We start from the raw sequence: 72,089 nt of genomic DNA, 5'->3' as shown, positions 1-72,089 counted from the left end.
CGGGAAAACTTGAAATTTGTGACATGTAAATTGGAAGTTACCATCTTTTCTGATCGTGAGGTTGCCTCAGATTCATTTCCGGGAAGCTGAAAAATTAGAGTGTGGTATGAGCAACTTGTTTATAGAATGGGATGGCATGCAAAGCATAATACAAATATTAATCAAGTCACTTTCAGAATACCAGCGGTTGGCCTTCAGATGATAGTATGGAGAAAATTCTGAAGGGGACGAACGAAATTAAATATTTTGAGAGACATTTCCAACTTCAGACTGAATTGAGAGTAAGTGGGAAAAACAATGAAAGGTAAATAGCGAATAGCACCAGGCAGAGGAGGCAGTTTTATGGAGCGTAGATCAAGGAGGAAGGAGAGGAGATAATGTGGACTCAGTTCAAGAACACTGTCAGGCAGCACATCTCAGATGGAGGTCTGTGGACCACAGAGGCCAGCATCAGAATCTCTGCCACGTTTGTTAAAATGAAAATTTCTGAACCCTACCCTAAACCTACTGAATCAGAATATTGGTGATCCGTAGGTTTCATCGAGTTCCCTCCCCCAAGTCCCTGAATGGTTTGTATGTACCCTTAAGTTTGAGAGAGAGCATCTTAGATTTTATAAAACATAAAGAGAGGTTCAGAGGTGACAGCTATAGAGAATATAAAGAAGCTGTATGGGCTGGGACGGAATGAGGAATTATAGTGTATAATTGAAAAGGTTTATATGAACTTCTTTAAAGAAAGAGAAAAGAGAAAGAGCAAAGAGCAAGTTCATGGACTGACACTTGATTCCCGGAAAGGAAAATGAAATCAATGATTTAGAGGCAGGTGCTCACAGTTCAGGAAAGAGGGTGGTTTGATCAAACCTGTAAAGAATGGCAGTGGCTTGCGATGTGCCCTTATCACTGAATTCCACACAACTTCAGAATACTGCTTGAGCAAACTTTAGGGGGGGGTAGCCTTGAGTGGCATACAAAGAAAATAATATGAAAAAGCCAGCATATGAAAGGAGCAGTTTCTGTTACTGCCATGGGCCTCGTCAGCTAGTGAACAGCCATGTGTCCTCTCCTATGCGTGACCACTGTTGTCTACCTGCATTCAGACTTCTGTGAAGGCTCTTGGCGACCTTTGCCCTCCAATCTTAGCAGTCACTACTTTATAATTTAAATAATCTCCTATAATAATAGAATAATCGCATTGAAAGAAATAGAATTTCTTGAAATTCCATTCTATTGAAAGAATAATAGAATTGAAAGAATACAATGATAGAATTGAAATCCTCATTAAACAGCACTGCTAGGACTAAGGCTACAGGTCGGTTCTGAAATAATGCTTGAACATCTGAAACTTTGAAACAAGACTTAAATGCAATAAAATGTGACAAAGAAGTCCCCGAATCCACTATCTGTAAATTTAACAGGAACTCTGTTGTGAAACAATTGTGGAGGCATTTCTGAGTAGAAAAATATGAATGGGAAAATGTACCACAACTGTCAAACCTTACGTGCTCCTATACGCTCCCTCAAGTTTACATTTATTCACGTGAGAGATTTTTTATTACATAAAAACTTAAATTTTAAATTTCAGAGGCCTTCAGAGATTCAGCCCTTGTGATGCAACTCTCCAGTGTTGCTGGGACAAAAAGTATCTGATAGGAAGTTTTTTAGTTTTTTGTACGTTTTAAAGTAGCATGGCACTTTTAGGGGCACCTGGGTGGCTCAGTCGGTTGAGCGGCCGACTTCAGCTCAGGTCATGATCTCGTGGTCTGTGAGTTCGAGCCCCATGTCTGGCTCTGTGCTGACAGCTCAGAGCCTGGAGCCTCTTTCGGATTCTGTGTCTCCCTCTCTCTCTTCTGCACATGCTCTCTCTCTCTCTCTCTCTCTCTGTCAAAAATAAATCAACATTAAAAAAAAATAAAATAAATAGCATGGCACTTTTAGAGAGATCTTTATGACAGCTGAATGGAGGAGGGCACGACTAAAGGGAGAATAACCTGTTAGGGGACTCTAGTTTTGGGATTAGCTCAAAGAAGATCGGGATGTGACTGGGTCAGTGGTGGCAGTTTTGGGGAAGAAGGCATAACTTGCAAAGTACTGAGCCAGTCAGCTAACAAATATTGAGTGAATGCCTACTGTGTGCCAACACTCATTCTCTGCCTTAAAGTCCACAGCACTTAGAGTTTGACTGGATGCGTTTGGTGCCAGAGTAGCTAACAATCCACTTAGGGGAATACGAGAAAAAGCGAACTTTCTTCTAAATGAGAAGTCGTGCAAAGGCTATTTAGACCAGTGGGTGTTTGAATTTGGCCAGAAATGAAGGGGAAACTTTTAAGAGGAAGACATGGAAGACAGGGGTGAAGCTGGCCGAGCCGACCAAACCAACAAACCAAGGCCTGGATGTGGGACATAGAGTTCAGTTCATAGGATGTGAAGCCAGCCTGTCTAATGGAAGCTTTGGGGTCTTACTGGTTTTAATGGAAGATTAAGCTGAATGTTTATATAAGGAGTATATTGGAAAGATTTTTGAAGGACTTTGGATTTTATTCTGAATGCAGTGAACGGTTACTGCAACATTTCATAACAAATTCTAGATCACACTGAATAGGAAAATTAAAAGTTGAGATTAGAATTGTGCTATAGTTTGAGTCCGTCCTTGGTATATAGAGCTTCTTGGTTTAAAGACAAACTTCATCTTTTATCAGTTATTCAATGATGGTTCTCTTGCATATTTAGTGTTTCTGGTAGACTGGGTATCTTTTTTAGAACTTACACAGTATTATTATCTAGGATAAGAATTTTATACTGTCCCAACACCCACCCATTTTCTCCTGTGTAAAAGACTTTGCTTGGATATGTCAGATTACATTATAATACAGTTTGATAGAAATCTACTTTTACTTGTTCTGAACCACCACATCATGCTATTTTCTCTCTCATTGCAAATGTGTATTCCATATCAAGTGCTAGTTACATTTCAAAGAAAGAAATCATTTGCATTAAATCAAATATTACATTATTCTTCCTCTTTCAAAAACATAAAGCAGGTATTTAATCAAAAGGAAGACATTGCCAATTTCAGATCTTTCCTGTCTTTTAATTTGCAGCTTATACATTCCTACCAAGAGCTCATTCTGTTTTATTCTAATATAACTAATAATTTAAAAACATTTGAAAATCATCTTTAAGACTAAGATTGAAAACTCTTGTTTACCTATTTCTATTCAATTTTTGCCTAATAGTGTCTGAATTGGTCTCCTGCGCATTGTAGTGGGCTGTGCCTTAAAGCAAGAGCATAAATTATCTTTTTCTAAAACCTTATTCAGAACTTACTGCCTTTAGAAAACCTTCAAGGATTGATTTTGGGCTACAGGTTTTTTGTTCTGCTCAGGGCCACCTCAGAACGTAGTCATTTTGTGCATTTCCAAATCCCACCTCCTAGTCAGCAGCACCGGCAAGACTCATCAAGCGTCTGAAACCAACCCCTCCCACTATGACAAAAATGCAAACACACAGAAGAGTCAATCACTAATAACTCCAAGGGACAATAGCTAAAATAAACATATGACAACTGAATAGATTGTAAGTTCCTTCTAGGTAAAAATATCTTTTCATTTATATTGAGTCCATTATAGAACGTAAGCAGGTAACATTTTATACACTTCTCATGTACTCCACCAAGTTCAAGGCAATCCTGAGCTGTATGATGAAAATAGGTTTTAGTGGAGACGTGGCGGAGGAGAAATACTCTGGTTACCAGGGAACAAAGCTTTTGTAACCCTCTCTGAGAGAGAAAGAGAACTCGTGAGGTTGGCCAGAAGAACTGCCCACTATAATGAGCTCGAGGTCATGGCCACTACTTGGAATTCCCCATCCCCCCAACCCACGGCTGAATTTTCACTATTCCTGATGGTGGCAGCACTTCTCAGCTGTTTGTAAAATAGCTGGGGATCCTGGAGCTGCAGACTGATTCTCTATTGCCAGGAGGACTGACTGAAAGCATGAACAGATAGGCAGACATCACAGGGAGGGCAGGCTGCTAGGACATCTACGGTCCCCACTCACCTCTGAGCTCCTCAGATACACAGATAAAACTAGATAGGTTATTTTGTTCGTTCTCTTATTTGTGGCATTTGGTTCTTTTTCTGGATTTATCAGAGGAGCATTCTCTTTAGCCAAGTGTTCACAGGTCAGTAACTACATAGCCTTATTGATCACTTTCTCTTTTTCTATACGTATGTGATGAAAAACTCCCTGCTGTATGTGTTTTCTTTGGTATTCTCCACACAAAATGTCAATCTTTCTGTGATCTATATATACAAAGAATTTGTATTTTTCCCTTTGTTAATCTTTTCATAAGATATTGATCCTTCTGTGATCCACATAGGCAAAGTAATATTTAATGGGTGATGGAAAACTAAGAGAGTGCAATAGTAATGCAGCTGCAAAATGAATGTTAAGCCATTCATAGACAAGCCAAGCTTCCTATATTCTAATCAGGCATTTCACTTGAACTTGTACCCATAGTTATTGGAGCCACATTTTTGTCAACCGCCACTCTAGTGGCCGTTGTGACATTTTCAAGCTGAGAAAATGCCCTTCCATAGGCTAACACAAAAAAGCATCAGTGGTCAGGGTGGAGTGTTAACCATATATAGAGAGACCACAATGATCTTACCTGGTAGGGATCAGCCCACAAACAGAATCCCTAGTGGTGAGCTACAGTGTCCTAGAACTACTGACGTGGTAGTAGAGGGACCTCATTATTACCCTAGATCGCCACTGAAAGCAATGTCTTGGAGATCAAGAATCCATAGAGAGAAATGAAGATTTTTTAACTAAACAAAGGAGCAAAAAAGAAAGGAGATGAGTGTGAAGGGCCAGACTCTGTTACTTCAGGGACCTGTAGTCTCTGCAAAAATATGCCCAGATACCTGACTCAGAGGAGAGATTAGAAAACCAGAGAAAGCCAGTGATAAAAGAGCTGCCTGCTAAGCCAGTGATTAAAGAATACAGAAGTCTTCAAAATGGGTTGGTGATTAGCCATCACTGAAATACGACCTGGCCAGATACTAAGTAGCTTGGGACACACATATTTCTTAGGAATTACCAAGGAGGAGAGAGGCATAGCCAATATCCACTCCCTTTCTCTAGCAATTACTTGTCCCATCACATGAATCAACCTGCCGTTCAGCAATCAGCCCCCCTCTTCCCTGACCCACCAGGAGCACTGTGACCCTTGACTTTCACCAGGAAATCAAAAGTAACCTGTAAAGAAACACTTGATTTATAACTCTTGAGTGTGAGATGCTTATATAAACAGGGAAGACTTCCTCGCCTCTCAAGCCTCAGGGAACTGGATCCTGGAAAGAGAAATGGCCCGGCAAGGCTCATTGAGTCCTCCAGGCCTGCTCAGGATCAGATAGCGGACCTATGAAAGCCTGAGAACATCTGCACCCACCAAAAAGCTGTTTGTGTTACATGCAGGCTAAATGAAAAAATATAAAACAAATGGTGAGAGAATTGGCCCAGAGGTATATCCCAGGAAGGAACATCCCTACCCAAAAGTTGGGTGAGTGAGAGAAACCTGAATGAGGCGGGAGCTAGATGGAGTTTGGGACTTCATTGTAGCTCACAAATACACTTTCAACAGACTCAGTTTTCCAATAAAACCCGAAGAGGAAATAAATAAAGTGCATGAGAGAGAGCAAATGAAAATGAACCAGAGGATACACATAACCTTCTCTCATGTTATCTCTACCAAGTGAACCAGGAGAGGGGATAATTTAACCATCACGAGCAACTGTGATTTCAGCAGTGTTTACTGTAAAATATGTAGCCAGTAACTGAAGCTGACACTGACCTTGGCAGAATTACTGAACAATTTTCTACCCTCCGTCAATGAGCCTCCTCCATGAAAGAGTCTCACTTCTTCACCCAAGAAGCTGAATCCCTTTGTTCCCTCAAATCCTTCTCAAAGCTTACAAAAAGATATTTTTGAACATTAAAGATCTATTTGTAATTAAATATAGCACACCTATCAGTATTCCAAAAAGGAAGTTATGGTATATTTTAACTCTTTATATAATTGTATATATGTAAAATATATTACAGAAAAAAATCCTCATTGTATGTATACATTTTTACAAAGTTATTTTTTATAAAAAATTGAAGTCATAGATTGAAGGGCTAGAATTGTTTAAAAACATTCTTTTTAACATGAGACAGAATGAATAGTATAGAAGAGTTAATTGAAATATTCCTAGCTATTATTTACTACATGGCCCCTTGTAAAAGTACAATATTCTTGTACACTAGATTTATGGGAACTGTAACCCCAAAGCAAAGTATTTCTTTTGAATGATCAGGTATAGGAGACAGAAAAATCTTCCCATAAATTGTTGATTGACACCTCCTGCTAAATCAGCTTTACAAACAACCCCTAGAGAATCATACATGTTGTTGAAACATCCTCAAATTCAGAATCTGCTAACCCCACAGGAGTGAGCTACTTTGAGGAGTGGTGACAGAATATTGCAGTGAGGTAGAAGTGCTCAGGTGGACACATTTGCTACAGGCAGGCCAGGAGCCAACATTCCTGAGAAACCGAACTCCGGGTCAAATGCATTGTCTTCAGCTAAGTTTTTGTGGTCTAACCGAAGGGTATTTATGACTCAGCCAACTCCCTGTATTGAGCATATTTACAGCATACTCTTTAGGGTCTTTGAGCAATGAAATGGTATTACCCACTGCTGTAAAAAATGTGTTCAAGCAGCTCTTGTTGAGAAGAAAAACTTTAATTTCTTTTTTTTGGGTCATAAGGAATCTAGAATTGAGGTTTTTAACTTGTCATGGTAAGGGAAGATGAATGCAGGTTAAGAACATAGGCAAAAAGAATCTCTGCAGGTGTTCCCAAGATAAAAATGAATATTTTCTATCTAGTTATATATTTATCTTTGGGTTTCTTCCCACATTCTTATCAATAAGACTTTAAGTAAAAGTCTTCTTTAACTATCCAACCTCTTTTCAATTTTGCTACAAAAAAAGATGCACTGGAAGAAATGGGCCCCCAGAGGCCAGGAGATTGTTGACAGCACAAAGAGTGAGGAGTGCACAAAGGGAACAGTACAGTCAGAGGGATACAGCGGGGACTGGAAGCTTCTCTTTCCCCTTTTCATAGTCTTTAGCCATGGTTAGGTTTCATAGCTAGGGTTTGATTGGACTGAGTGTGGTGGCGATTTTCCTCATTGCTCTTATTTAGTGTGAAATACTGTACTAGATCCTTGGAACACAAAATAAATAAGACATAGTCATCGTCTCAAAAGAGGTCGTATTTTTTTGGCTCACCTTTTTCCTCAAGAGAATTTTGACTTCAAGGATATTTGTCATGTAGCTGCATCAAAATACAAAGTAATTATTTTAAAGCAGCAATAATATTTGAAATCAAACCTTATCTAATCTCCAACCTTCTTCCCACTTCTTACTCCACATACACATAGGTAAGAAGAAGGATGGGGTCAAAAAGGGGAGGAGAAACTCTCATTTTTCATCCTAAAAAGCTTAAAGTCCAAGAGCTAATTTTTAAGGCCAAACAAAAACAACTGTTTCATCTAAATGACTGCATCAAATTGTCTGCATGGAAACCTCTTGGCCTCTTCAGATTCACAGGCTTCAGTAGAAATAAGCAGATTCCAACTGGGTGGTGTGGTTTATTCAGGAGAGATTATTCAGAGCAGTGGTTTCAAGCTAGTGGAGGTACAGTGCCATTGCCTACTTTTGCAAATACTTAGTGTTGAGAGAATTAATGGGAGAATCTTCTTTAGATCTAGAACAACCTTGGAGAAGCAAGGGGTCCTCCATGATTTCTCTTGCTTGATTTGATCAGAATCCTGAGTGAGACAAACAACTCATTTGTCAGCTTTGTTGATCATTCCTTCAGGGTTTTGAGACAGATGGCCATGTGCATCTCTGATTTTCGAAGCCAAGAGGGATTTGCCCCTCTTTTGAATCCATAGCACCAATGCATGCACTCTGGCCATACATTGGATTATAACCAGCTACCTGGGCAGCTCTTTTCACTTGTGTGAGATCTGATCTCCCTGCCAAACTCCTCATCTTCCTAGTGCAGGATTCCCCAAAGTATATGCTGTAGAACATTAGTGTCTTGGGTTTTAGAAAGTTTCCCATTGAAAACATGTTTACTGGTCAAATAACTATGGCGGAGCTTGTTCTAAACAATGTGAAATGTATTTACTTACTCCAGGATTTCTCAAAATCCTGAATAAGAGAGTGAGGAAAGTGAATTCACTTTCAGACTTACTTGAATCCTACCTCTACTTCTTACTAACTTTGACCTTTGGCGAGTTATTTAATCTAAGGTTTAATATACTCATCTGTGAAGTTAGGATACAAATACTACCATCACAGAATTGGTCAGTGGATTAAACAAGATAAAATACCAAAATTGGTAACATTTTCTATTCAGGGATATAATTTGTATTATCATTTCCACATAATCATGCAATTTAGATTATATCCAGACCAAAAATATACATTTATTTTTAATGTACAAACAAAGCAGAGGAGTTGTTGACAGTTTTGAATTCTACTTAATCACTCCTTCAGTAGATGCCCCATTGGAAATCACATAGTAAATCACTAGGAATTAGCTGACTATTGTGTGTGTGTGTGTGTATGTGTGTGTGTGTGTGTGTGTGTGTGTGACCTTAGTGTTACACTATACTGATCATTGGTTTTTCTATTGGAATTCTATAGACCTTTAAATAGCCCTGCACTAATGATGCCAATGTATTTTAAAATACTGAAAAGGTAAACCAGTGCTTTCTGAACACAATGTATTCTCTTGCTAAGAAGCTAACTCTCATCAGAGGTACTGTCCTTTGTTCTCATATTACAGAAAGTTGAGGTACCTGGCTTGTATCTCAAGAGTCACCAGAATATCTGAGCTTTGAATTCCCAGCCACTTACCTTATTTATTGTCACACCATTCATCTTCATCAAGGTGCAATAAATATCTCTGCAGAGATCACAATCTTGGAGATAGTTCAAATGTTAGCTTCAGCCTCAAAAGAACTCAGAATAAAACGTACTCTTTTGCTCTTCAGCATTTTTCCAGGCTGCTTCATAAGAGATTACATTCCAAGGACAGACGGGACTTTTCAAATTTTTCATCTAATACTTCGTAAGCATGCCTTTGGAAAGAAGAGAGAATCATGACTATTGATAAGAAACCTGGTGACATAGTATGGTTTATATCATCTTATTATCTCCCTTTAAATGATAGACATTGCACTGTAAAAGTTACCATAGATAGGTTCTAAAGGATGGCAGCATGTAAGTATCATTATCTTTTTTGCATGAGAGATGGTATCAGATAGGAAACATATGTAAGAGCTGAACAAATATTGTTTGTTGTTTCCTATTAGACATATATAATATCAAAGGTGGGAAATTCCAAACATCTGTAGGAAAAACAGACTGTGATAAAGGTTATCAGGAAGGTACAAGCTTTATGTGACAGAATGATTGCCACTTCAAACTACACAGTTTATGGCAGTCAACTAACCTAAAAGAAGGAATTGCACACATACAATGTGCCAACTTCATATGCCAAGTTCCAAAATGTAGAACAGAGGGCCCCCATCCTCATCAGTTTACTGTCTAATATTGGAGGCTCAAATAAGAGGCACTAGATAAAGGTGGGAAGCACACTGAAAAACTGCAGGAACTGTGAGAAGAAAAGATGTTAGTGGGCTGTAGGCAGACAAGATGGCTTCCCTGGAAAAAAAAGAACTTTGTTGGGAACTTTGACCCAGGGTAAGATCACATTGGCTAAGGAGAGGAGGAAAGATTTCTGGAAGTAGAAAAGGAATGACAAAGAGCAACGCTAGTGAAGAGCCCAGTGAACTGACTGTTGTGAGTGAAATGAATTAATAAATAAGGATCATCTTGGAAGGTAGTTTAGAGGAAGTTGAAGGAAAACTCGGAATCTATCATTTGACCTTGACAGATAGATCATGGGTGAGGTGATAGATTCTTTTGCCAAGAAATGACAGTAGGAGAGCAGGGCCACAGGAAAATAAATTGGGTAGTTATGTGCAGCATGAATTGGAAATGAAAAGTGGGGAGGGAGATAACCAGAGTGATCTCAAGTTGAGGTACTGAGGACTTGAGTGAGAGTCATGGCAGGGAGGTGAGTAGGAGATAAACAGAGAAACACTGAAAGGAAACTTTGGTGATACGTGGGTGATAATCTCAAATGCCAGTCAATGATATGGAGAAAGTATTACAGCCTAACCTTACCACATAAATTACTATAAAGTTATAGGTTTTAGAATTGCACTTGAGTTTTTATTCCATTTTGCTTCTTATCAACAGTGTCATCTCAGGAAAATTATTAAACTACTTGTTCCTAACTTCCCCCAAATCTAAAATGAGATTAAAATTGTTTATGTGGAGGCTTAAACAAAATAACATGTAAAACATTGACTAAGTACTAGGCAATTAGTAGGCATTCAAGAGATATTTGCTCCTTGTTCCACTTAATTAAAACTAAAATATCCTACAGGCAGCTGGAAACTGGAAGGTAGATTTAAATTTTGTGGCTATAATAGGGTCTGAATGTTTGTATTCTCCCCAAACTCAAATGTTGAAATTCTAATCCCTAATGTGATGGTACTTTTGAGTTGAGGCCTTTGATAGAGGATAAGCTCATGAGAGCCAAATCCTCACAAATGGAGTTAGTGACCTCATAAAAAGTCCAAATGAGACCTCCCTCACCCATTTTGCCATGTGAGGTTAGATGGCCATCAAGGAGAAGGCAGGTCCTCTCTGCACCATGATCTTGGACTTTCCAGCTCCAGAACTATGAGAATAAATTTGTTATTTATAAGCCATCTAGTTTATGCTATTTTATTATCGCTGCCAGAATGAACTAAGACAGGCTGGAGATGCAGTTAGACACCGCCCACAAAGAGGTGGTATTTTGAACCATATGGGAAGTGTTCTCATTGAGGAAATAACTGAGTAAGTAGAAGGAAAAAAAACCTTGAGTAAGTTTTGGAGAAAGCCTAAAGTGAGAAAAAAGAGGAGCTGAATAAAGATGAGTAGTAGATTTGAAGTGTGCTTAGTATAGCATTTAGAACCTAGTAACCACTGGAGGTATCTGGGTGGCCCAGTCAGATAAGTGTCCAAACTGTTGATTTTGGCTCAGGTCATGATCTCATGGTTTGTGAGACTGAGCCTTGCCTTGAGCTCTGTGCTGACAGCACAAAGCCTGTTTGTATTCTTTCTCTTCCTCTCTCTCTGTCCCTACCCTGCTCTCTCGCGCTCTCTCTCTCAAAATAAATACATAAACTTAAAAAAAAACCTCACAAACTCTCAACAAATACAAGCTGTTATTGTTGTTGCTATTCCTATTATTATTATTATTATTAGAGATGGTCAAAGATGTGGCGGTGAACTTTAGAGAGAATAAAGGCATAATAATCAAATGAAGGAGAAAATCAAAGTAACCTCCAGTGGTCTATGTTGCAATAAACTGAGGATGAGGACTATAAAACCATTCCATTCAAAAAATTTTTTTTTCAACGTTTATTTATTTTTGGGACAGAGAGAGACAGAGCATGAACGGGGGAGGGGCAGAGAGAGAGGGAGACACAGAATCGGAAACAGGCTCCAGGCTCTGAGCCATCAGCCCAGAGCCTGACGCGGGGCTCGAACTCACGGACCGCGAGATCATGACCTGGCTGAAGTCGGACGTTTAACCGACTGCGCCACCCAGGCGCCCCTAAAACCATTCCATTCAAATGGAAGCAGTTGGTGACCAAATGCCTGACTTTTATAATTCTTGTCTGTAGTTGACATGACTTCATGATTTAGGAGGAAGACTATGCTCACATAGCTATCTGAACTGTGAATGATATATTATTCATTCAGCATCACCAAAAATATCTCTTCAGCAGATATTCTACCTGCCACAGAAGGAAGAGAGACTCAGGGTCTTTAAAATAAAGGACACCAGCAAGCGATTTTAACATAGGGGAAAATATGAAACTATGAATTAACAAAAAATACAATTTCCTGTGATGATTTTTAATAGAGCCAAACACCAAATATTGGCTTCCCTTGTGTTAGAAAATGAATAAACACTATTGCAATGACCTGAAGGCTTGGATAGAGAGAATAAATAAATTATTGACACATGAGGAGTAGACAATTCTCCATCCACAGTTGAGCTTTTCATTCTTTGTGAAGCAGATGGTCTAAATAAAGCAGCCAAAAATAACAGGTGGGTTTTATTGCATTAAGCCACTGAAAACTCTAAGCATCTACAGTTTAAATCATGTTTAAAATAGTAAGCCTTAAAAACCACCTTTGAAAATAATCTTTCATATTTATACAACACCTTTGTCCACCTTATATGATATCAAAACACAAAGACCAATGAGTGTATGAACACATATTTAGGGACAACAAGGGAGAGACAGATTGGAAGAAACAGCTGCTCTTTATGGAAATGGTTTAATGCAGGGTCATTAAACCATGTTGATAGACTCTAACTGATATGGATAACATCACCTCTTCTGGGACCAAACAAAGCTTGGGTCTAAGTCATTTCTACCATTAATATAGTTATCTCACATGTCCGACTTATCTCTATCGACCATGTGGAAGGTAACTACAAAGAATTCAAATACAATGTTTCTTCTATAATTTGCCAAACTCATACGTCCAATTTGGAAAGTTGAACTGCATTTTACTAACATCTATCCTACATCATACTATGTATTTGTCTTACATGTTTTTGTAAGTTAGATGTGATGTTGGAAGAGATTGATGAATGGGTCATCAATGGAGGAAGTAGCGTAGCTCTGCTCAGAGATGATTGCTTTTTACATAGTATTCCTTAGTAATTACATGCATTTGATGACTAGAGTTTTAAAAGTAAAAATCACATCTCCTATCTCTCTTCCCCAATCTCCCACTTCCCTAGGATAACCACCATTAGAGTAACCTTCAGAATCTGTGCATGTACATTGGCAGTTGAAGAAATGCTCAAACCATTAAACCCACAATGAATTTTAAGAATCTTTTACATTTATAAAACATCTTCATCCTTCTTGAATAATTTAAAACCATAGACACCTTCCTGAGTATGAAGCATGAATTATAAAAAATGAGATTATGTTTCTACTTAGTGTTTGCAACTTGCTTTAAAAAAAAATCAACACTGCCTCATGGATATTTTTCACTTTCCTACATGGAGATCTACTTCATACTATTTAATAGCTATGCCCTTTCTTTAGAATATATCGTAGTTTATAATCATTCCCAAATGGATAGGTATTTGTTATTTCCACTTGCCACCAAAATAAATTGCAATTAATGCCTTTATTTATATATACTTACTTGTGCAAGTTTCTGTAGTATTTATTGCTAGAGAGAGATTTGACACATCAAAAGTTTTGTGGATTTTTATTTCAATGTCTTCTGGAATAACTATTTTCAAAACTTTCTCATTTTCTTGCACTTTAAATAAGTCATACTTTGCTTTTGTCTTTAAATCTAAAGTGCTTATTTATCTAGGGGACTACTATTTCTTTTATTCTTTTATCTCAGAGCTGACTGCATGCAGGGATAAATTAAGAGTTATGTACTGTTGTTGATAGTGTAGGAGACGGAAGGAAATATGGTGAAGGAGAGTAAAACTGTAAGCCATTGGCACTGCTACTAAGACATAATGATTAGTAGCATGTCTTATACTGATAAATCACCTGATGAATATGCCTCTTGGGCTTTGATTGTCAAACAAAATCTATCTTATATAAGTTCAGTACAAATATAGATGCTTGCCAAAAATGGAGGGGTGGGATTCATACCGGTGGTACATTGGTCAAGAAACTATTTCTGACTGACGGCAGAGAGGAGATGTGTGGCAACTTCGTTTCATGATACTGCATGAAAAAGAAGAAGAAACACAGAATGGAGAAATATAAAGAATTCAATCCTTGAGGAAGACCCTGACCGATTGGAAAAATAAAAGGAGAGCTTTCCTTGTAAGCTGGTCAGTATTTCCAGCTAGACTTTATTCTATGGCTGATAAAATCTCTGGCAAGGTGTTTGGCTACTGTTTTCCCTTCAAACAGGAAGAGAACGTCCGAAGTGATCTACTCCTATCTCGACCCTCTGTACAGTAAAAAGTTATCCAAGGCGCAAAGTGGCCCAAACCAGCCCAGTCTTTCAAATACAGTCAAGCTACTGACTCTAACCCTCCATGTTTCAATTCTTTGTGGGCAAAAAAAACCCAAAACAAAACAAAACAAAACACCCACCTTTCTAACAATAGCTATGGAGTCTTATCCTGCAGTCATACTTTCGGTATTAGGGAGCAAGCGACTCTACCCTCCACTTGTCTGGAGTGAAGGTGTTTAGAAGAACTGGAAAAATAATCCTGTGTCTTAGTTCCTGCAATCTAGATTGTTCTAAGAATTTGCTTATTCCTGGGAAAAGGAAGACCTCCAACGATGGAGGGGCTTCATAGCAATGAAGTGGCATAAAATTTTGAATTTAAACTTCTGTTGTAAGCTTTTAGGCCAAAGATGGATGAGCAACGGCATTGTTAAAATTCCATTCCCCTTTCCTAAAACCCACCGTGAACAATGAAAAAGAAAAATAGAAGAGAAAAACTCTTCATCTCCGGTAAAACAGGGAAGTTTTACCATCTCAAACCTACCAACTACCGCAGCAGCTATGCTCATATCACAAGAGCATTTACCTTGTTAGGTCTCAAAGAAATTGGGAACATTCTGATAACTCCTGAAAAGATCCATCTCAAAGGGTAGATATAGGATTCAAAGAAAAAACTGTATGATAGTGGTTGGAGAAAAAAAATGAGCTGACACAACAGAGAAAATATAAGAGAAAATTTACCCATTATAAAGACGAAAGTCACATAAGGAATAGTAGTAGTACAAATCAAAAGGGCGCATTCTTTTAAAAATGCAGACAGAATCCTCTGACACATCTTGTCAAAGTTGCTGTACTTTGACAATCCGGAAAATAAATATGAGCACGTGACAAGAAAGGCAAATCGTGTACAAGAGGTAAAAATGGTATTGGCTACAGGTGTCTCCAAAGCAACATTCAACTCCTGAAGACAGTGAACGATATCTACAAAGTTTCAAGAGAGTGATCCAATAGTGTTCTCAAACTAAAGGCAACAGACATATCCATCTAGTTGGCAAGTTTGTTAACAACTTAAAGACCAAACCATTCCTGAGTAGAATGAATACCAGGCAGACATGAGATGAAACATAATAAAAACTCAGATATGGAGAAAACATGGTAAAAAAAAACACGGCAGTAAAGGGGCGCCTGGGTGGCTCAGTCAGTTAAGCATCAGACTTCAGCTCAGGTCATGATCTCACAGTTCATGGGTTCAAGCCTGCTTTGTATTCTGTGTGTCTCTCTTTCTGTCCCTCCCCCACTCATGCTCTTTGTCTCTCTGTCTCTCTCTCTCTCTCCCTCTCTCTCTCTCTCTCTCTCTCTCTCTCTCAAAAATAAATAAATAAATAAACATTAAAAAAACCCTTCAGTAAATAGTGAATCAATTTAAATCCAGAATTATGAGAATTATGGTTTCCAACCGAAATGAAAATAGATACTATTTAAAGTAGAATTGTAACTTTTTATAAATCCTTTAAATATTAAAATGTAATAAATTATTCTTCATTTTTAAAAATTAGTTTATTTATTTTGATAGAGAGATCACGTGTGCACGCATGCGTGAGCAGGGGAGGGGCAGAGAGAAAGGGATAGAAAGAACACGCTCTGCACTGTCATCACAGAGACCCCCGTGGGGCCCAACTCCATAAACCATGAGATCATGAGGTGAGCTGAAATCAAGAGTCAGACACCAAACCGACTGAGCCACCCAGGTGCCCCTAAAATGTAATAAATTTTAAAATATTGAGTATCTCTTGGGGAAACTTATTTCAGTTTTACTTCAATTTATTTTTCTTTATTTAAATTCTAGAATTCATTTCATTTTAAATAGTATATATAGCATGATCATACTTTTCTTTCTTCAAATGACTACTTTCCTCCTTGAGGGTTTTTTTTTTTAATGTTTAATTATTTTTGAAAGAGAGAGACAGAGCATGAGTGGGGGAGGGGCAGAGAGAGAGGGAGGCACAGAATTTGAAGCAGGCTTCAGGCTCTGAGCCCTCAGCACAGAGCCCGATGCGGGGCTTGAACTCAGGAACGTGAGATCATGACCTGAGCCAAAGTTGGATGCTTAAACAACTGAGCCACCCAGGTGCCCCAGTATGACCATACTTTTTACTCTATTACCTACTGATCTCTCTATTAGGAGATGTACAAAGTGGTATTCGTAGAAGAGCAACTAGAGTGATTTGAAGGTGGTGGGGATGGGGATGGGGCAAAATTTTCTGTTGTACTTTTCCGAACTCCTGGACTTTTGTTAACAAGCATCTATTAACTTTGTATAAAAATGCATTTTCTTAGCTTCAATTCTTTTAAGATGGGAAAGGAAGTCAGAAAGAGAAGGGAATAGGGTAACAATTCTTTACACTTGTTCTAGAAAACCATAATTTAATCACGGACTTCAAAATCAATTTAAAAATTTGTTACAAAATCAGTTTGTAAGTTATTTAATGAAAGGTCGAAATTTTGGCATGCCTATAATCTAAGAACCTCTTAATATTGTGTTGACGTTTCACCATGAAAATAAAATGTTCTTCACTTCTGTCTAGATTGACTACTGTTTCCTATATATTTAAAAAAAAATTTTTTTTTACATTTATTTACTTTTGATAGAGAGAGACAGACCACAAGTGGGGGAGGGGCAGAGAGAGAAGGAGACACAGAATCCCAAGCAGGCTTCAGGCTCCAAGCCTGACGTGGGGCTCGAACTCACAAACCACAAGATCATGACCTGAGCTGACGTCGGATGCCCAAACAACTGAGCCACCCAGGTGCCCCTACTGTTTCCTATATTAATGACAAAAATATTAAGTCAATCAAAAATGAAAATTATTATAGCTTTTCAACTACAGAACTGAATTTATATATATATTTAATTAGAGAAAACCTTATCATTCTAATTCTATTTTGGGGGGGTTACTTATATGTTTTGAGGGAGAGAGAGACAAAGAGAGAGAGAATGGGGGCGGAGCAGAGAGAGAGAGAGAGAGAATCCCAAGCAGGCTCTGTGTTGTCAGAGAACCATGAGACCATAACCTGAGCCAAAATCAAGAGTTAGATGAAGTGAGCCACCCAGATGCCCCTATCATTCTCCTTTTAAAAATTTATTTTTCACTTGGTTTAAAGCCAAAATAGTTCAATGACAAAGTAACAAGGGAATTAAAATTAAAATGGCTGAGTTTAAATAGACAGGTGGATATTGATGTAGTATCTGAAGCTGAAATTATGTTATAAAACTCAGATGATCCCATTTGTCCTGTTGAATTACTAAGCCTTTGCTTCTCATGAGCAAAGCATTTCACCCCTGTATTAAAGAATTTTAGTAACACCCAACAACTGCTTGTGGCTGAGAGAGACAGACAGACAGACAGACAGACGGAAAAAGACAGAGAAAGGCAATAGAATAAAAATTAAAAGAAGAAATGAAGTATTGTCTCCCTTTTATAAAACCTCACAAAGCTCATTTAGGCCCGTTCATTAGCAAATTCAGCAACAAATAAAAGACAAGAGAGAAGAGCCTAATGTAACTTTCTGAGGTTATGTAATGATCAGATTCATGAAATGCTAAAATAGGGACTTTACTCTTCCTCCCCCCATTTCTTATAGTTGAGTAATGACCAGCAGGAATGTTGGCGATGGCCACTGATGACCTTAATGGGTCTCTGAGTGGTCCAGGAAATGTAATTTCAGAGCAGAGAATGAAAAAATGTTCTATCTTCTCTTTCTTCCAAAAGGTTTTATGAAGTGCTTACTGAGTCCCTGGAACTATCTAAAGTGTGATATTAATCTATTTAAGCCGATACAATTGCAATTCCTCTATAACAGTGGTTTTTTAATTTTGAGACCAGGGATCTACTGGTCTATGAATAAGCTTCAGAGGGCTCATGAAATTTCTACATTTCTATATACATGATTTATTGAAGAGAGAATTCAGAGATTGCAAACAAATACTCTAGAAGCTGTTTATCTAAATGATACTGTAAGAGAAATAGTTTAAAAAAATCCATATACCTATATTAAATAAAAAAATTTTTTTTTGAAATGACAACCCATGAAATCATGGGGTCAACTAAAACTTCCTAACACACTAAAAACAGGAAGTAAAGACTTATTCTGTATGTTTTACAAATTTTACATTAGATTCTGCCAACCAAGATGTCTCAGAAACCGGACCTTTTCTATGGGGTGACTCAAGAATCATAAATGTATAACCATTCACGGGGTTGGGCGGCGGACATGTTCTCTGACTCTCCAGTGGTAGAGTAAGCTCAGTTTGAATTTCAGGCTAATCTTTCCCCAAGTGCCTCACAAATAAAATGAAGTTAACATGTATAGAATAGAATGGTACCATTACATTCTTTGGAAGTCGTAGTAAAACATCATATGAGCCATGGCACTTTTTACTTCTTCCCTTAGAACAATTATCTCTTAGAAGCCAAGGAAAAATGTGTGTATCATCGTTACTTTAAACTCTATAAATCAACTTCAGGGTTTGCAGATATGAAAGGATGGTTCTAAAGTCCACCAGCTAGAATTCTTCAAATTCCTCAAGCAGACATATCTAAGAGCAAACTGACACACTACCTTTCGGAGTAGTAAATCACTGAGTAATGGTCTTCTGTTGACCTTTTTTTTCTATCTAACAGACGTCATGACTTGATACTAATGTTCCCAATCTTTCCTCATGATGGTGACATATCAGAACTTCAAGTCTAACCATAAGAATGTTAAGGTTTTGAAAAAAATAAACTGCATCAACTTTAGGGCAAAAAAATGATGTGATCGTGGTAAGTTAAGAAGAGAAACTTGGAGTTCTAGAGTCCGCTCTCTCTGAGAACCCTGACCTCTAGACTTCCATTTGTGGTGTTCAACCAAAATACATTCCTACATTCTCTAATTGTTTGCTCTTCATTTATGATGGGGTATCAACAATAAAAAACGGTGTATTTAATTTTCTTTTCTTTTATTTTTCAAAATTGCATAGGATTTGGTAGGAATGAGGGGAAAAAGAAAAGAAAGTTTGTTAGGTTCCCTCCATTGCCTAAGTTTACTTCTTTTTCTGACCCAATGTTGTCTTTCTCATCCCTTCCCCCACGTTCTATACTTTTAGACTCTGGATTTGTTCTGCCTTTCTAAAAAGTAGTTGACAGTATGCTATTGTTCTCATCCTCATCCAGAAACATAGACAACTTTCTTCACTGAGAGAAATTTTTAGGTGAACAGCTACGAAAGAAGTCAGTTAAACTGGCAGTTCCTCTAGACAAAGATGCAACTATAACAATTGACCTACCTGGCATTATCCTAAGCCAAAGAATACAATTATTTACTTTTTAAATTGTTCTGTGCCTTTCCACTGACATTATTAATTTGGAACCAACAGGGATCCATTAGCTCAGGCACTGTTCAATGCTAACGATGTCTGGGAGATACTGTCTTCTGCTTTCCATAAGCAATGGATGTGGCTGCTTTTTATTAACATTCTTAAATGTATTAGGTTATAGATTATCACATGAAACATACCTGTCAGTTAACAAATTTGCTATCACCAACCAACCTACAAGGCTAATGGTATTAAGACATAGGCTTCATACATCTTGGTGGGTGCATCGTTGATCTTTCCCACTTGTGACTAATGAAGACACACTTGAGTCTTTATGTAACAAAGGTATGTAACACACTATTGATTCATCACTGAACACCAAGCCTTTATGTCTATGAGTTCTATATTGCAAAGGCACCTGGCTAACGGTTATGATTCCCCCAAGGATAGTAACAATGGTACATTTACAATAAGCATTATCCTCTTTTCTCCCCTCTTTTCTCCCACCCCCCAACTATTACCCAAAGGATTACATTTCAAAAGTTTGATCTCGATAGTGTTGCAGTTTTGAATAAGAAATGTTTTCATAACCGGCAGATATGGTCCAGAGAAGGTCATATGCGTGGGTTGGTTACGGCATAAATGTGTTGTGGTATTACATAAGTTTGTAAAACAACCCTCCAGTTCATGAAGTACTACCACAGCCATTGTTATGTATTACCAATAATCAGATGGAGTCTCTGGGAGATTTATGAATGCGCCCAAGGTTATGCTAGACTGGGTGGCAGGTCCATGATTTGGACTATGTTCTTGGAAGCCTAGTTAGGTGATCTGTGCAGCCATTTTGTTCCAAAGAGCAACTTGTTCAATAAGGAAAGTATAGAGTTTTATGAAAACTATATAAGAAGATGATGGTAGCATGTGATATGAGCTCTGTTGTGCGACAGTGTGACAGAAAAGCTTACTCATCTTTAAATCCCTCTTCAACTAGACTCTAACAAACGCCTAACATTTTAACATTAGTAATACATTCCCTCGAGCAAAGACTTATTTTTCAGGCATATCTATGTTAAAATGCAAATATTCCAAAAAGGCAAAAATTCAAATGAGGAAGAGAGTCCATTTGTTAAATTTACTTTCAGTGCCAGGTGACAAGAAATTGAAGGCATGCAGGTGAATATTAAGTTTGGGGAGATTTGTTCTAAATGTGTCAGACGAGTGGGGCAGACCTGAGCATTGTAGGGTGGTAGGGTTTTTCTAGATTAAGTCCTGGGAAGAAGGCAGCATTCATGTGGGTCTCAGGCCTTGGTCTTGAGTATTTGTATTACTGTTTCCTTGACCAAGGACACACAAAAAAATTGGGAAATTATTCATCTAAGGTGCTTTTTTTTCTACTTTGTCTGACCACCCTGCCCCATTACCTCTTCCACTCATTCTTTTTATATTTTTCTCGGCAGTTCTACTGCTCTAGTGGAGGAGTAGGATGACAGGGAGAAGTTTAAGGAAATTAGAGCCTCAGAGTCTGGATTAGGCTGGAGGAAGCAAGGCCAAATAAAGTGTGTTGGGATCTAGCTGTGATGGAATCACCACATCAACACTTCTTAATCTTTTGAGTTCTACACACATCTAGATACCTCATAAAACCAGTGGCTCCATTTCCCCCAGAAAAATGCGTGTAACATGACACAAAGTTTTAAGCGGAATCTGAAAGGATCGTGAGCCACCTGAGTACCAAATATAAACTGCTAAGCAATCTGTGGAACTCACATTGAAAACTCTTGCACTAGGGGCGCCTGGGTGGCGCAGTCGGTTAAGCGTCCGACTTCAGCCAGGTCACGATCTCGCGGTCTGTGAGTTCGAGCCCCGCGTCGGGCTCTGGGCTGATGGCTCAGAGCCTGGAGCCTGTTTCCGATTCTGTGTCTCCCTCTCTCTCTGCCCCTCCCCCGTTCATGCTCTGTCTCTCTCTGTCCCAAGAAAAATAAATAAACGTTGAAAAAAAAATTAAAAAAAAAAAAAAAAAAAAAAAAAAAAAAAAAAACTCTTGCACTAGATTCCACAATCCCTATTCATAAGCATATCAGTCCTTTTATTCAGATAGCGCTGGTATCATGCCTGGGCATGTGGTACGTACTTAACTAATTTCTAAATAAACTACGGTAATAGCATATATATCAGCAAGGAAAGAACAAACCACTGATTTATGCAAAACTGTGTATTAATTTCAAGAAAAGATTGATGTAGGGGCGCCTGGGTGGCGCAGTCGGTTAAGCGTCCGACTTCAGCCAGGTCACGATCTCGCGGTCCGCGAGTTCGAGCCCCGCGTCGGACTCTGGGCTGATGGCTCAGAGCCTGGAGCCTGTTTCCGATTCTGTGTCTCCCTCTCTCTCTGCCCCTCCCCCGTTCATGCTCTGTCTCTCTCTGTCCCAAAAATAAATAAACGTTGAAAAAAAAAATTATAAAAAAAAAAAAAAAAAAAAAGAAAAGATTGATGCTGTTGGCAGACAATTTCCTCTGGACTTGTCAGTGTTTCCACATGGTTTAGGTGTTCCCAGTAAAGGGGATCCTTTGCAAACATGCCTCAGAAGCTAGAGGTGGTATCTCTGCAAAGATAGAAACCTCCAGAGACATGCAAGTTAGTAAGGTTTCCTTCCACTCTTCCAGGGACATTTGCTTGCAGTCCAAGGTGGTACTTTTAACCTACCCTTCCCCCGAAAAGGACTGCTTACTGTGCAGAGTAGAGGTCTCTCCCACGTAGAGAATGGCAAATGTGCTGGCTGCCCTATATAAGTTCCAAGTTTCATTGTTTAGGATTCCTCTCTTGTGATGCAAACCCAATATGTGTGTGGGGAAACATCTGGCCCTCATTCTGTCACCTTGTGGAGACTGGGGCACGGGGAACAGATGCTGAGATGGTCGACTGGCAGGTTTTCGCTGTGGGTAATAAAACATGTGTGTCTCTGACCCAGGATCTTGTTTTCGTTTGTCAGTAAGATGATGGCAAGCTAAGTTGTTACCTCACAAGGGGAGTATTACAGTCCTTTTACACCTGCAGGCTGAACATGAAGGAAGCCAGGATTAAGACAGGAAATTTTGTGTGATTTCACCTATATGACATTCAGAAAAAGGTAAAACAAGTCTTCAGTGATAAACATCGGAGTTGCATTTTTCTCTGGGGTTTATTAACTGAAAAGGAAAACGAGAGAGTCTTCTGGAATGTTGAAAATGACCTATGTATTGTTTTGGATGGTGGTTACATGGAGATTCAGATATTTAGTTGTCCTCTCAGATTTATGTGATTTATTGCATGTATGCTATATCTCAAAAGAATGTTGCATAAAAGAGAGACCAATAGAAAAATGCATTGTGAATTTTAACATCTTAGGAAGTCAAGTTTAAGAAGATGGCATACATTTCTAAAACCTTTTCAGGGGGTAGATGACCCAACTTTTAGGGCCTATTCTCATTGTTGCATAGAATCTGGATGGATAGGGCATCACCTAGTTAACTATTCCTGCTACAGAAGCTAGAAAATCTGGAAGGTTTGTATGATGGTTAATTTTATGTTAACTTGATCTGGGCCGCAAGATGCCCAGATATTTGGTCAAACTTTATTCTGGATGTTTCTGTGAGGGTGTTTTGGGATGAGATTAATACTTAAATCAGTGGACTACAAATAAAACAAAATGCTCTCTACAATGTAGTGGGCCTCATCCAATCAGTTGAAGGCCTGACTAGAATAAAAACACCATCTCCTCTAAAGAAGAGAAAATTATACAGAAGTCTTTATTTGGATTTTATCTGCAAAATAGTCTTTGCCTGGTTATATAGCAGACAGCCTTCAGACTTGAACTAGAACATCAGCTATCTGGGTCTCCAGCCTGTCAGTCCACCCTGCAGATTTTAGACTTGCCAGCCTTCATAGCTGTGTATGCCAACTCCTTACAGTAAATTTCCTTCCTTCCTTCCTTCCTTCCTTCCTTCCTTCCTTCCTTCCTTCCTTCCTTCCTTCTCTGTCTATATTATCTATCTATATCTATATCTATATCTATATCTATATCTATATCCATATCTATATATCTATATCTATCTATATCTATATCTATCTATCTATCTATCTATATATATATCTAACCATCTACTGGTTCTGCTTCTCTGGAAAACTCTGACTCATACAGCTTGTCAACCCCCAAAGGTTTAGACCACCATCACTACCTCTGATTCCTTGGCTCTGCCTGAACTGTCATTATGCTCCCCAAATATGGCAGAAAACCGTCTCTCAATCCTTACTTTAACATAGCTGAAGCCTTTTTTTCTTGTGATTTATTATTTCTACTTATGTTTTCTTTTTACTTAAATAGTAGGCATGCTCACATAAAATCATGAGATGAATGTGCTAAGGCTATCATGTGAGTGGGGACTGAGAAGGGTCAAAATCTGGGATGTCATCAAAACGACTGAACATTTGTTAAGAAATTAATATTTTATAGTTCCTTTAAATCAGTCTGCTTCTTATCATTCCCCTCTTCCTTCTGTATTGTGTTGAATTCTTTTTTTTCCCTCTTGCTAAATATGCTATCTCCACTGACCATATGACAAGATATAGAATAATTCAGCAGTGGCTATTGACTGGAAATATAATTCTGGCTTTTTGACTATCATGACCCTTTTATAAGCACTGGCCTAATGTCTTTAGAAGTATGAAGTACAGAATACATTTATTTTAAATTATTGTATTTAGCAATACCTATTATATTTTACATTTAATCCTACTTGGTCTGTTTCAAAATCCATAAGACTAAACTTATTCCTCAGTGTTTATGTTTTTCCTTTAGTGATTTTTATACAGCTTTACAACAACCACCATTCACGTAAAAGACAACTTTTACCAACTGTTGTGTTTTCTGGCTCCTATGGTGATTGTGCTAATACCCATTTTAAAAGAAATTTAACAATAGAGAAATGAATCTTTAGATGAAGATATACGAGTAGCCATGATGGCTGCTGACATTTATTGGAATATACACAAAACTTCCTACCGTTGGTTTGTTGAATAGTCTATTTTCCTGCTGAAAGAAATAGATCTCATTTTCACCAGCTCAGCAAATGTGGATCTAAAGGTAATTTCTTGAAGCAGATTTCTAATTTGTCAAATAGCCCACAGAGCTATTTTACTTACATATTTCAAATCCTTTTGTGAAAGAGTAAGGTCTACATTAGTGTATACACACACGCACACACACACACACACACACAGGCCATAGCTCTAAAATAGTTTGGCGGCCATGAGAATGCACCTCACAGATCTCCAAACACAGAGAGAATAATTTACTGATGGCCTCAAGCTTCTGGAGTCTGAAATCCGTCTCCACATTCTGACTGAGGCCCTGCTTCCCACCTGTTGCTCCCAGCCACTGACTGCCACAGCCTGGGTACTGAAGCAGGACCATCCCTGATAAAAGGAGGGCTCCTTTGATGAATGATCTTGGCTCAGGAGCTCCTCCTGCTGAACATTTCTCGGAACTGCAGCACAGGCTGGATGTTCCACCCTACCGTCTGACCTCCGTTGCTTTCCCTTTCTCTTCTCAGGATCCAGCCTCCAACGTGGTCTGATGGCTTTACTAGTCTACCCAAGCATCCTCTCCATTATCTCTCCCTGGCATTTCTCTTACTAAGTCATTTGCATGTTTAATTCTTGATATCTTGTTTTCTATACCCGATTCTCAAAAGACTCAAGCTAATAAGTGTAGAGTTTAAGGTTGAAAAAGTTTATTGCGTTGCAGTGTAAAAAAAAAAAATGCCTATAAGGAAAGAACAAATTAAGGGATGGCTGATAAAGGGAAATAGACAAAAGAAGATACTATGAAATGGGCTTATGGAGAAACAGAGTATCAAAGAGAGGAGAAAGATAGGAAGAAGGAAAAGCCAGAGGCTCCCCAAAAGGAGGTAGAGTCAGACACTAAAAAAGAGGATCAGATGGTAAACGTGATAGAAAGAAAATCTGACTCTTACTGTGTTCCCAAACTTGCTGGTGCTGCCAACTTCCTGCTTATCCTTCACCCCCCACCCCGCCCACCCCCGGGTGCTGAGAATAAGGAGGTGGAAGAAGGGCCAGAGGTGCTGAAGAGAACAGACACCCACGTAACACCACGTCTTTCATCTCTGGTTATTCCTCACGTGGTGGATCCTTTTCATCCCGAATCCAAAAGTTGCTCTAGAAAAACCAGTGTCTGCAATTTCAGATTCCAAAAGGGCAAAAATTAGAGTCTTTTGGGGGAGCTTCTTACAAACATCTGATAGGCTTCACGATTCAGAGATACACCTCTGTGAAGACCGATCCTGTTAAAAATGCAGGATCAACAAATCAAGGGACATGAAGAATTATTAAAGACTGAACTATAGCCATGTTTTATTTTTACATCCAAAGGAAATGCAGTAGACCCACGATGAACATTTCGCTCTCATAATTCTCCATGTTCTTTATTCTGTTTTTGGAAAGGCTTCCTGTTTCTGATTTGACAAGCCATCTGCCTTGTTAGTTTTGCTTCCTTTCTCAATTTTGTTTTAACCTTTTAAAATAAGCTCTAGAAGCAGCCCAAGGTAAGGCAAAGAGAAATAATGAAGAAAAACATGTGCAAAGGGCTTTGCCGCCACAATTGTCCATTCCTAGTGTTTTTAATTTGTCTCTTTGTTTTGCTTGATTGAAAGTCCACCAAATAGGAACATAATTTCTATGCTACTGCCTGTACACAAATACAATTATTCACTACCTCTTAATATTAAAGTGTAAGATAATTCACTTTTTAGAAATCCTGAGGGAAATGTAATTAGGTATTGAAAACAGTTGGTCTTTTCCAGTCAAGTATGTCTTAATAACTTTTATTTATATACCATGTTGTAATAGTCAAAGCATTTTTACATGCGTCATTCGACTTAACTTTCCTATTTACCTACCCAGGGATTAAATTAAGGTTGCAGTTGAGGATGTGGTTGGTGGATTGTATTTGGTAAAATTTCTACAGATTCTGCCAGCTGATCCCTTCCCCTTGGTTAAACATTACAATTACAGGAATCTACAAAAATCTCTAAATCTGTCACACAGGCCACAGGTGGAAAACTGACTTAGTCACAGGGGAAAAACAAACTTAACCTGTTCTTTCTTGGTAAACATTTGCATCTTAAGTGGACTCAATTATCTCTGAGGTTCTGCCTTTGACCTATCAGACTCCCCAAGAAACTTGGTGGGACAAGGAAACATTATTTAGCATGCCATGAGAAGCCTTCGGCAAGTTGCTTAATATTTAAAGGCTGAAAAATAATTACTTTGGCCTCAGTATTAGCAGGTTTTTGCTGTATCCCCTGTGATCTACGAGCAAATTACTTTATTAGAAAATCATTAGAGCATAATTTGCTTCTATATGCTACTGACATCAATTTCCATTTCTTATAATGAAACTACAAGTTCTCATGATATATTATTATTGTAAATAGTATGCTTGCAGATATTGATTTGAAATTGTCATTAACCCTAACACCTATGTCTTTCTTAAAATGTGGGTGAGTTTACCAAGGTTATGTCACAATTAGGCTCTTTCTAAAGACAGGCTGAAATGAGTCTCAAAAATAACTTCCATTAATATTTCTTTTTGTGTTGTCTTGTTTTTATTCTTGAAAAAAATGAAAACCCATCTGAATTTGTTCCAAACATTTTGAATGTGTTTCTTACTGAGGGCAGAAATACAATCTGAGCAAAGGCAAATCATAGTTTCAGAAGGTCAGAAGACAGGGCAAAGTGTGTAATTATGTCAGAAGCAAGCCTTGGAACCAGGACTTTTAAGAGACAAGAATGCACAGAACCCCAAACTTCAACTTTCTGTTAGAATTCTGGTCTTGTCATCAAAAGGTGCCTTAAAGGCAAATGTGTCTTGTTTTTCCAACTCAACATATGCCCAAACTTTTACCTACCTGGAGTTTTCCAGGCTATTTTATCCTTGGTAACTGATTATAACTCTCAGAGAGCTGAGCCTAATGCTCAGAACAACAGAAGGGATTCAATGATCGGCCCTTAAGTAACTTGAGAAATAGGAATGTGAACGGGGGAGGGGGGGAAATTTGTTATTTCAACATATACATTGGGTAAAAAGCATGTGGATGTAATAAGTTCAAGCTAAGTGGTAAGTCTTCTCCTGTACTATACTTTCAAAGTAATTCATTTATTTAAGATATCAAAATCATTTTGCACATGTCCTTTTTATGGTTTCATTTGTCTGTCAGCAGGTAAGAATTGATGCACTTGCCCCCTTAACAATAGGGCACACTTGAGAGTAGAAAATAAAACTTAAAACATCTGATCATCTCAATTACTTGGGATTCAGTTGTTGTTCTGCTTTGGAAAATCTTGAAACTCCGCAAAGAGTTCTTGACAATATATTAAAATCCCTAGAGCCTCTTAGAGGCAAGTTTAACTTATATCTTAAAATTTTCTTGGAAGCACATGAGTTTATTTCATGAAGTTTTTGTTTTTGCTTTTCGTAATAGGAGCCTGATTTTTTTATGCCTTCTTTTGGGTCACTTGGTGATGGAAATCATTAGATAGCTCAATATTTTGTGGTCCTCAGACTCTAGATGGTACAAAAAATGTAAGTATTCTGTATCCAATTCTATGTTTCTGTGGATAAGGAAAGGCAAGCTAAATGATGGGCATCCAGTAGCTATTGGCTGAGCTGTAACTAAAATTTCAGGCTCTCTTACTCTGAGAATATTATCCACTATACCATGCTGTCTCAGAGGTTTATCCCCCGGAAAAGGACTTGCAGGACAAAACAAAACAAAACAAAAAACTGGATACTCTTCCCTTGGAATCTCCTCTCTGGTCACCTTTCCTCCTGCCCCCGTTCTTAGCACCAAGGAGTGCCCACCTGACACGATCAAGGAGATCTAAGATAGTAGTTCTCTCTCCAGGCTACCCATTAAAAATTACCTGAGGAGTTTTCAAAACAGAGAGAAATGGAGCTTCCATTTCTGGCCATAATGGAATAACTGGCTTGAACTTACTCTGTTGTTGTAAATAAGTGGAAAACCAGAAGGAATACATGAGGTGACTATTTTTATGCGTTGGACAGTCAGAGCCAGAGGACTGTGATATTTGACAGAGTGAAAAGTTAAGAGATGTGACCCATTTTGCCCCAGATTTTGCCCTGGGGATACTTTCCTAGCCTAAGAACAGGCAGGTGGGGTCCAAGCAGAGAGTGGCTATCTTGCTGAATTGAGGAGAGGAGATGGGGAGTCTAGGTTGAGTCTGGTAAAGCCGCTGGTGTTTGTGCAGCAGGACATGAGACGAGGTGATCCTGTAGATGGTGGTACCAAAAGATAGCATGGGGTTTCCCTCTAAGGGCCTAGTGGAAAGCTGCCCTGTGTATGCAGGGGGGAGGTGGGGTGCTGTCAGCCTGGCAGAGCTGCTTTAGAGACCCAGAGCTGCACGGTACCCCAGAGGCCATGCACCCTTGGGAGAAGTTACTGGTCTGGCCTGGCTACAAAAGGGCTGAATTGTGTCCTGGAAGGTGGTGAGATTGACACTGTATCTTATCAGGCTTATCAAGCTTGGTTTTATATTTGGCTAAACTAGGTCTATAGTGTTTTATTTTTTTTATCCTAAATTATGGTTCTCATGCTAAGGCACAGTCCTCACTCTCATTACATGGCCTCTATGGGGTTCAACTGAATGCCCTCCATACAAAGAAAACCACATCTAGGCACATCAGAGTCAACTGCTGAAAAACAAAAGATGAGCAAAAAATCTTAACAGTAGCCAGAGAAAAAAACACACATCGTATTCAAGTGAACAATGACACAAATGATAGCTCCCTTCCATCAGACATAATGGCAGCCAGAAGCCTGTGTAACAGCATATGTGAAGTGCTGGGGGGAAAAATTGAATTTTCTCCTTCAATAATGAGGTGGAATTAAAAGATATTCAGTTAAGGAGTGCCTGGGTGGCTCAGTCGGTTTAGCATCTGACTTCAGCTCAGGTCATGATCTAATGGTTCGTGGGTTCAAGCCCCACGTCAGGCTCTGTGCTGACAGCCTGGAGCCTACTTCAGATTCTGTGTCTCCCCCTCTCTCTGCTCCTCTCCTGCTCCTGCTCTGTCTCTCTCTGTCTCAAAAATAAACATAAATGTTAAAAATTAAAAAAAAAAAAGATATTCAGTTAAATAACAGCTTACAACCATATGGTCAACTAATCTTCAACAAAGCAGGAAAGAATATCCAATGGAAAAAAGAGTCTCTTCAATAAATGGTGTTGGGAAAACTGGACAGCAACATGCAGAAGAAAGAAACTGGACCCCTTTCTTACACCATACACAAAAATTAATTCAAAATGGGTGAAATACCTAAATGTGAGACAGGAAACCATCAAAATCCTAGAGGAGAACACAGGTAGCAACCTCTTTGACCTTGGCCGGAATAACTTCTTACTAGACATGTTGCCAGAGGCATGGGAAACAAAAGCAAAAATGAACTATTGGGATTTCATCAAGACAAAAAGCTTCTGCACAGTGAAGGAAACAATCAACAAAACTAAAAGGCAGCCTACAGAATGGGAGAAGATATTTGCAAATGACATATTGGATACAGGGTTAGTATCCAAAATCTGTAAAGAACTTACCAAACTCAACACCCCCAAATAAATAATCCAGTTAAGAAATGGGTAGATGATATGAATAAACATTTTTCCAAAGAAGATATCCAGATGGCCAAGAGACACATAAAAAGATGCTCAACATCACTCATCATCAGGAAAGTGTAAATAAAAACCACGATGAGATACCACATCACGATTGTCAGAATGGCTAAAATGAACAACACAGGAAACAACAGATGTTGGTGAGGATCCAGAGAAGTGGGAGCCCTCCTATACTGTTGGTATGAATGCAAACTGGTGCAGCCACTCTGAAAAACAGTATGGAAGTTCCTTAAAAACGTTCTACCCTATTGCACTATTAGGTATTTTATACAAAGGATACAAAAATACAGATTTGAAGGGGTACATGCACCCTGATGTTTGTAGCAACACTGTCAACAATAGTGATACTGTGGAGAGAGTCCTAAGGTTCACTGAATGATGAACCGATGAATGGATAAAAAGGATGTGAGATATATATATGTGTGTGTATATAATCAACCACCAAATATTAATCAACCACCAAATATTACTCAACCACCAAAAAGAATGAAATCTTGCCATTTGCAATGATGTAGACAGAGTTAGAGTGTATTGAGCTAAGCAAAATAAGTCAGTCAGAGAAAGACAAATACCACATGATTTCACTCATAATTGGAATTTAAAAAACAAAACAAATGAAAATATGGGAATTAAAAAGGGAGAGCAAGGGGGAAGAAAGCCATGAGACTTTTTTTTTAATTTATTTTTTTTTTAACGTTTATTTATTTTTGAGACAGAGAGAGACAGAGCATGAACAGGGGAGGGTCAGAGAGAGGGAGACACAGAATCTGAAACAGTCTCCAGGCTCTTAGCTGTCAGCACAGAGCTGGACGCGGGGCTCAAACTCACAGATGTGAGATCATGACCTGAGCTGAAGTCGGAGGCTTAACTGACTGAGCCACCCAGGCGCCCTGAGACTTTTTTTTTTTTAAAGTAGGCTTCACACCCAGTGCAGATCCCAGGACAGGGCTTGAACTCATGTCCTTGAGATTCTGACCTAAGCTGAGGTCAAAAGTTGGATGCTTAACCAACTGAGCCACCCAGGTACCCCCAAACAATAAGACTCTTAATGATAGAGAACAAACTGAAGGTTGATAGAGGGAGGTGGGTTCGAGATGGGCTAAATGGGTGATGGGTATTAAGGAAGGCACTTGGTATGACAAGCACTAAGTGTTATATGTAAGTGATGAATCATTAAATTCTACTCCTGAAACCAACACTACCCTATATGTTAACTAACCAGAATTTAAATAAAAACTTGAAAGAAGAAAAGAAAAAAGAAAAGTTGCCTGCATACCTGCACTATAGGAAATGCTAAGAAAAATTCTTCAGGCTGAAGACTAATGTTATCAGATAGAAACTTATAACTAAGTTAGGAATTAAATTAATTAAACTATAAGTGAGGAACTAAGAGAAGCGATCCATATGTGGGCAAATAAAAAAGTACTATATGTCTTTAAAGTAAAAAAAATTATTTCAAGTAAAAATAATATTTACTGTGTGCATATAGAAATAAAGTATATGACAATAAAAGCACAAAAGATAGGGCACAGGTTGGGGCACCCGGGTGGCTGACTTTGGCTCAGGTCATGATCTCATGGTTTGTAACTTTGAGCCCTGCTTCGGTCTCTGTGCTGACAGCTCAGAGCCTGGAGCCTGCCTTGGATTCTGTGTGTGTCTCTCTCTCTCTCTGCTCCTCCCCTGCTCATGCTCTGTCTCTTTCTCTGTCTTTCTCCAAAAAATAATAATAATTAAAAAAAAATTTTTAAATATAAAAAAATTAGGTTACCTAATAACATATAGAGCTAACGTGAAGCTCTAAAAGGAAGCCAAAACAGAACAGCAAAAAAACAAAACAAAACAAAACCAACCCTGGTAGAACTAAAAGGAGAGATAGACAAATCCATAATCATATTTGGAAATTTTATAATCTTTTTTATGATGATTAATAGAAAAATCAGACCCTCCCTTCAAAATGTAAGGACATCGAACATTTGTATATCACACTAAACCAATCGGACCTAATGGCTATGTATAGAGTTACACCCAACAACCACAGAGCACACATTCTTTTGAAGTTTCCAAAATAGAATTTTGATGAGCCATAAATAAGTCTCAATAAGTCCACGTGATTGAAACACTACAGAATATTGTCTCTGACAAAAGCAGAATAATCTTGGAAACCAATGATAATAAATTATTTTGAAAATCTCTGCATTTTTGCAGATGAAACAAGTAACTTCTACATAACTCATGAACAAAAAAAAGAAATAAAAAGTAAATTAGAACATATTTTGACTGAGTGATAATGAAAATATGACATATCTACATTGGGGCGGATCCAACTAAAAGAGTTGGAAATTTAGAGGGAAATTTGCTTTATTTATTTATTTTTTTTTTGAGAAAGAGAGTGCAAGCACATGTAAGTAGGGGAGGGGTAGAGGGAAAGTGTGAGAGAGATTCTTAAGCAGGCTTCACACCCAGCATGGAGCCCAATGTGGGGGTCTATCTCATGATCCTGAGATCATGACCTGAACCAAAATCAAGAGTTGGATGCTTAACCAACTGAGCCACTCAGGTGCCCTCGGAAATTTATTTTAAATGTCTGTATGATAAAAGAATTATTTGAAATAAAAAAATTAAAGTTTGTACATCGAGAATCTTGGAAAAAAATAAAAAAGAATAAACTGAACCCTAAGTAAGTTGAAGGAAATTAAAAATAATGACAATAGCAGAAATAAAAAAGGAAAAAAAAACAATTTTTATGAGTCAAAATTTCATTCTTAGAACAGCTTAATAAAATTGATAAACTATTTGCAAGATTGAGAAGAAAGAAGGGGAAATACTAAGTAAAAATGTTACGTGTCAATTCAGATCATATAGACATTAAAAATAATAAGGGGGATATTATTTCAAACCTTATGCCAATATGTTCAAGAATCTAGGTGAAATGGAAACATTCACTTAAAAACACAACTTATCAAATCTGACACAGGAATGAAAAACAGAAAAGCTCTTTATGTGTAAAAAATTTTAATTTATAATTAATTTAATTTATAATTAAAATGTAATAGGGGCGCCTGGGTGGCGCAGTCGGTTAAGCGTCCGACTTCAGCCAGGTCACGATCTCGCGGTCCGTGAGTTCGAGCCCCGCGTCAGGCTCTGGGCTGATGGCTCGGAGCTTGGAGCCTGTTTCCAATTCTGTGTCTCCCTCTCTCTCTGCCCCTCCCCCGTTCATGCTCTGTCTCTCTCTGTCCCAAAAATAAATAAACGTTGAAAAAAAAATGTAATAAAGAAAACACCCACTGGAAAAAAAACTTCAGGCCTTAATGGCTTCACGGGTGAGTTCTTTCAGGTATTTAAGGCAGGAATAACAATATCTTTCAGAAAATAGAGGTGAAGGGAGTAGTTCCTGACTCATTTTATGAGTCATCATAACTATAGATCAATATTACTAGGAAGCATAGATGCAACACTTATTAACAAAATACCGTAAGTTGAATCCTAAAATACCTAAAAAAGGATAATTCATTTTGTTTAATCAAGGCTTTTCACAAGAATGTAAAATTGGTTTGTTATTCAAAATTTTTTCATTATATTTCATCATGTTATCAGGAAAAGAAGAAAGATCTTATAATTACTTTTATAGATACAGGGAAAGCACTTGACAAAATTAAAAATATACTCCTAAAAGGACAGCAAGCTAAGACTGGAGGTGGATTTGTCAATCTGATAAAGACCATTTATGAAAAACATACAGCCAACAATACATCAAGTTGTGAAATGTGTAACATTTCTTCTATAAAGTAAGAAACAGGATAAGTAAATTCATTCTTACCATTTTTACTCAATAAAACTTTATTCAACATAAAATTATTACACTTTTATTCCAGCCAGTGAAGTAAGGTAAGAAAATGAAGTAAAGGGCATAAATATTATGAGGAAAAAATAAATTCTGTTTTTTAAAGATTTGCAGGTGAGGTTGTTTATATTGGAAGTCCTAAGGAATCTGAAAAATTTGCTAGAGTTAATAAGTAATCTGAGCAAAGTTGCAGTATACGAGCAGTGAAAAATCAACATATTTCTACATTATAAGAAAATAACTATTGGAAAATACAGATAAATAAACATAAAAATATTCACCATAGTTCAAAAAATAACATAATTCTGAATAATTTAACAAAAGAGGTGTAGGACTTCTATAAGTGAAAAGTAAAAATAGTGCTGAGAGGGGAACCTTGGGTGACTCAGTCAGTTAGGCATCTGACTGGCTCAGGTCATGATCTCGCGGTTCCTGAGTTAGAGCCCCATGTTGGGCTCTGTGCTGACAGCTCAGAGCCTGGAGCCTGCTTTGGATTCTGTGTCTCCCTCTCTCTCTGTCCCTCCCCCACTCGCACACTCTTTCTCTCAAAAATAAAATAAAACATTAAAAAAATATTGCTGAGAAGTATAAAGGCTTAAATACATGAAGAGAGACATCATATTCATGGATGGAGAGACACTATATTGTTAAGATAAAAATTTCCTCCAAATCAATCTATAAATTCATGTAATTCCAATCATTCAAAGGAATTCTGAATCTGATTCTAAATTTTATAGGGAATAGCAAAGAGTCAGTCAATACAATCCCATAAAAAGGAAAATTATGCTTCAGTGTTTATTACTGACGGATATCAAGATTTGTGACTTACAAAAATGAAATAGCCGGGACAGTGTGTTAAGAGCAGACAGAGAGATGAATAGAATAAAATAGAGAGTCCAGAAACAGATCCAATTGACTTTCAGCAAAGGTTCCAAGGCAATTCAATGAAGGGAAGAAAATCTTTTCAGTAAATAGTGATAAAAAACTGGATAAGGGCACGGAAAAGTAAACTTGATCCCTTTCTCATAACACATACCAGAGTTTGGCAAACTTTTCTGTAAAAGGTATGATAGTAAAATAGGTATTTTTAACTTGTTGGGCCATACAATCTTTGTTACAACTACTGGACTCTGTCACTACGGTGAAAAAGTAGCCATAGATAATATGCAACCACACGAATGAAACAATGTTATAGTAAAATTTTATTTAAAAAGATCTGGTGGGATGGGGCGCCTGGGTGGCTAAGTTGGTTAAGCGTCCGATTTTGGCTCAGGTCATGATCTCGCGGTTTGTGAGTTCGAGCCTCACGTCAGGCTCTGTGCTGACAGCTCAGAGCCTGGAGCCTGCTTCACATTCTGTGTCTCCCTATCTCTGCCCCTCCCCAACTCGTACTCTGTCTCTCTCAAAAATAAACATTTAAAAAAAAAAAAAAAAAGAAGTGGGACAGTCTTGGTCTGCAAGCTACAGTTTACCAAATCTTGCCACTGAAAAGAAATTAAATGGATCACACATTGACACCAAAAAGTTAGAACTACAAAGTTTCCAAAGGCAAATGTAGACTATTCTTGCAACCTTGAGGGAAATGAAGTTTCTGAGATAGGACACAAAAACACTAACCATGAAAGAAAAAATAAATAAATTGGATTTCTTCAAAATTAAAAAAAAAATCTGCTTATCAAAAGAAACCATAAAGAAAAGTATAAAAGACAATCCACAGACTAGCATAAAAATTTAGCTAAAATTAAAAACACTGACTATACAGAGTGGCCAAAATGAACAAATCAAAATGAACAAATCATAATTTAAAAAAAAATAAATTATGGCCTTGAATTCACAGCTTCCTTTATCCACTCCCTTCCCTTGGATCATGATCTGATAGTTGCCGGTAGGGCCACAGACAGAATTGATTACATAATTTGTGAGGACCGGTACAAAGTGAACATGCGTGGTACCCTTGTTCAGAATTATTAAAAATGTCGACACAACACCATCAGAACGGATGAATCAAGAGAGGAGCTTTTCCAAACGTGGCCCTTTGTGACAGCACAGGAGGCATGCCCATGAAGCCAGCCCTGGCCACAGAAATCATACTTTTTAAAAAGCTCTTTAACAATTCTCATGAGCAAACTGGGTTGAGATCCATTCGCAGCACACTGACCTGCGGATTCACTTGGAGTGACCTGCAAATCAGCACAAATTCCAACAATTATGTGCTTGGTTGGTATACAGATTGACTATTATTTCAAAAATTAAGATACTATTGTAATCGATAAAATACATTTTTAACATTACTAAATTAATAGTTTTAAATGCCATTATACATTTCACCATTATGTGTGGGTGAATTCTAAAAGCACACTGCCTTATGATCAAAGAGAATGCTTGCACCTTAAAAAGATGGGATTCACGGGACACCTGGGTGGTTCAGTCGGTTAAGTACTCAACTTTGGCTCAGGTCATGATTTCATGGTCTGTGGGTTTGAGCCCCACATTAGGCTCTGTGCTGACAGCTCTGAGCCTGGAGCCTGCTTCAGAAGCTATATCTCCTTCTCTCCCTGCCCCTCCCCCACTCTCACTCTGTCTCTCTCTTTCTCAAAAGTAAATAAACATTAAACAAATTAAATAAAAAAAGTTGGGAGTCACTGCTTTACTTATTACCAAGGACCCCACCTAGGGATTTTCTCATAACATTGATGTCTTCTGACTGCAGGCACATCAATAGAAATAGAGTTCCTTTTCTACTAAAACACCCAATGACTTTATTACGTCCCTAGTGATACAATTCAAAACACAATTCAAAAAAACAGGTCATATCCTAATTATTTATTTTAAAATGAATGTCTTTATAGTTTATATTTTAGCCAAAAGGCTATGGTAAAACCCTAGATATCCTAGACCAGGAGGTAACAGGAGACAGCAAAACATATACTGGAAAGTGGTATAATGGCAGGAAGAGGTAGCTCAAGAAGAGTGGTGCTCCGGGTTACCATTACTTAAATAATTTAACTATACACAAGTGATTCATTCAGTAAAGAATGTGTTAGAAATGCTTAGTAAAAGTATCGTAAAACTTCTATAGTTCACCAATACGTATTAAGTAATTTCGAATGGCTAAAAAAGAAAACCAAGAGATTATGCATTGCATGTAGTTTTTCTGTAAACACATTCATTTTTTTAACTCAACATTGTGTTTTTAGCCATCTATGATATGTCTGGCATTGTTCTGAGCTGTCAAGGGATTTTATCAGTAAACCACAGCACCATCTCCCCCTTCCCCCCCGCCCCACCCCGGCCCACGGATCTCACATACTAGGCAGGGGATTAGAGATGGTTGGTAAAGCATATAAGGGATTCACATTACTGAGTCCTACTGCTTACAAAAATCATTTAAATGGAAAAGTCATACAAATACCAATCCAGAGAAACCAAAGTGAAGGGAAAATATGTAACACACAGGAGAGGTTCATATATAATTTTGGAATGTAGGTTTGAAAAAAGTGAGACTAAACCCCCCAAAATTATTTTCATCTTTGAATAATTCATCAAAATAATGTAAACAAATTCCGTGGGGCAAGTAAAAATTAAGGCAGAATTGCATGTACTAAATGTTGGGACCGGTGGGAAAAGTGAATCCTGGGAATAGTCTGCTTCCTTTGAAAATATTAGAAATTCTCCTTGTGTGACTTACACAGCCTGTGTGTTGTGGATAACTGTTGCAATGCAAAACAGATGATGAATAAGTGGGTTATTATTTTTTCAGTTGAAAGTGTTTCACTACTTTTAAAACATTTTTTAAATCTTAGGAAAATGTATAGGGTATCAAAATTATTAATACATGTTGAGTGCTCACTGTAATTGACTTATGCACATTACCTTTTTCTGTCCTTCTGACTCCTCTGTGGAGTATTATTGCCATCACTTTAGATACAGGGGAACTGAAAGTTGGAGGAATGTTTACCCACAATCCCAAGGTTGGGAAATGGGAGAGCCGTGATTCAAACCCAGATTATTGTGACATTAAAACACTATGCCAGGGCGCCTGGGTGGCTCAGTTGGTTAAGGGTCTGACTCTTGATTTTGGTTCAGGTCATGATCTCAAGGTTTGTGGGTTTGAGCCACGTGTTGGGCTCAGCACTGACAGCATGGAGCCTGCTTGGGATTCTCTCTCCCTCTCTCTCTCTGTACCTCTTCAAAATAAATAAATAAACATTAAAAAAAAATCCACTATGCCATATGTCATGTTTACATGTCCACCAGAGACTGTTGTTGATGGCATACATTCATTTGTCCACTCAACAAATACTGAATTGAACATCTCCTATATATATATATCGAGTGGGTGCTTTGCATTCTATCCTATAGCTCATTTAACCATCTTGACAACTAGAAGTTCTTTTCTATCCCCACTGTCCCGATAAGGAATTGGCTAAAACAGGGTATGACTTATAGGGGTCTTATGGCTAGTAAACAGCATAGCCTGGTTTCAACCCCACATCTGTTTCACCTCACACGTTATCATTGCATCAAAGCTTTTCATGATACAGGTTTCTTCTGCTATCCCAAAGTGAAGTGTTCCTTGAAACTTGTCGTAAGCCAAAATGGCATCAAATGAAGAAACAGTTGCCAATAATCTACATGGAAAAATTTTTTGAGTGTTCCCAGACCCCAAAACTCACGTCTCTTAGGCTTTTCTGATGCCTTAGGACACATCTTGCTAAGGGATGCACAAAATAAATGGAGTCAAAGCACAGACGTTCACAGACACAGTTCAAAGCCGTGGCGGCTTGATGCTGAGACGCTGAGTTCAGTTCCTGGGGAAAGAGCTCGGCGGGGTGGTTCTCGCGGCTCTGGGTGTGCACTGCCTCTGTAATGACTCGCTGTAAAACTAAGACTGGATGCTACTTTTGCTTTTCACCTTTCTCGAAAGTTGGAAATCCTCTTCGGATTTCTTTCTGGTAGCAAAAATAGGTACTAGTGTAGGTCTTTCGTAAAAGCAAGGTGGCATAAAGCACAGTTTCGAAAATCTGGAGGGATTTTCTCAATCTGAGATACGTGTATCATGTTTCTTCCCACACTTGGATAGTGTTAAGGGAAGGTAACTCCTCTTGTTCTCCTGCGTAATTATGTTGTGTAATGACATTTGACATTTTTACCATAACTTCCTCTGTGTACTTGTCCCCTCATTTTTCTTGTGTGTCTCTGGAAGGCAAGGCCATGCCTTATCCATCCCTGCATTCCGGTGTCTGATACCTTACCAGCACATGGCTGTTGAGTAACACGTTTCACGACTGAGTGCATTTGGCGAATTTTCCAATTTGGCGAATTTTCCAATATATGAGTGAAGTGTTTTGTTTATTTGGTATCAGGAAAAGACAGACACCTGAAATGCAAATTAGTAAGTCAAGCTCTCATCTTAGAATAATAGAGTCGCAATGAAAAGAAACAGAGACTAGCACCCAGGCTGAATTTGAGACAGTGGTCCCAGGAACCTAGAGACAAACAGGCATCACCAAAAGGCAGTTTGCTTTGGGCATTGATAGGAAAACTTTCTGAGGGACTTACAAAGAACTGTGGCTGTCCTTTCTTCCCAGGAGATGTGAATGCAAGGGAACAGAATGATGGAGGTAACATGCAGTCTGAGCTTGATGTTTCCCTTTCTCTCCAAGGCACTCATCAATTTTATATGCTATAAATGCAAGCTGGTGTCTCTGACTGAAGAGAAGGTGAAAAGGTGAAAAGGACTGAGGAATGCCTTTCAGTACACTCATAAAATAAGAAAGCTCAGAAGGAGAAGGTTCTGAGGAGAAAGCAGGAACAGAAATGGGTGTCAAAGGTTGTAGCTATAAAAATGTAACATAGAAGAAAAAAGAAAGTTCTTCTATAGCATGTATAATATGCTTATTATGGAGGGTAATTCTTGGCATATTAAGGTGTCACAAACTCTGAAGGGGAAAAAAAGCAAAAATAAGGTGCAGTAGTACAGGAAGATGTAAATGTAATCCAAGCACAATGAACAATAGAGGCTAAAGCAAAGATTATTCTCGTGTTGGATTGGAAGCCTTTTAGGGGCAGAGACCCTACCATGTACAATAATCTCCAGGAGTTTGCACAATGCCTAACACATTAGCGTCTGTTGAATAAAAGAGTAAACATATACAAACACACATACAAACAGGAACCAGGGAGATAGTAGATATCTCTGATATGAGAGGTCTTTTGCTCTCAGAGTACTTAAAAGAAGCAGAAAATAGGTAGACTTTCTTTCCTACTTGAGGATGTTATTCTTGATGACAATGATCAGAAGTTAAACTATTCCTATCAGATAGAACCAATCAACAGTTACAAATAGAATAGAAAATAGTGAACTCAAGGGAGCATCACCTAGTGTGAATAATGGCAGCCTTAAGAGTATGAAGTCGGTTATCTGATGACACCAACAGAGAGAACCAGCATCAGAAGATTCCTCTGAAGACTTGTAGCCCAGAAGCAGAGAGAAAATACTAAAGGAAACAACGGCTGGAGGGTGGAGGGTGCAAGAAACAGAAAGCTTACAAAAGTATGTGAAAGACAGACTGTACAAGAGAAACAGAATTCACAGGGGATTCCCTGAGTGAATTGCAAAGAGAGCTTGCAAAACTATTGTAATGAATAAAAGTAACAAAAGAAAGCAATGAATACAAATGTAGAAAATCAATATTGAGACAGTGAACTAGTCAACCCTTTCTAATAAACAGACTACCAGCGAGGAGCCCAAATTTAACTGATTTCCAAACTGTAGGTGCCGGAGAGAATGGGTGCAGTATGTTTTTGAAAAATAAGTAAAACTATAATTAGTAATAATGCCTTTAACTATATAAATGTTTATGTTCATCCACAGTGTGAGTTAGACTCAGCTAACCTCACTTTGCTTATATGTGTAATATTGGAACTCTAATCAGGCACGTCAGGGTGAACTGAATGAATGGACCCAGCGACCATGCTGTTACCCAGAAGGGATGAACTAGGGTCATGTTTCCCTGGGTTTACCTGACTCTCTAGTTATCTGACAGAGAGGAACAAGGAGTTATATCCTTGACAATTTGAAATGAGGTAGTTCTTCAATGAATCCTATTAGTCAGGGATTAGTGGTTTGGGGGAGTAGAAATGGGTAGATCTCTGCTAAGGACTGTAGAAGCAGCTTATCAGGAAGCAAAAGAATGAGGCAGGATGGTGAGCAGTTTTACAGACTCATCAGACTCCTTAGATGTTGCCCGCTTTTCAGGAGAATCAGAATCAAGGCTATCCCCATAAGAATCTTAGAATGCATTTCTAATAGGATGGTTAATACTTTTTTAAAGTAATAAATCCTCTGTAAGATTTGAACTCTCTCCTTAGAAAAATGCACATAAACATAAACTAACAAACAGTGTAGTGGGATTCTGCAAATCCTTTAAAGTGCATCCATGAACACATGTGGATTCCATAGAATGTGGGTTAAGAAGCCTTGTTCTAGTGACTTTTATGTCTTGAGAAAAATCTAAGGGACTTGAGAAAGAAGAGAACTGGTATTTTTGGCTATGTTTTAAATTTAAAGTTGTGACTTCCTAAGATATGAGAATTTAATGTTGTCAAAATTACAGTTTAACTTATGAGTCCAGGAAAAAAAAATTAAGTTTTTTATAACATTGAGATAAGCTTTTTCTGAACATTTAACTGATAGTTTTGAGTCTTATGTAGACTAAATAATTAAAATATATGGCCTCCCTCAAGTATTGGAGTCAAGAATTCTGTGTTATATTAAAAGAAAGAATTGAGTCATTTCAAAATAAATTAAAAAAGAATAAAATGTAGATTGGAGAGATATTTCCTCTAGGAGTAAGAGTCTGGAATGAGTAACAGAGCTAAGAAATGGTGACCTAAAGAGCAGTGAGAAGGAAACAAGAAGGATATTATCTCAAATAAAAATGCAATGATCTGACAGAGAAAGACAGAGACACAGAGAGAAACTCCAGTTGGCCTTGTGTTCTTCAGAAAGCTAATTTTCTGTAAACATATTAACAAATGGAAAGAAAAGAAATCCTATCAGAGGTATCAAAATCACCACAGGAAGCTTACATCCAAGTATGAGAAACTAAAATGTCCTCTTACTGTTGGCAAGTTCTAGAGCCTCTTGAAATGTGAGCTTCAACCCCACTGATGCTAATGGGAATTCTATGTGCCCTTAGAGAAGGGACTCACCCAGTGGAGAGCTGCACAACTAAACACCATGAATGGTGTTAGAAATGTGCCCAGGAACTGGATCCATGGCCACCGGCCATGCAAACACCCACGGAGGGAGTAAATCTTGACTTTGAAGAAAGCCGACTGTCAGGAAAAATAAGAAGTCCATTAAAAATGTTCCATATGGATCTAGCGAGTTACCTGGGTGTGATGTACACATCACAGGCTCATTTAGATGCTGTTGTTTCAGATCTAAACCTCTAACACACAAAGAGAACCCACGCGGTTTGTTCCTTTACTCTGAATGTAATTTTGAGCAATGTCAAAGAAGGAAATCTTTCTTTAAACCATAGAGAGAGGACATAGTCTGAGGAGTAGAAACAAAAGCCATTTTCTTAAGCCTTTGTATTTAGTAATATACCAAGGAAATGGACAAAACTGAACTATCCTCACCATGAACACTTTTAAAACATTGCAGCAAGATAACAAGTCTATTTGTTTACTAAAATTCTAACTCTGACTCTTCACTTTCGTGGTGGATTAAATTCCATCTAGTTTGGTGTTTGATGTTAGCAAGGTTGATTTCTTTGCCAGGATCCTAGGTGCAAAACTCAACAGAACCCACCCAAAGTGGTAAAGAGTTAGAGCTGATCTTGTGTGAAGGAACCCATACACATAATTTCAAAATGTGTAGAAGAAACAGTGACCTACTTATTCTGCTCTCTGGTGTTTAAAGTGTCAAAATTATATCCCAATTTCTTTGGTTTTTAGCAAATAGACACTTTGCTCTTTTAAAGGTAAACATCTCTTAAAATGAGAGTTTTTTATTTGATCACTCATTTGCAATTTAATGTGGTTAACATGTAATATCCTTTCCTGAAAGTCTCTTTTTGTGGCGGAGTTACTACATCGGACATTTGCATGTATTACGTGCGAGAGAACTAGCAAAGTGCATTTTTATTTCATGGTCTAGAAAAGCATTAAAAAATTTTTTTTTGAGATTTATGTTGACACTAATTTATGTCAGAAAAAGTTGCTGTTTTTAATGGATCAAGTGCAGTCAAGATCTGATTACTAAACCAGCTGAAGTTGGATTATTCATGATATAGGAGAGAACAAACTTTTAACATATTAATTGAAAATATGATTTATGCCAGTAATTGAGCATGAGTATAAAATACTCTCCAAATTCATTTTAAACATCTTTGAAAACACACATATTACACGAGCCAGAGCAATTGTCCACATTTTCATGCTTAATCTGCTGAAGTTTTACCTAGGCTCCCCTCAATTTAAGGAAAACAGCTTCTTAAAAAGACGAGTGAAAATTGCAGCCAGGATATCCTCCATTACTTATTTTCCAGTTTACTATATTTTCCCCTCTTGAAGTTATTAACAGATTAAAGTTACATAAAAAGATTTCTGAGGCATCAGGGGTTTTGAAAATATGAAGGCTCTGAAGGCCACCTCTGCCTACTGATATGGATGCTTCAGAACTCCAGCAGCCAAACTCAGCAGTGGACTACAACAGCAGGAAAAAAAAACAGGTGTAAGTGTTCTTTAAACCCAGGGGTTCCTGAACCAAGGGCATCCTGAACAAGAAATCTTGGGTCCTGTATTAGATCCAGAGGTAAGAAGGCCTCTGTAGAAGAAGTAAGCAGAAACAGTACTGAAGCATGCACGCCATGATTACTGTGAAAATGATCATTGATTTCTTACAAAACACAAAAAACAAAACATGAAATCAATACCATAAATGGTCCTATAACCATTAAAGAAATTAAACTTTAAATTAAAATGCTTCTACAAAAAAATTTTGCAGGCCCAGATGGTGTCACTTGATAATTCTACCAAACATTTAAAGAATTAACACCAATTTCACACTATCTTTTCCAGTAGTAGGAGAGGAACACTTCCTAACTTATTTTAGTATTATGCTGATACTAAAACCAGACAAAGATAGTTTTTTTAAAAAAGGAAAGACAAGAAAAGAAAAAAAAGGTACAGATAAATATCCTTCATGAATTTAGAGGCAAAAATTCTCAGTTAAATATTAGTAAATCAAATCTAACAATATATAAAGGGAATTAGACTCAAACATCAAGAGGAATTCATTTCAGCTATGCAAGGCTGATCCAACATTCAACAATCAATTACTGTAATCCACCCTATCAACAGGATGAAAAAAAAAACCATAAAACCATATCAATTGATACAGAAAATGCAGTTGACAAAATCCGATAATCATTCATGATAAAAACTTTAAAAAAACTAGGAACAGAGGGGAATGTCCTCAAATGGAAAAAGAGCATACAAAAAAACCCTACAGTTAACATCACACTTAATGGTGGAAAAATGTGTGGTTTCCACCTGAGACTGGGAAAAAAGCAAGAGTGTCCAGTCTCACTGGGAAAGGACGAAACAAAACCATTGCTATTTACAGACTACATGATTGTCTATGTAGAAAACCCCAAAGACTCTACAGAACACATTTTAGAACTAATAAGTGAGCTCAGTAAGAGTGAAGAATATTATATTAACATACAAAAGTATCAATAGTATTTCTATAAACTAACAATGAACATTTGGAAACTGAAGTTTAAAATACCATATGATTTATAATTGCTCCATAAAATAAAATATTTCAGCATAAATCCAAAGGCAAACTTACAAAATCTGACTTCCAAAAGTTATAAAATACTGATGAAAGAAATCAAAGGAGACATAAATAAATGAAGACAAATACAATGTACATGGATTGAAAGAATGCAACATAGGTATGATGTTGATTTTTTCCAAACTGATCCATAGGTTGAATAAAATTCCTATCAAAATCCCAACAAGTTTTCTTTTTTTAAACATTGACAAACTTACTCTAAACTTTATTTGTAAAGATGCTGGAGGTGAAAAATAGCTAAAACTATTTTGAGAAAAGAATAAAGTGGTAAACATTATTTACCCAGTGAAAAGATTTATTGTAAAGCTACAGTAACAAATATTAACCATAGACACATGGATTGGTGGATTAGTATATAGAACTCAGAAACAGACCCTAACAGATATGCCCAACTGGCTTTTGACACAGATGCAAAAGCAATTCAGGGAAAAAGGACAGCATTTTCAACCAATGGTGCTAGAGCAGTCAGATATGCATAGGCAGCACAAATAAACTTGGATGTGAGCCTCACACCTTATACAAAAATGAACTCAAACTGGATCACATACTTAAGTGTAGAACATAAAACCAGACAACTTTTAGGAGCCATTCTTCATTAATTAGGGCTAGCCAAAGAGTTCTTAGGGCTTGACACCAAAAGAATGATTCATAAAAGGACAAGATGATAAAGTGGATCTCATTAAAATTAAAAGCTTTTGCTCTACAAAAGTCCCTGCAAAGCAGATAAAAAGACACGCTACAGACTGGGTAAGAAGTTTTGCAAACAACATATCTGACCAAAGAATTGTATCTAGAGTATTCAAAGAACTGTTAAAGCTCAATAGTTTAAAAATATAGTTAGAAACTGGGCCAAAGACATATATAGACATTTCACTAAAGTGGATACATAGGTGGCAAATAAATACATGAAAATATGTTCAATATATGTTCAACCATCAGAGAAATAAAAATTAAAACCAAGTGAGATCTGGTCACCATCATCAGAATGGCTAAAGTTAAAAAAGAAAATAGTAATAACACCAAATACTGGTGAGGATGCAGAGAAGCTAGATCACTCAAACATTGCTCATGAGAATGTAAAATGGCATAGCCACTCTGGGGGAAAAATTGGCAGTTTTTTTTACAAAGCTATACATATGCTCAAAATGTTCACCACAGTCTAGCAATTACATTCTTGGGCATTAATTCCAGAAAACTTGAAACTTATGTTCACACAAAAGCATATTCTTGAATATTCATGGCAGCTTTATGTGTACTAGCCCCAAACTGGAAACCATCCAGATGTCCTTCAAGGGTGAATGTCAAACAAAGTGTGGGACATCGGTACCGTGGAACACTATTCAGCAATAGAAAGGTGCAAGCTATCCAAACATAACTTGGATAGATCTCAAGGAAATTTGAATGGGGAAAAAAAGCCAATCTCAAAATGTTACACACTGTATAATTCAATTATATTGTGTTCTTGAAATGACAAAGGATAGAAAGGAATAACAGATTAGTAGTTGCCAGGGATTTGGAATGGATAGGAAGGGAAGTGACTGGTTATGAAAGATAGGATGAGGAATCGTGTGATGTTCCATAACAAGGTAATGTTTTGTACCTTGGCTGTGGTGGTGGGCACCCAGATCTAGACATTGATGAAATTGCATAGAACTAAATACATACATACATACATACATACATGCACATATAAATGCATGGAAAGTTGGTGAAATCTTAGTAAGGTCAGCAGACTGTAAAAACAAACAAAACATTGAATTTCAGACAAGACCATTCCAAGACATTATTCTTGTCAGTAACAGCTATTACCACACTGTCTACAGAACAGCATCAATGAACAGACACATTAACACAAAAGACCCAGTAGGTTGACTCATTTATTGCGAAACTTGCATCTATTGCAAAACACACCTCTCTATTTGAGACACTCACCTCTTTCTTGAAGGTGCTTCCATTTCTAGTAGTTTGGAATTTAGATAAAACAGGGATATGAGCAACGTAATAGGTTAGTAAAATTGTAGACTCTTCATAGTTCTTTATTCCATGTTAAGAGTATTCCCAAATTTCCCCTATTTAAGCAGGACCTGAGTTATGATCAGCCTCCCATCCCATCCATCAAGTGTTCTGGAGAATTCCCAGAGGATATCTCATGTGTGTCCATTAACAGTCGTTTTATTTTCTCCTTCTCTCCAGCACTCCTGATTGAAATCTTCTACTCTTAAAAGCCCTGGTTGAGAGCATCTCATGATTGCTAATCTCTTCCTTTAGACTGTTGACATCTCTGACAAATATGCTACGTTCAGTGCTACAAATTCACAAAACTGAGTGCAAAAGGGACATAGTATATATTTTACTACAATGAAATAATGGCCTTCTTTCTGATTCTGCCACATTTATCACCTGGACAGCAGAGCAAATTTGCTGTGATGCTGCCTCTAGATAGTTCCTTGAGCCTTTGCACAGAGTCCCTCTTTGGAACTTAAGTGATCAATATTGGATCTAAGGAACTTAGCTGAGACCTACAACTTAGTGTAGTCTCCATGGTGACTAATATCTGATACTCATCCCATACTGTCCTCTTCATTTTCATCCATCCTCCATGTATCCATGGAAACTTGTTTCTTAATTACTCTTTCACTAAAACAAAATTTAGAATGCTTTCTGCACTCGTCATTTTTGATATGTTCCTTCTTATGGGAATTGTGACAAGGACTTAAAATTAATGTTTTAAAGATTTGTCATTGCTAAGACTCTCTGAGGCATCGTAGCATATAGAAATCAACTGCTCTAGGAAGGATTTTAGTGGTGCTATATGGACACCAAGAATGGTCTTGAGGTACCAGTATAGTAATTGAAAATCTTTATTTAAAAAAAGAGTCAATTACCTTCAAAATGAGCATATATATCCAATTTACCTGGACAGTCAGCTTTATTGGAAGCAAATGGCATAAAAATAGCTCATAAGGACAAGCACATACATATCTAAAAATAATAATTGATTAAATCATATTTTAGAGATAGATGGGACTTTTTTCATAATAGCTTTACTGTAATACAATTCACACATCATATAATTCACCAATTTAAAGTATAGAACTCAATGGTTTTTAGTGTAAAGTGGTCCAACTATCACCACAATCAATTTTAAAACATATTCATCACTCAAGAAAGAAATTCTATACCCATTAACATGAATCCCTTTTCTCATTCTTCTACTCTTCTCCCTGGACCCAAGCAACAGCTATAATTTCTGGCCCAATCGGGGCATCTGTGTGGCTCAGTTGGTTAAGCGTCTGACTTCGGCTCAGGTCATAATCTCACAATTCATGAATTCAAGCACCACGTCAGGCTCTGTGCTGAGAGCTTGGCGCCTGGAGCCTCCGTCAAATTCTGTGTCTCCCTCTCTCTCTGCCCCTCTCTTGCTGGCATTCTGTCTCTCTATCTCTCAAAAATAAATAAACATTAAAAAATTTATAATTTCTGGCCCAGTAGACTTGTTTTTTCTGAACTTCCATGTAAATGGAATCATATAATATGTGGTCTGTTGTAACTGGTTTTCTTCATTTAGCAAATATTTTCAAGGTTCATTCACATTGTAGCATATATCAGTACTTCATCACTTTATTATGGATATGGACATCTCTTTTTATGAATAATATCCCATTTTATGGATATGCAAAATTTGTTTATTGATCAATTTATGGATAATTGGATTGTTTCCACTTTTGGCTATTAAGAGTAATGCTGCTCTGAACATTGTGTTGTACACGTGTTTGTATGGATGTATGTTTTCACATCTCTTGAGTATATCGTTAGAAGTTGAATTACTAGGTCATGTGATAACTCCATTTTTAACACTTTGAGAAATTGCAAAACTATTTCCAAACTGGCTGCACCATTTTACATTCTTAGCAACAATGTATGAGGGTTCCAATTTGTCTCCATCCTCATATTTGTTATTGTCTTTTTTGTTATAGTCTTCCTAGTAGACATGAAGTGGAATCTCACTGTAATTTTGATTTGCATTTCCCTAAAAACTAATAATAATGCTGAGCATCATTAGTGATGCCTATTTATCATTCATATATGTTCACTTAAAGAAAAGTCTATTCAAATCCTTTGCCCATTTTTTAATCGGGTTATTTATTTATTTATTACTGAGTTATAAGGGTTTCTGTACATACAAGTCTCTTAGGATTTTAAGCATTGTTGAACATAATCTACATCTTTTATAAGTGTGGAAACTGAAGGCTAGAACAATTGAGCGATCTATTCAATGATGGCCAGTTGATTTGGGGCAGAAGCAGAACTAGGTCAAGATATCCTTACTACCAGGTATGGAATGATGCTGCCATTTTAAAAAAGCAAGAGCAAAGAAATGAAACAATGTATCTTCCAACATTTTTATTTCTATACATCAGCTCAGCACTAACCTAAATTCTCTCATGACCCATGAAGTAATAGGTCTAACTCCACTGACTTCTACATTAGGAATCACAAAGAGCGCCTTTACGAAGCTCATTAAACCTTCCTGACAAAGGAGATCTTTTCCACCCAAGCAATATCTAACAGCATTTCCCAAGGTGCTTGTTATTGAATTCTATTCAGCCAGGGATCCATCTTGGTGCCTATAAACCCCTTAAAAGGAAAACATGTATAAAATAGTATATTACTAATGAAGATTGAATTCAGTGGATTAGACCACACAAGTATTAAAACCACAAAAGTAGTGCTGGTTTTATTTCTAGGTGTTAAGAAATACTGTATCATTAAAGCATGTGTGACAGTCTAGTTTGAAAAATATAACAAATTAAAGTGGGACTTCTCAAGAGGGATTCCTTTCTGAAAAGGTCAGCTATAAAAAAGGGAGGAAAAAAAAGATTTCTTACTCCCCAGATTACCAAAATAACATCATTTACTGGTCTTGATGCCCATGTGTGAAGTTTTATGGTGTTCACCACTAAATGTAACAAATGTAGTTAGAAGACAATAAACTTCGAAAAAAATCCGTAACAATGATATGGGTAATAATAAGACAGAAAATTGAAAAAATGTTTGCCCTTTTCCAAATACATATTTTACTTTATTTTCAGGTCAGTCACTTTAGGATAGAAGGTAAAATGGCTTTTAAAAAGTGTACTTCATTGAATATGTATAACAGAGGTGTTTAAAATATAATTTTTCCAGAAAACAAATGGTCCACTATTCTTGTGAAACTTGCAGGAATGTCTTTGATGAATGTTTCTCATTCTATATACCTAATTGCCCTCCTCACATATGGACTTTTAAAAATAGAATATAATGAAATCTATTTTAAAAGGTCCTTTATTTTTGCAGACTATATTTGTAAATTACTTGGGTATCAATTGAGGAAATAGGTAGGAAGATATTCTTATTTTAATAGAACGGGCACAAATTTGCAGATGAAAAAAACTGACAATGGATTTGTAGGAAGGGTTTGGTAGTTTCTCTGAGAGCATACCAGATCTTGTCCTCCCTGGCAGATGTCTTTTATAACAGACAAAATGTCTTCAGATTATCACATCTGAGCTCAGAGGGAGCTCTGGGCTAACATTAGAAGCCTCAGTCATGTTTGACTTTTAGGTTCCACTTTACAAGGTCCTAAAATCTGAGAGTGGTTTCCATCTAAATGATGCAGTGTTCAGTCTCTCTTTATATCCCTCCTACTCACTTTTAGCCTTTTCCCTGGTTCTACCTTGAAACCCAAAGTGAAAAAATTATTGCTGTTCCAAAAGATGCCACTAGCTATTATTACTGCATTTCAGTTCATGAAAACAACATTTTGGAAGAAGTAATGTACTTTCAGGGCCATTTTGGTTCTAGATTTTGGTATGGAAGGACAGATAGAAATAACTAAAAGGAATGTATGTAGAGATAATGTAGGAGTTTTTTTCCACGGTAAGAATAGGTGTTGAACTTCCGTAGAGAGATTTAAGAGGTATACGCGAAGATGTGGTGTTTTCTCTGGTGGATCCAAGAACAAGGAGGAAAGAAGCAAAGAGAAAAACTGTTCTCAGGGATGAGAGGGGCTCCACAATGTGCAGTGGGCGAAGACCCTCAGAGAGAGAAGCCAGAAAGTCATCTTTCTATCTTTGACAGAGGATGACCAAGAGACCTTTAGGAACAAAGATATGGGCAGCTGAGTTCTTAGTTTTGCTATTTTGTTAATTCCGTTACGAGAGCCTCAAGTCTTTCCTGAAGCTTTTTAAGCACAAAAGCCTAGTTCAATAGGGTTTAGGGGAATAAAATATAGGGATCTGCAAGACCAGAGAGAGTAATTTGTGAGAAATACCGGGAGGAGATGAAAGGAAATAACCTGGGTAGCAGAGTGGAGAGATAGGTGACAGGAGATATCCAGTTTGCACTAAGCACTTCCTAAGCATTCTTACAAATTCCTGGAGAAGGCATGGGATTTGTTCAGTCCTGACAAATGGTGACTAGAGTTATTTGGGAATATTTAAGAGAAAAATAACTCAGAAGACAAAAAAAATGTCTGGGAAAACTTCGATTGTGTTTGTAAATTCTGAATTTCTCTTGGAAAGCTTGGGTCTTCTAGATCATTTTAACCAGGGCACGCAATGATGTGTTAGTCTCATTTCCAAACACAGTAGAAAATAAAGAGGTGAATCCAAGCTGCAGATCCCTTTGTCTGAATTTTCTGATTTCTATTTTTGTTGAATTACCTTGGAGATAATTCTCAGACATTAGCGACTTTCTCAAAAAGGTGATTTCATGGCACAGAGTTTTCTCTGGCTGAAGGAGCAGGGGTTTCATTTAGGTTGGATAGGCTTCATAGTCAGCGATCTTAGAATTATATTAGAAGATAATTCCTTGCTGAGTCAACAAATCAGCATACAATATAAGTGAGACACCCTTTCTGGGATTAAAGCAGCTCTAACTGCCCTAAGTATACAAAGAGAACATTGACCTTTTAACACTGACCAAGACAGCAGAGGAACAGCTTGGCTGAAACATTTGCAATTTGCAGAACAAGGAGTTGGCATGGCTCCACTGAATGATCATTTGCTACATGCCGTGAATCTCAAAAAAGGAAAGGATCTCCGTTCAGTTGTTTCTGTGGCTGTCAAAGTAAACAGGTCAGATGAATTATTGATAGCCTTTGCATCAGCGAGGCACCATTGGAATGACAAATGATAAGAGCAGTGAAACTGTCATATTCCTATTCCCCAAATACTTTTCACAAATCCCTCCCACCTTACCAGACTTAGATCGCTCTCTAACTCAAGGGCCTTCTTTCTCCACAACCACCAAACCCATTTCTTTTTAACTTCCATTCACTTTACCTCGTCCTACAGCTATCCCATGAAGCCTTTTCCAGATAATCCAATCTACAGTAATTCCCTACCTTTTCAGCCCTAACTTCTATAACGTCTTTTATTTGTACCATTAATTAAATTACCTAAAATCAATAAAGTTCCCATACAGCACCTAAAACATACTAATCACCTACCCTCCCTTTGCCCCTACCTCCCCCACCAAAACAAAAGACCATTGGGTTAAGGCTACAAACCTTCATAAAATTGTTAGTTCCTTCCCTACCTTACTACCCTATGGCACTTAGCTCATGCTGCCACATGTGTGCATTCTAGCCGGTTAAGAATCCTACCTCATATCTTCTTTCTTTTCTTATACCTACCACAGTACCATGCACATCATAGGCAGAGTATTTTAATTACCCACTTGCTAGATCTTCCAATTCCACTATGCTACTGGATTATGGAAGTGTTGAACTAAATGTTCCTATAGATCAGTATTATACAAAGGTCCTTTTCTTCATCTGATGCCACCAGAGAAATAGAACAACTCGTGGGTAATGCAAACATTGGCATTCACTTGTGGGTTGTGCCCTTGAAGCTCTATGCCAAATATAAACTGTGTTTCAAGTATGTATTCAACTTTCAGGGATATTTTATTCAAAAACAGGTTCTTATTTTTGGATCTTTGGGTGTAAGTTTATAGACCCTTACAAAAAATATATTAAAAACTCCAAGAAAGTAGATTTATGGCAATGTCACACTTACTCAATCCTGGGAAGGAATTCTTCACATAATTTTTTTCAAGTTTATTTATTTATTTTGAGAAAGAGAGGGAAAGAAAGTGCAGGGACACGAGCAGGAGAGGGGCAGAGAGAGAGGGGGACAGAGAAATCCAAGCAGGTTCTGTGTTAACAGTGCAGAGGCTGACATGGAACTCGATCCCACAAACTGTGAGATCCTGACCTGAGCCGAAATCAAGAGTTGAATGCTTAACCAACTGCACCACCCAGGTTTCCTGTAAGAAGGACCTCTTTAGAAGATTCTGAGGGATTCCAGCTGAGCCAACAGTGTCATCTTTTATTCTTAATTAAGAGCTAAGATTCATTGGAGCTAATGGGTGTCAGAAATTCTAGCACGACACATTTCTACCCATAACCTGAGTGGTGAGTCCCTTAAACTATATGGTGAACAACAACAACAACAACAACAACAACGGGAGAGAAAGGACTATTTGTTTAACAGAGTAGGATCTCCATCATCCACCCCTAGTTTGAACTAAATATTTTAAAGAAACGTTTTAGAGCAGAGACTTTGCAGAATTTAAGACACTACTGTATTTCTTTATAAACTAACAACATTTTTTTGCCACATTTAAGGAACTAATTTTAGTTACGTGTACACATAGGCTTAGAGCAAAAGAAAATTATGTACATGTATGGTTGATTTGCCAGAAAATCTAGATCATTCAATTCACACCAAAAGAAAAAAAAACATCAAATTTATTGGTCTTGCTCTTGAATTTTTCAGATGATGAAATCTGTGTAGACCGGGGCTTCATAAAAAATAAAAGGGTACAATTTATCAGCTGTAGAACAATTATAAAGACTGATAGCCTCCAGGTATAAATATAAGAAGGAAAAAGCTTCTAAATATAATTGTGCTGTTCCAGTCTCATTGATATCCACTGATTAGAAATTTTTCTTTCCCATAAATGGTTCTTCTTAGTTTATATCCTTCTGATTTCAGATATGTTGTCTCTGCCAATCACGTGTCCTCACAAAGCCACTCCTCCAAGTATGCACCTGCCAAAGCTCAGTTAAGGGATTTTGGTGCCTCTGCATTTTGTGTAGCATTTTCAACCTCCCTGCTGTAGTCTTTAGACTTTGGTCTTTAGAGGCACATTTGTTGATACACAATTGAATAATGACACTGAGCAACTGCTTTGCTAGAGAACACAGTCTATAACAGAATCTTCTAAATTCATATTTTCAGTTGTTTGCTACAGAGACATACAGATTCACTTTATTACACTCTATTAACTACCCCCTGCCATGCCTTTGGCACTCTAAAACCTGCTTAGCAAAAGGGAAATTACATCCATACATTTAAACTCTCTGTGTACTGGGGAGTTTCGAAGTATAAAATGCATTTTTTAAGTACACCTTTTAAAACAACTAAAATGTGGTGAAATCGTCTTTGAAATGCAACATGACAGATGGACAGAAAACTTTACTAGCATGATGGATGGGTCCTTTATTTATTCCTCTGTGAATGGCTGCTGATCATAATCACTTTTATAGCTTGACTGCAACAAAAAGGATTATTTCTTTTGTCCTGGAATCTCAGGATGAGAATATTTGTTCAGAGGATGAAGGGACCAAATTAGACTGAGCTACTGGGGCATAATAAATTCACAGCAATCACAAGCCAGTGTTCTTTAATTCTTAAGACACTATCAACTTTAAATATTCTGATCCTCTCATAGTTAGCTCGCTTATCCTTTTGTCCTTATTGAATTAACTGCCTTTTCTTTTACATTGTCTCCTGAGGGGACCTCATTTTAAATCTTTTCAGCTTAATTCCATTAATTGGCATATTGTCTGGTCTCATGTTCTCCTCCTGGGTCTTGAACTTATGTTCCCCTCAGTTCTTAAACTCCTTAGCTATATTTTGCAGCTTTGAATGACAACTTGCTCCATCTGTAGACAAAGCATGTGCATTCTTATCTTTCACTTCCAGGCTAATGTTTAACAATGAATTCACAGTCCTGGCAGTTTATCAGCCCATTAAATAAGCCCAAGTGCAGAGTTCCTTGATTTTAAAGCCATCATACTGAAATCCAGGGGTATTGGTTCACTAATTTGAGCATAATTTAAGAGCTAACAATTCTACATTACGGGAAATGGATCAAAGGTAGATATAATTTGTCTCTCAGGTCCTCCTGTCTAGAGCTGAAACGGATTTGGGGTCATACTACCTTGGATTTATAACCTATGTTTGCCATTTATTAGCTAGGTTGACCTAGCTAATACCTCTCTAACCCTCAGTATTCTCTTCTCTAAAATGGGAGTGAAAATTAAAATTCATTGCAAAACAGTGTCATAATGAAAACTTAATGGGATTATCTTTGTAGGATGCTTAATATAATATTTGGCCCATGGTAAATTGTCAGTGGTAGCTCTCATTATCATCATTAGAATTAACACCCCATTGCATCCATGAGTGGTGTATTTTTATCCTTCCTGCAAAACGCATCTAAGTCCTGCCCTTTCTAAGACTTCAGATTCCACATGGAGAATGTCATCTTGGGAGATAGGCTTTGTGCAACTTATTTGTCATATAGTCTATACCACCATTGCAATCATCCTTTCTTTTTTTCTTTTTTAATATTTTATTTTTATTTTTCCTTATTTTTTTAAAGATTTTTTTAAAGTCTATCCATTTATTTTAAGAGAGAGAGAGCCCATGCAAGCGAGCAGGAGAGGGGCAGAGAGAGAGGAAGAGAGAGAGAGAAAGAGAGACAGAGAGAGAGAATCCCAAGCAGGCTCTGCACCATCAGCACAGAGCCTGACATGGGGCTCGACCTCATGAACGGTGAGATCATGACCTGAGCTGAAATCAAGAGTCAGACATGTAACTGACTGAGCCACCCAGGCACCGCATCCTCATCCCTACTTTTAATTAAATTGCAAGCACCTTAAATAGAGAGACCATATCATACCTCTTTACAAATACAGGATCAGCACAAATGCCTCCCTCACACACAAAAGTTGGTATAACTATTTATCAACAATAAGTGCATGAGAAGTCAGAATTTATTTTCATCTTATTTTTATGAAGAGGCCAAACTGGAAGCAGATTCCCACAGGAGATAGAAGCAAGATTATGGAACTAATTAGAGGGAAAAAGCTTAGGGAAAGAAGAGGAGAGATGAATCTATCATATGAGCCAGTCTTCATTATCCATAGATGATAGAATAATTAAGCGATAAACACAGATCTTAATGCCCATATTCACAATACTCCATTTAATAATTGAACAATCCCATTGCATTCAATCATCGAATACTTTCAAACAGGATTTGGAACACAATCTAATATATATTTCAGAGACCAGCCCATGAAAGAGATTGGTATTTAGCCCACTGGTACTTGTCAGGTGCTTTACTAACAGCATATTAAAACAGGATGCTAAGCTGTTGTTCATCATTTGGACTCTAAAAGCGATTTTAGAGCAGTATCCTTAAGGAGTTTCTATCCTAGATAGATCAAAATTCTCAAGAACTCCAAGCTCATCCAAATTCCTAGGGAATCTCTGTTGATGGCATGGGACGAAAGTGGATTGAGAGGGCTGTTTAAGAATCCAAATATTCTCCCATCCAAGTACTAACCAGGCTCCACCCTGCTTAGCTTCTGAGATCAGAGGAGATCCGGCGTGTTCAGGATGGTATTGCCATAGCCTGGGTGGCTCAGCCAGTTGTGTCTGACTTTGTCTCAGGTCATGATCTCAGGGTTTGTGAGTTCATGCCCTGCGTCAGGCTCTGTGCTGCTGACAGCTCAGAGCCTGGAGCCTGCTTTGGATTCTGTGTCTCCCTCTCTCTCTGCCCCTTCCTGACCACACTCTGTCTCTCTGTCTCTGTCTCTGTCTCTCTCTCAAAAATAAATAAACATTAAAAAATATATATTTTTTAAGAAAAAAAAAAAAGAAAGAATACAAGTATTCTCAGGGCACCTGGGTGGTTTGCTCAGGTAAGTGAATGGCTCTTGATTTCAGCTCAGGTCATGATCCCATGGTTTGTGAGGTCAAGCCCTGCATTGGGCTCTGTTCTGACAGTGTGGAGCTTGCTTGGGATTCTCTCTCTCCCTCTCTTTCTTTGCCCCTCCCCCACTTGTGCTCACTCTCTCTCTTAAAATAAATAAATAAACTTAAAAAAAAAAAAGAATCCAAATGTTCTCCAAATTTGAAAATTTAGAGGTTGGCCTTAGTTCAGTGTATCATGGCTCAATCTTATTTCACCTCCATTTCTTCTCCTTAACATATCTCTTTCAGTATAAAAATACGAATAGCCAAAAACGAATTCAAAGATTTCATATCATCTACTTAGAAAATCATGTATTTTTGATATTGTAAGTACAAATACTTGAATGGAACTAGATTCTGGCCCTTGAAATCATATTAGATAGTCATTTCTTACAAATTTGAATGGATGGCAAAACAACTTTCATATAAATATGGAGACTGTAGAAGAAATAAATAGTAGTAAGTCTATCTCAGGCTGGTCATTTCACAGAGTCAAGTGACAGAGATAATGCAATTAGCATGGAGGACACAATCCTCAGATGAGCAAATCACCTTGACTTCATTTCAAATCCAGAGGGTCACCTTAATATTACCCATGGTGGGGGGAGGTCCCAAGTGGATAATAAAGACAGGCAAGAAAATCTACAATACTGATTTAGAAAATGACTTTAAATGGAGGCATCAGAAATGCCAGACCAAGACTGTTACTTTTGGGATGAAAGAAAAAGAAATAATAAGTAGAGGGCTGGGGATAAAAAAAAAATACATATCATTGAAGCAAAGATTATAATAACAAATATTCTGTCTGGCTCCATGTAACAGAAGCACGACTAGTGTATCTTAGTTGAAAAGATGTTTATTTTCCTCATGCCATAATGTGGCCAGAGTAGGGCACTCAGGTTTTGTATGGTGTTTCTGCAAAGCCGGAAGGAGCCAGATTCCTCTCTCTCTCTGCTTCTCCGCCGTTAATGAACAGCTTTCATCCTCATGGCTGCAAGCTGCCTGCTCCATCCTCAGGCAGAGAGAAGAGTGAGAGAGCAAAAGCAAAGGGCAAAAATGCAAAAAAGATACATGCCATTTGAATGTTCCTCCTTTAACAAGCTTTCCCGCAAGTACCTTCCAGTAACTTCTACTTACATGTTGCGTGTCCCTTGGTGGGTATCTAGGGAAGCTGGGTTATTCATTTAGGCATAATGTCACCCTAGGAAATACTTAGAGTCCATTAGGGAATAGGAAGGAGAGAAAGTATCCTGGATAGGCAACTGATAATGTCTATCAAAAATGTCTTGTCGAGGGGCGCCTGGGTGGCTCAGTTGGTTGGGCGTCTGACTTCAGCTCAGGTCATGATCTCACCGTCCGTGAGTTCGAGCCCTGTGTCGGGCTCTGTGCTGACAGCTCAGAGCCTGAATCCTGCTCCAGATTCTGTGTCTCCCTCTCTCTCCGCCCCTCCCCAACTCACGCTCTGTCTCACTCTATCAAAAAATGAGTAAGCTTTAAAAAAATGTTTTGTTGACATTTTTTCTTACAGTGAATAATGTTTTTAAATTATTTTACAAGTCATGCCGTCTTGTGAGTAATAGATTCGGAGACCCAAATGAAAGTAAAGTTGAATGTCTCCAACTTACTCCTCCCTAGGAGTTACTTCTCCTTCTAAAGAGCAACTTGAATGATCAAATTTCCCTCCCCTCATTCAATACCCCTATTTCCAAGGATGCCTTTTTTGACCACCTTATTTAAATTTTTTTTTTCCAATTATTTATTTTTGGGACAGAGAGAGAGAGACAGAGCATGAACGGGGGAGGGGCAGAGAGAGAGGGAGACACAGAATCGGAAACAGGCTCCAGGCTCTGAGCCATCAGCCCAGAGCCTGACGCGGGGCTCGAACTCATGGACCACGAGATCGTGACCTGGCTGAAGTCGGACGCTTAACCGACTGCGCCACCCAGGCGCCCCTTGACCACCTTATTTAAAATTACGACCTCATCTCACCCTGTTCCTGCCCTTTATTACACTTCCTATACGTCTCCTTTGCACCACTCCCCACCTTTTTTATCTTCTAAAGTTCTACATGACTTTCCTGCTTATTGTCTGTCTTCTCTCCCCCCTTAGAAAGTAAGCTGCATGTAAACAGAGACTTTTTTTGGTCTTTTTTGTTCACTGCAGTCTAGGTAGTTCTGGGTGTAGAGTTAATGCTTACTACATATTTTTGAATGAATAAAGGAAGTAATGAAAGGATTACAGTGATTACTAATACAGTACTTAGTTTAAAGGAAGCAAAGACAAAAGTGAGACAATCTGAGACCTTGAGTACCCTTGGTGTATAAGCACTACGTTGAAACCCAATGATGTTGGCTTTTTCCAAGAGGTGGATGTTGCCAGGCATTGGATGCTCAGAGGGCTGAATTCAGTTAGATGATGTTTTGAACCCATGAAAGTCTATACTTTCAACTGCTAGAAAATTATCTTAAAACATGAGACTTTTTTAGAGAATTCATAGATCGTGGGTGCTTTGGAGAAGATTTTGTGATTCTAAAATCTCTGAAAGCATTGTGCATTTGGTTTGAAAACTCATCTGAACTTGACCTTGCAATAAAGGGCATATTTTAAGCCATCTAATAAATAAAATGTACCTGCATTTAAACTTTTTCCGTACAAAAACGTTAAAAGGAAAGGTTTCAAAACATAAATCCAGCACCCAAGTGAATTGGCTGCAGTTTTATGATCAACAGTAAAAGCTGTCATCTGGTTTGTCAATTATACACAAACTAGAAGGTCTACAAGGAGGTCTCCACACAAAGGACTTTAATGACTCACAAAAAGTCTACATTAGAATATGTGTCAGGGAACAGCTAATTAATAGGTGCCTGGGAAGGAAAGACTGACATTAATGTAAATTAATGACATTATGGAATACGGTGACAATCTACAACTGAGGATTTACATAATCAGTCATTATAGCTCCTGGTTGTCTCCCAGGTCAATAATGTGCAGTTTTAAGGCATGCTAATATGTATTTACTCATTAAGTTACAATGGCTTCTAAGAGAGAGTGTGGGTCTCTAGTTGAATTAATTCATATTTAAATTATAATAGCAGATAACTGCTTTACAGATTGGAAGTACAATACATAAATTCAAAAATGTAGATTAAATATAGGTCATGTAGAAAAGTCTTTGTGTTTCTTATTTGTGTTATAGACAGTTTATGAGCTAACTAAACCATCACGATTAGAGGCTCAATTGAGACTGCGTCTTAGATCTGTATTTGTCTTGGATTACTAGAAAAGACTGCACAGGGTATCCTTGGCAAGCATGGAGGAGGTAAAGGGTAGTGAGTCTGGAGGAAGAGATGCATTTGCTACCTTTAATCTGGTCATAAAAGCACAGCAGAGTCTCAAAGCAAAATGCCAACTGTGATGACAAAAAATTATTCCAGGTCCCAGGTATTCCTTGTGACCCTTAAAAGTGAAAAATCGCTAAGTGATAATTACATTTGACACTTTGAAGTAACTAGTCTAACATATATATTTTTTTGCTTCTAAATTACCACAACGAATCACAAAAAACGAATACAAAATGAAGCTTGCTACTTTGAGGAGGCCAATCATATTGACCTACTTGTTAATATAAATCCAATGCTTCCTTAACAAGGTTCTGGCCAGACAGACTCACCTCTCTACCTATTGCAATAGCAAATTTCCTGTGTCCTGCAATTTGTTTTCATGTTTTCAAAAATCTCAAGGGACTATGCTTATGGCAAAGTCTTTACAGCCCAACCCAGAACATGAAAGATATCGTCATTCCACTGGTCATTGCCAAAGTCACCTACACACAGAAGTTAAACACTGACTTATCTCACTGCCAGTGATAGAGGCCAGATTCCTGCTTTTAAAATGCACATGAAATTGGGTAGATTTTTCTCTTAGAAGCCAAACAACATGTTTTCAGGTTCCCCAATGGCTCTGTCTTTTTGGATGAATGGCCTCTCCTGCTTCAGAGAGGTCACATAGCCCAATGTGGGGTGAATTTATCATATCATAATGCAAATGCCTTTTAAATAGGCTGCGAGGCAATGCTGTCACAGCATTTGGCTGCACCAACACTTCATTTAGGGATCAGCATTAATCCCTCATTTGCATGGACACTGACTTCTCTCTCAAATGACATTAACAGGCATTATAAATCTACTTTTTACTTGCTAGCACTGTGCCAAGGTATAATGCTATGGGAAAGAACTATATGGGAATTGCTTTGGACAGCCAGCCTATGTGTATAGTCAGCATCAGCTAATGTCCCGGCCAGTCAGAATTTGATAACACCAAGCGGGATACAGAACACAAAAAATGTAATATTAGAAATTTGCCAAAGTTAAGGAAAGGATGGTGGATAAAAACAGATTATCTCAGAGTGCCTGGGTGGCTCAGTTAGCTAAGTCTCTGAGTCTAGGTTTTGGCTAAGGTCATGCTATCATGGTCCTCAGATGGAGTCCCGAGTCAGGTTCCTCACTGGCCATGGAGGCTGCTTAAGATTCTCTCTCTTCCTCACACTCTGCCCCTCCCTCGCTCTCACTTTCTTTCTCTCTCTCAAAAAAAATTAAATTAAAATTAAAATTAATAAAAAACATTATTATTTCAATGGACTGTGATTGGGAAAGATGGCCTAGTATATTTTCATATTATCTGATACCTTCAAAATCTGGCCCAGAGAAGAATGTGGGGGAGGTAATAAAATGGGGTAAAATGTGTGATAATAAATGACTTTTAGAAAAAACTATGTGTGGGATCAATAGCATTAGGTCACTTTAATTAGTAAATTCTATCAATTTGAGGGCTGTGCCCCATATGAACTGGTTGTGGTCCATGTTAACTAGCCATTAAATTGCAATAGAGCATATGTTTAGGGTCATACTTTCTCAACAGACAGTAGAGAAAGGAGAAACAAGGTAGATTTTGGCTTAATCCCCACAGAAACTTTACATAGACATTTAAATACGTCACTAAAAATTAGACTTCACACAAAACTCAGCTGGATATAAATCTAGAGTAATCATTCCCAGTGGCCAGCTGCTGTGTTCCACAGTCCTCTTTACTCTTTGAGTTTGGGGTTCTTTCACCCTTGTCACTCTTCCATAGGATGTATCTTGCCCGATGCCTCCTTCTTCTTGTTAATTTTTAAAAAATGTTTTATTTATTTTTGAGAGGGAGAGAGAGCACGAGTGGGGGAGGGGCACAGAGAGAGGGAGACACAGAATCTGAAGTAGGCTCCAGGCTTTGAGCTGTCAGCATAGAGTCTGACACGGGGCTTGAATTCACAAATCGTAAGATCATGACTTGAGCCCAAGTCAGATGCCCAACTAACTGAGCCACTCAGGCACCCCCCACCCCCGCGCCAGTGCCTCCCTTTTTAAAAAGAACTATTCTCTCAAATAGGTCTAAAGAGTAGTTCTCAAAATGCATAAAAGTTTCTATTTCCTGGTTAGATGGGGTAATTTGTTGCAGGCCATTGCACACACTTAGAACAACAAGAAAAGCTATATAAAATACCAAACTCATCTTTTGAAAGGTGTCAGTTCCCTAAGCAAGGAGGATAAGGGGAATTAAGATTTCAAAAAATGAACTGCAATCTCTAGTCAGTTTTCCTTGGGGAGGCACTTTCCATGCTGAGTGTGGGATAGAGATAGCATCTAAGATCCATCTGGGTAGAAAACTTCTTCCTGGGGAGTGAGAGACCATGAGGGCTTTTAAAGAGCTTAGGGGGTGAGGAGAAAAAGTTGGAGAGTTGAGTGGCCTCCAACTCCCGACAGGTTTCCCCTCTCAAGTCACTTGCTGAATTCTGAAGGTGCACAGTATAGACGAATAAAAAGCTAAGCCACAGAGCTCTGAGAAACAGTGGAATTTTCTCACTCTTGTCTTTGCAAAACAAACGTTAGAGTTCAGAACTTGTCAGAGGGAAGGACATCAATAAGTGCACGAGGCTCTTATTTGAAAGCCAGGGAGGGCTATGACACATGAAGGAGGGTGAATAAGGTGTAAATGTATTATTACCAAAACTGGAAACCAGGTTAACTGTTTCTTGCTTAGACGAAGGTGATTAGCTCCCTAATCCCACCTGTTGAGAAGGGGAAACTTTTATTCCTGTTGGAAAAAGGTAATTTCATTCATAGCCACTGTAGTTATTTTATATGAAAACTCTATTACTCTACATAAAAAAATTACTAGAAATGCCAAGAGACAGGACCACATAACCAAGAGAAAAATATAGAGGCTCACACATATCCAGATATTAAAGTTAGCACACAAAGATTTTAAATACCTATAATTAACACATTTAGGAAAACCAAGGAAAAGGTAGAAAAAGAGATGAAAAGATAATCTCTTCAGAGTATTGAAATCTTGAAATCATGTACAAATTCCAGGCCTGAAAAAAAAAATCTAAAATTAATCAGATGAATTAACAGCAGCAGACATAGCAAAAGACAAGATTAGTGAACTGGAAGATGATGTCAAAACGTATCTTGTATGTTACATTGTACTAGCATTCCTAATCAGTGCAATAAGGCAAGAAATTGGAATAAGGCACAAAGATTGAAAAGGAGGGCATATAATGCTCATTAATTGCAAGTGACATGACTGTGTACATAGAAAATGCAAATGGAATCTACAGCAACTGTTAGAATTAATAAGTGGACTTAGCAAGGCCACTAAATATAAGACATTATACAAAATTAAATTGTACTTCTATATATAAGCAACAAAACAATAGAAAATAAAATGTTGACATTTTACATAGCACCAAAAACATCCAGTATTTAGGACTAAATCAAATAAAAACACTACAACTCAACAGAAGTTGTACAGAGGTTTTAAAGACCCAAGTCAACAAAGGGAATATAATGTTCATAGATTAGATTCATTATCATAAAGATATATTTCCCCTTAATTTATTGATTCAGTAAATTCTAATCAAGCTCTCAGTAGTTTTGTGGTGTGTGCATGTGTGTATATGTGTGTAAACTGGCAAGTTTCTTCTAAACTATATATGAAAAATACTAAAGCCTAAGAGTGGTCCAGGAATATCGAAGAAGGATCTAGAGGACTTACGCTACCAGATAATCAGATTTTCTATACATCTGTAGCAATTAAAATAGTGTGATATTAGTGCAAGTTTAGACAAATAGATTAATAGAAGAGAAATAAAATAGAAAGCCCACATGTATATGATTATTTGATTTATTACAATAGCTACATTGCACTGCAGTGGGGAGAAGACGGCTTTCTTTCCTAAATGAGGCTGAGTCAGTTCGATAGCCATATTTAAAAAAAATTAATCTCTACCCTCTACCTCATAGTACACTCAAAAATCAATTTCAGATTGATTGAAGGTCTAAATGCACACGTAATAAGGCTTCTTCAAGATAATATTGGAAAATACCTTCTGACCTTTACCTCTGGGGTGATCTGGAAAGACAGACATTAGCAGAATCTGGGGAGAGCTCTAAAAGCATAGGAAGCTCTTGCAGGAGAACTGGCTGCATGACGTGTCTAGACACACAAGGTCTCAGGCAGCCTCAGTGAGTCCCTCTGTTCTACTTGCGGGTGTGTCTGAGAGGCAGGGAAAGCATGCAGACCCCAGATGTGAGTTTGGTTGGGTGACATGACGAACGATGGAATTCATAAAATCCAGGAGCAAAATTCAGGTCCACATGGAGAATCGGCATCTGAGGTGCAGACCTGCACATGCCCTCCCCACCCCAATTTTCAACTAACATGGAAGGATCACATAGTAATGATAAACAAAACTGGCTAGCATTTATTAAAGGGCTTGCTGTGTGTCAGTCTCATTATGTGTTTTCCATGTTTTAATTCACTTGATTTTCACAAAACTCTATAATGGAGTTATTGCTATCAAACTCACTTTACAAATGAATATACCAAGGCACAAAAGAGTATACTGGCTTACCCAAGGTCTTAGAGGCAATCCTGGGTGGAGCCAGGATTGAAACTCTGGCAGTTTGGTTCCCAGGAGAATAGGTGTTTTTTTTTTTTGTTTTTTTTTAATTTTTAAAAACATTTTAATGGTTATTTTTTGAGGGAGCGAAAGACTGTGAGCAGGGAAGGGGCAGACAGAGAGGGAGACACAGAATCTGAAGCAGGCTCCAGGGTCTGAGCTGTCCACCCAGAGCCTGATGCGGGGCTCAAACTCATGAACTGTGAGATCATGACCTGAGCTAAAGTAGGACACTCAACTGACAGAGCCACCCAGGCGCCCCAAGGAGAACAGTTTTCATTCTTCTGAAGCAATCCTGGAGGATGGACTCAGATGGCAATTTCTGCCACCTTGAGGAAACAGGGTACTCGAGTTTAACACTGAATAGAAAAATTACTAAATCTACATTACATTTCTTGTATATCTAAGTTTGTGGACTAAAGTCTGTACTCTTCATTCTAGAAGTAAAAGTAGAGGAAATACTCTGAAAAGGGCATACACTGTATCCTAGGCATTTTTTGCAAATGTAATTTTGAATTGGGAGTAACTTTATGTTAATTTTGTGAATGAAGAAACTAGAGATTTATATACACAGAGTTTCTAGGTAGATAATATGGCAGAAGTAAGATTACACTGTGGGATTCTTCATCTGTGATTTATTGCCCTTTTCACCATGACCAGTCCCAACCCATTCTGAAAACAAGCTCAATGAAAATTGAATGCCATTAATTAGTAGATTACACAAATTCTACATTCAAGGTTTTTTTTGGTTCCTAGTTATAGATGATTAGGAGAAAAAGCATCAGTGAATGATTAGCTAATTATTTTCTAATTTAGAGGTAAATGTGAATGAGTCAAGGAACAATAATCAGATAGGATTTGCTGTGCTTTCTAACCCACCTTCTGGATAGAATAGTGAAGCCTAGAGATTTTCTTTTGTCCAAGATCCCAATCTTTTGCAAGCTTCCTAAAGCTGTCATCATTTTCAACCATGCCTTTCCGGAAAAGAATATTTCCAGAGCAACTAATAGCCTTGTGTTACTAAGAAAAAGAAGAAGAAAGAAGAAAGCAGGTGTTGATGCCACCAGGAGAAAAAAAGACAGCTCTTCTGGCCTTCACCTGGTCCATTCCTGGCTTTCACAGCAGAGAAGGGACACATTTTCTCAGCCAGGTAAGTCTTCTTTCCCTAGAAACTTTATTGTAGGATTTGGGTGTCAAGTTAAATCCTGAGCCCTCGCGGATTGACAGGACTTTCTGAGATGAGGTGTGTGAAATGTTCCAATATTAAAGATGATGCCATATTGCAGATAATTTTAGATAATCTCTACACACACTCTTGATCTCATTTGATCTCCATGGTAAACCAACAGGAAGGTGTCTTTTCCAATTTACAGAGGATAAAACTAAGGCTCAGAGAGATCTGGTTGCTTCCCCAAGGTCACAGAGTTAGTAAATGGGAGGATTGAGAGTTGAACCTGAGTGTTTACTGATTTCAAAACTCATGTCCCAGGCTCCTGCCTTTTTGGGAAATTTCTATTTTTTACAAGGTAACAAATAGGGGTTTAGTGTAATGATATATTGGATTTTTTTAAGACTTAGAGAAACGTGAACATTAGTTAGCAAGTTGAAACTGCTAACTTTATGAGTGATAAATCATGATAGGACATGAATTGTATAGCACCTATTTATAATTTTCTGAATAAAAGATATATATAGATATATAGATATATACCCCTCATTTATTATCTTGGTCCTTTCAGCTCCCTTTGGGTCCACCAAAGGCACCCTGCTTTTTCTGGATCCAGCCGTGTTCAAGTTCACACAATCTCAAATCTCCTCATAGGGCTCCAGAGTGGGAGAATGGGTTTCACTTTAAAATGACTAGAAATCTTATGTCTTAAGTTAACTGAATGTATTAATCTTAGTCAATATTTTCCATTTCAAATGAAACACTCACTCCCTCTACTTATCTAAGGGCGTTAATTTGCTGTAAGTATTCAGGTTAATGCCAGTGTATTAGCTTCCTATTGTTGCTGAAACAAATTACCTCCAACTTAGTTGCTTATAGCAACACGACTTTATTACCTTACACCTCTGAAACTGAAATAGGTTTCACTGGGCTGAAACCAAAGTGTAGACAGAGCTTCACTCCCTTAAAAGGCTTTAGGGTGTTAACAAACAAACAAACAAACCAGTATTCATCTGAGCACATTCTAAAGATCTTATTGCCTTTATTTTAGGATTCAGGAATCACGCAGCATCCGGTCTAGCAGATAGAATGGAACTCCAAGGAGCTGCACACAGTGAGACTTTTACAGACAGAAGGGAGCAGGAACTAGGAAGTTAGACTAGGCGAAAAAGGCTGGTTGGTTATTGCAAGATTACTTTCCATTTGGGGGATGGCAGGGGTCTATCAGGTAACCTAACTAGTGCTGAGTAGGCGATTCGTGATTGGCTGGTTTAAGATTCCATTTGTGGGAGAGCTGAAATTGTAATTAAAGTGAGTCTCAGTTTGGTGACAAGGATTTAGCTTAAGCAACTCCACTTGGGTCCTGTTGTCTTATCTTTAACAAGGGGAAAACCTTTCTTCACCTTTTCCAGCTCATAAAGCTGCATTCCTTGACTCGTGGCCTCTTTCTGCATTTACAGAGTCAGCAATGTGGCATCTTCAAAACCGTTTTCTCCGTCCTGTAGCCTTCTATCTCTCTGATTCCTGCCTCCCTATTACAAAAACCTCTATGACTACACAGGGCCTGCCCAAATAATTCAGGGTAATTTTCTCATCTCAAGATCCTTAACCTAATCACATCTGCAAAGTCTCTTTTGCCATATAAAGTAACATCGCAGGTTCCGGGATGAGGACGTGCACACCATTGTGTGGGAGACAGGGGTCATTATTTGACCTACCAAAACCAGAGAGTGTTTTTCTATTTTACACTGTAACATAGTGGAAAAGAGATTACAGGGCATATTATCGATGTTGAACTATTTGTAAGCGTTTTAGGAATGGTTTATTTTTCAACCAAGCTAATTGTAAATAGTCATTATCATATTATAAGTACTTTCTTTGGAAAAGCTAATAATAAACTAAAGCAACAGAAATGAATTAAGCTCCATTTCCTTGAGCATTGCATGGTAATTGTTCTCCAAAGATGTATTGCTGTTTACCTCACTGGTGAAGTAAATAGGAGTCTTGCCCACAAACAGCAAAGGATAATAAAAATAAAACACTTAATATCAGCCACTTGTGATTCAGAGGGTTTTGGTTTACAGTTTCAAAAGCTTTTCACAAAACTAGGAAGTTGCAATAATATTTGAATCCGTGTCATTCAGATGTCTTTGCAACGCAAACAAAGCTCTATCAATTGAACAACCAAACCACTGTTCAAATTAATCAGTAGGAACTTGATAAATTCCACTGATGTAGAAAATTAGCACTTTGCATGTTTCCCAGATTTTGATTTCATTTGGGCGTCTGGTCATGAATTATAACCACTCTTCTTGGACTCGAGCTATTTCACTTGAAATCCATTATTTCTAGCAGAATTATGAGTCTTGTTAGGGAAATGCCAGCTATTTCCATTTTGAGCATCTGCACTGCAGTTCTATTATTAACATGGAGCTCATTTTAAAAAGGGGGGGAAGAATTAGATTTGTGTCTTTGGGGCAGTGGGGGAGGTGGAGGTGGTGGTGACTGAGGCTTTAGTGAAACAAACAAGCTCACAGAGCTGCTTCCAATTGACACAGCTGTCATGTAAATATCTGTCCCTGCTGTATAGCTAAGGGATCCTGGGCTTAAAGACCTTGTAGCCATATGTAAACAATGCAGGGCTGATGACAGGTTTACAGCACTGGAGACAACATGTGCAGCTGTTTCATCCTCCTTCCTAGAGTGAGATACAAATGTTCAGGAGGCAGATCGCAGATGCTTAGAACTGAGTTCTAGAAGCTTACAGGGCTTCTCCTGCTTTTGCATCGCTGCCTTACAGCTCAGGTTCTACAGCCAGGGTGTGAACTCCTCTGGGCAGACTCCCTACTGGGTCTCTCCCTGCTCCCCCTTCCTCTGCTCTAGCTCCAGACCATTGTTTCCCCTGAGGGACACTTAGCAAAGCATTTCAATGCCTGACCCACACACCTCTGTGCTCTGCATTGATCAGAGGCCTCTCCAGATCAGAGATCTAAGAGGCTAAGGCCCAGATAAGTCATTTACTCTGTTCCCTGCTTTTCACCCTCTTCTCTTCACAACATCCTTTCCAGTATTCAGCACAGGCTCATTATAAAAGAATCGAACAGGAAACAAAGTATTATTTCAGCCAAGGTTCACTTGATACAAGTGAAAGCCCCTGTGGATGTGACCTGGAGAACAATTACTCTGTGCAAGTCAATTTGGAGAACATTTGTTTTGCTTCTCTTTCAGCTCTTAGAATTAAAACTGGGGTGCCTATGCACAATTTTCAGGCCAGTAAACGCCTCGTTTTGGCTTTTGGATGGTTATTTGGATTCATCTGGTAAGCAAAGTAGTTTACAATCTAAGTTATCTGGAACCCCAAATTATTTTGTTTTCTGGTCACATTATGTGATCATGGACAAAAGCCCAAGGCTGATGTTTAAGCTTTTCCCCCCTTATTTGAGCCATTTTGTTTAGAAATATAGAGGATATTCAGATTTATGAGTTCTATTATTAGACTAAATCGACTTAAATCTAGGCATAACCACTGTGATTTTGGGCAAGTTACTTAAGCTATCTCAGCTTAAAACTTCTGTAAAAGTGGATAATCATAGTACTTTTAGGTTTTTTTGTGGATGAACTGGACAGTCCATACCAAGTCTTTAGTTTAATTTCTGGCACATAAGAAGCAACCATTAAATATGAGTTATAATTATGATTCTCTTCTTTTAGGAATACTGGCATAAATTAGAATCTCTTTTCAAAAGAAAAATAAAAACTTACCAAATCCATACACAAATAGCCTCGCAACATCTAACCATGTAATCACCAGAGATTTACCCCCAAATGAAGTCTTCCCCCCAAAACCATCACCTATTCTGGGTCTAAGATACTATATATTTCTCAGGGAGGTTCTTTTCTGTCCCATCAGTCTGAAATCTCAACCCTATTTTTTTTTCTGAAAAAGTACTAAGACAGGGACCCAAATAAAAGCAACCCAGAAACCATAGAGCCCCTACTTTTATGAGAAAGGAATAGAAAGGTCTAAATGATGGCCCAAGCATTTTACATTGTTTAGCAGTCCGAGTATACATGCCCAGCTACACATTGAGTTGCAAAGCTTTTGTAGACAGAAGTGGCAATTTAAACACACTGGGAATGTTATTTCTTTGGAAAAGCTTGTTTTAGCTTCCAACAATTGACACATAGTCAATCTTATGTGGCATACTAATGTAAATGGTATTCTGTTTTAAATTTCATTTTTTAAAAATGTTTATTTATTTTTGAGAGAGAGAGAGTGAGAGAGAGAGAGAGAGAGAGCAGGGGAAGGGCAGAGAGAGGGAGACACAGAATCTGAAGCAGACTCCAGGCTCTGAGCTGTCAGCACAGAGCCCGACGCAGGGCTCGAACTCACAGACTGCGAGATCATGACCTGAGTTGAAGTCGCATGCTCAACCGACTGAGCCACCCAGGAGCCCTCCTGTTTTAAATTTCAAATTCCAATTGCTCAATGCTAACGTATAGGAAAGCAGCTGACTTTTGTATATTAGCTTTGTATTATGCAACCTGGTTACAATCACTTATTAGTTCCAAGTGTCTTCTTTGTTGTTAATTCTTTGGGATTTTCTATACATATGAATGTATATTTATTGTCAATATTTTGTTGTCTAGGCTCTGTGAAAAAATGTCTGCATTTGCTAGGTTCCTTATATTGTGCAAAATGTATGACTAAATTAACATTAAGAAATAGATAGTATTTCTTTGGATACTTTGGGTTAGGGAGAAAGCAACAAGTTGCTGAAAATTCATCTTTAATAGCTTTCTAATGATTGCTGAAACCCTTTGTTGACAACGTTAAAGTCATCTTGGAGCCTTGATCGGGAACTGCAACTAAGTAGGACAGCACAACTAAGTGTTAACAGCACTGCTTTGTTTTTATTGCATTTTTTTATGGTTACCATACATTTATGGCCGATAGTATTAATTTTCTACTTATGGTACTGATTTTAACTTTACCTTTGACATAAATGTCTTTAGGTATAAACAATAAGTTGATACAAAGAAAAATATATATAAAGTAAATAAATAATCATGGATATTTATGTGATTTGGTGAACATTGTGAAGGAGGTATACTGAAACTAAATGTTGGAATAAATTAGTCAGACCCATAAATCAGATTGCAGAGGTAAGACAGTTATTAATGGCACTGAAAAACTGTCATAATGCCAGGCAAAATTATTAAGTAGATAAACAATCATTGGTCCGTAAACTGCAATCCCATTTAGGCTGTGTAATCTTGGTGGCTTGCATAAATGCTTGGCTGAAAGTAGAATTCAAAGAACGCTTGTGGGACAAAGGAGTGAACAAATGAATTCTGCATTCTCATCTCCTATTGGGCATCACTTTCCCAAATCCTGAAATCTCTTCTCTACCTACCAAGTTTCCACGTTCATAGTTCTTCCCCACGGCTGTCACACTACCTCTGAAAAACCTCAACTACACCAGTAGTTGAAATTACCCTCTTCCCACAGCTTAAGTTCCCTACCAATTTTAGCTTGATATTAAAAGGATGAAACGGTAAAATAATTCATACTAAGCAATGGAAGGACTGATACGTTTAATTGCCTCAGAATGGATTACATTTTAATAGAGGCCTTTATGAATCCAAAATAATGTCTACTTGATAAAATGCATTAGTGAAAATCATCTTAAAACTAGATGTGTGTCTTTTACATGCTAGCACTCAGACACAAAATAAAGGAATCACATTATTCATTTATCCCCCTACTTTTGAAGTTTTTGTTAAAGAGCAAGCGAATTA

This window comes from Lynx canadensis, chromosome D3 (assembly GCF_007474595.2).
Source record: "Lynx canadensis isolate LIC74 chromosome D3, mLynCan4.pri.v2, whole genome shotgun sequence".
NCBI classification, from domain to species: Eukaryota; Metazoa; Chordata; class Mammalia; order Carnivora; family Felidae; genus Lynx; species Lynx canadensis.
The sequence above is the reverse complement of the archived record's forward strand: the minus strand, read 5'-3'. Positions refer to the sequence as shown.